This window comes from Phocoena phocoena, chromosome 4, assembly GCF_963924675.1.
Source record: "Phocoena phocoena chromosome 4, mPhoPho1.1, whole genome shotgun sequence".
NCBI lineage: Eukaryota > Metazoa > Chordata > Mammalia > Artiodactyla > Phocoenidae > Phocoena > Phocoena phocoena.
The window spans coordinates 143,765,145-143,836,218 of record NC_089222.1 but is presented as its reverse complement, the minus strand read 5'-3'; the positions used below and the strand labels follow the sequence as shown (position 1 = coordinate 143,836,218).

The following is a 71,074-nucleotide window of genomic DNA, read 5'->3' as shown; positions in this document are numbered from 1 at the left end:
GTGTCCTTTTTAATGAAAACCCAAATGACAGAGAGAGCTGGCTCAGGACACTGGTGTCCCAGAGAGCAAGCAAACGGATGGAGCTCCTTGGGTCCAAACCCATGGTCAGCCCACGTGGCTGGTGGGCCCTCCCTCCCCCGAGCTGGGGTGGTGGACACGGGTCATGCCTGGCCGTGCCCAGCAGGAAGGGGGTCTTCCTGGGTTGTGGATTGCCTCATCTCATGACTCAAGTCCTGGGGGGAGACAAAGGCCACCTCCCAACCTCTGGGCCGGAAGCGCCAGCCACTCCCGCACCATCCCTTGCAGCTAGGGTGCAGGCCCCCCGACACGCCTGGAGGATGAGATTCGCCACCCCGACCAGGTCCGGGGCCAGGGCCACCAGGAGGGAGGAGGGACGGCGAGCCTCTCTGCAGGGAGGGTCCAGCTGGCATGCAGAGGGCAGTGCCGTCCCACCCACTGGTGGCAGAAGCGTGGCCCCCTCCCCATCCCTGGTGTGACCAGCCATGGGTGGGTGGCCAGCCTGAGCCTGGCCCTCCCACTTCGTGGCCATCAGTCAGGCCCCCCTGACAGTTCCCCTTCTGCCGAACAAGCCGCGGGGCTGTGCCGGTCGCAGCAGGAGCCCTGAGCAGGGACATGTCCCCTCCACTGCTGCCAGGGATGGCTGGGTTTTCATCCCACCCTCATTCTCCCTCAAGCTGAGCGCACAGTGGGTTCCAGAACCCTTCCCGCTTCCCGGAGCCAAGCCAGCTGGAGAAAGAAGCAGCTGTCCTCCGTGGCGGTCTCGGTGGTGCCGGGAAGACTCCTACCCCCGTTAATGGAGCTCTTCAGCTTGAAGTACCGTCAGCAGCCCCACGCTCCTTCGGAGACGTGCCTCCACGTGTACACAGAGACCTTCAGGCTCACGGCGAGGCTCTGTTTTATCTACCAAATCGGTCAGCATTAGAGAGGAGGCCGCGGGAGGTGCTGGGCGTCCCCGCCCACCTGGCGTGGGCCTCCACCAGCGCCCGACGAGGGCAAATCAAACCGGGATAACCCCCGGGGAGGGCGGCTTGAGAGCAGGAGCCTTAAAACGCTCCCTCATTCACTCCCTCGCTCACCAGCCACTGAGGTCCCACCACTGATCAGGTACCGGGGCCTCCCTGCTCGTGGGAGGAATCAAAGAAGAAATAAAACAGCTGCAAAGGTGATCTGTGCCACCAGGAAAAAGCAAGAGACCTACGGACGATGGATAAAAAGGGCCGTCTATACACGTGGTAGAATAGTATTTGGCCTCGAAAAGGGGCATCCTGACACATGCCACAACGTGGGTGAGCCTGCAGACGTTATGCGAGTGAAATCAGCTGGTCACAAGGACAAGTACTGTATGGTCCCTAACTCACAGAGGTCCCTAGAGGAGTCAGATTCATAGGGACAGAAAGTGAGAATAGTGGGGGCCCGGGGCTGGCGGGGGGCAGTGACAGGGAGCGAGTGTTTAACGGGGACAGAGTTTCAGTTTGGGAAGATGAAATAAACTGTGCACTTAAAAATAGTTAAGATGGTACACGTTATGATATGTGTATTTTACTACAGTTTTTTTAAATATATTTATTTTTGGCTGCGTTGGGTCTTCGTTGCTGCGCGCGGGCTTTCTCTAGTTGCGGCGAGCAGGGGCTACTCTTCATTGCAGTGCACGGGCTTCTCATTGCGGTGGCTTCTCTCGTTGCAGAGCATGGGCTCTAGCCGCGCAGGCTTCAGTGGTTGTGTCGCGTGGGCTCTAGAGCGCGGGCTCTAGAGCACAGGCTCAGTAATTGTGGCTCGCAGCTCAGTAATTGTGGCTCGCGGGCTCAGTAGTTGTGGCTTGCAGGTTCTAGAGTGCAGGCTCAGTAGTTGTGGCACACGGGCTCAGTAGTTGTAGCTTGTGGCTCTAGAGTGTGGGCTCGGTAGTTGTGGCTCGTGGGCTCAGTAGTTGTGGCACATGGGCTCAGGAGTTGTGGCTCACAGACTCAGTAGTTGTGGCTCGTGGGCTCTACAGCGTGGGCTCAGTAGTTGTGGCTTGCGGGCTCAGTTGTGGCATGTGAGCTCAGTAGTTGTGGCTTGCAGGCTCTAGAGCACAGACTCAGTAGTTGTGGCTCGCAGGCTCTAGAGCAGAGGCTCAGTAGTTGTGGCTCAGGCTCAGTAGTTGTGGCACGTGGGCTCAGTAGTTGTGGCTCATGGGCTCTAGGGCACGGGCTTGGTGGTTGTGGCTTGCAGGCTCTAGAGCACAGGCTCAGTAGTTGTGGCTTGTGAGCTCTGTAGTTGTGGCACACGGGCTCAGTAGTTGTGGCTCATGGGCTCTAGAGCGCAGGCACAGCAGTTGTGGCACACGGGCTCAGCTGCTCCGCGGCATGTGGGATCTTCCCGGACCAGGGCTTGAAGCCGTGTCCCCTGTGTTGGCAGGCGGATTCTTCACCACCATGCCACCAGGGAGGCCCTCACCGCAATTTTAAAAAGAAAGAAAAAGCAAGGAAAGGTTGAAGATCTCTGGGAGGCAGAGTGGCTGCGTTTCCCAACAGACTGGCAGGGTTGCCCGGTGGACAGCAGGGGAAGAGCCCAGCAAGCTGAAGGTACAGAAGGTGCAAAGGCCCTGGGGCAGGAGATGCTCTCCAAGTCAGGGCACGGGCCGAGGGACCAGGTGTGCAGCGGGAGCAGGTTCAGAGCCGAGTCAGAGGGCAGCCCCGCAGCTGAGGTGGCCCGTCGATTCTGGCTTGGTGCTCTGTTTCCTGCAGGAGCACGTCTGCCCTGCTCTGAGCCACGCACCCACCAGAGGCTGGCTTTGGTGGAGTTCACATCGGCTCTTTGGTAAACGGAAGCCCCGTGTTGGCACGTGTGTGCCGGTGCTCTGGACAGGGCAAGTCCACGGTGTGCAGAGGTCTTGCCAAGCACCTCCTGATGCGGTTCTTACAGCAGAGGCCACAAAACCACGAGAACAGAGGAGGGGTCCAGGCCAGCAGGCGTCGTCAGAGCTGCATCGCCAGCTCCTCCTCAATCCTTTACCACAGGGGTCCCCAACCCCTGGGGGCCGCGGCCTGTTAGGAACCGGGCCGCACAGCAGGAGGTGAGCGGCGGGCATTAAGGCGAAGCTTCACTGCTGCTCCCCGCCACCGGCATCACCACCTAGACCACCCCCCACCCCACATCAGTGGGAAAACTGTCTTCCACGAAATCGGTCCCTGGTGCCAAAAAGGTTGGGGACTGATGCTTTACCAGAATGGCCGGGAGGACAGCAGGGGAGCAGAGAGGGAGGCCGGGCCGTGAGCAGGGCCAGGCAGGGAGAGACAGCCTGGCGTCTGGGAGCTGGGGAGAGCCAGTGGGTGTGATGAGGTCGGCTCTGTATGAAGGCTGGCCCTGCCTCAGAGACTGGTCCCCCCCGCGGGGTCCCTAAAAGCTGGCCGTGGAACTGGAGCTTTGCTCAGACGGCTCAGTGTGCCCCCCAGGGTCCCCCGGGCAGGATGCTCGCGTGGGCTCTGCCAGTGGACACACCTCCCTCGAGTCCAGGAGCCCCACCCTTGAGTCACCGTGGCAAGGCGGGCGGGCGGCGTGCCTTTGTGAGTCGATCTCCTCAGAACTTGTTCTCTAATTTTTTTGAAATTTAAAATTAAGTGAGCATTTCAGTATTGTGTAATAATAACAAATACATGTCAGCTATTTTTATCTTAACTGAGTGGGTAAAATTGAAGAGTGCAGTATTTTGGAACACGTTATTTACTTGAAGGTTTACAACTTGAAAGAAAGGGGGAGATGAACGAACCACGTGTGCCACTGGAAGACTATGGGAACCGTCAAAGGCCAGTTGATGAGCCCCGAGGGGACGAACACACCCCGAAGGGGGGCAGCTGGGGAGGAGACGAGGAAGTGGTGCGGGACCATCAGACCTACCCCCTCCACGTGTGATGCTGCAGCAAGGGGAACGCGATGCAGGGGGGGCCCCGGCGGAGGCACCGCGTCCCCTTGCTTCCTGGCCGGGGTCTTGCGGGAGCCCCCAAGGCAGGACAGGAGGAGGAAGCCGGGGTCCTGGACGCTGCTGAGGGGCTCCCCCAGCCCCCAGCCCCTCCCTACAGCCATGACGTTGGGGATGGGGGCGGCAGTGACTCCCCCACCCGGGGAGGGGCCTTGGCTCAGGCAAGCCCTTGGTGCCTACGTCCCCGGCCGGGCACGTGACCTCGCGGGACGGGCAGCCCGCAGCCCCAGTTGCTGCGGCCGCCACTGCAGGACGTGGGGCCTCCTGGGCAAGGCAGGCACTGGGGGGTCCGCGGAGGGCGGCCACGTGCGCACTTGTGCAGCCGTTGGCTGTTCGAGAACACGCATCATCGCTTCAGACGCGCAGCGGCACTTAACCGCCAGGACGCACAGGCTGCTCGTACAGACGGGCCGTCATTTAAACAAGGCCCTAAAGCCTCCGTCCTCGGGACACCTGATTTGCCGCTGGCGCGTTTCTTGTGCGTTTTAGCGACAGGACTGGTCTCTCTGCAGTCTATGGCTCAGCCTTCTCATGGACGCCTCCGGCTTCCGTGATCTAGCCCAGCCATGTCCCCCGGTGGGACCGGGCCGGCCCACGTGGGGATCGCCACATCCACCTCCTCCATCAGGTCAGGAGTGTCCCAGGCAGGGCCGGCCTCCTGCAGCCCCAGGGCAGGCCGTGGCTGGGAGGCTCTCAGCAGGCAGGGTTGTTACAAGCATACCAGTCGGGAGGGAGCGGGTGGGAAGCTGAGCCCCTCGCTGCACAGCCCCAGATGCCTGTCCTCGCTGAAGACCCCACCGCAGGGCCAGTCGTAAGCTCCGCACCCTGGACAAGGCAGGTGACTTGCTGGAGGGCGGCGTCCCTGCAAGACGGGCCCTTGGAGCCCCTCTCAGTGCCTCTCCTCGGGCCCCATATCAAAGTGGGGGGAAGGTTAGTGACTGGATCCAGACCAGCATCAAAACTGACGCGGCTCACTGTCTTCTCCTGGGTCCCATGCCTGACGTGGTGAAGGAGAAGGGGCCCCGCGGAGCGCGGGCACCGGGGCTGCTCAGGTAGGCACCCCCAGCAGCATCGGGCAACGACAAGATCTACCTGCTCACACTTCCCACGTCGAGCAGCTGCCCCACCTCACGGCGCAGCCCCCAGAGTCTGCGAGGCCACCGCCCGTGCGTGGCAGGAGGCTGATGCCGTGGCTGGAACCTCTGCACGTGGCCTGGGCTTCCTTACAAGGGCACGCGTCCCGAGTGGTACAGCGCCAACGGGACGCTGTCCACTTTTGTTCTAACCTCAGTCACCAGCGTCACAGACACGCATCCTGCCCGACGGCAAGGCAGAGCCAGACCTCAGCCAGTTTCTAGAGAAGGGGACTTGCTCGAAGGACAAAGTTCTAGAAGAGCACATGGGCCTAGAAAGACTGCTGTGGCCGCTGCGGGGAAATTAACCTGTGGAGACCCCAAGGCTTGCCGCGAACCAACATTGCTGGGCAAAGAAGCAGGACGGGAACGGCTTTAGGTCGCTCAACAGTAAGGTGGGAGGCGACCGAACAGCCCCTTAAATTCCCAATAAAAACAGTCTCTAGGCACAGTTCTTCCCACTCCCGATTCCCATTTTTAATTCCTGACCTGCGGTGCAGAGAGCTCGTTGTGCACTCCGACCCCATCTGGACAAGGCCCCACCTCATGTGAGCCGGGCTCGTCCTCAGGACCCACTCCTAACGCCTGCCCTCCCCCCTCCGTCCCAGGCATCCTCCCTGGGACCTTCAGAAAGAAACGTATCCTTGAAAAACAGTGTTTTCTACATTTCCCATGTGCCTAAATGGTGAAACAGGTCTTGTTCCACTTCCTTTTTCTCCACTTAAACCGATCGTAAAATCTTGTTTTCAGTAACCATTTTGGGGCCCCAGCTGCATTTTGGATGTAGAGGCCATGAGAACACTTCACAGCCCATCAAGGAGAAAAAGTGGATAATCTACAACATCTTTAATGCTGCTTGAGCTCAGAGAGCTGCGGTTGGAAGGCGAGCAGGTGACTGAATCCGAAAGAGGGACAAGCCCCCCAAGGCGGGAGGCGGGCTTGCAGGCTGGTTCCCCTCTGGCATAGCCGGCAGCCCAGCTGCAAAGGGCACCGCCTCGGCCGGCGAGCGTTCTCTCCACCGTGTGCCGGGGAGCAGGGCAGGGGCTGGAGACCTCCCCCCCACCCCCAGCCCGGTGCCCCGGGGGAGCAGGAGTGAAACGCCACCCACCACCCTGACCCTCCCCTCCTTCGAAGCAAAGCCTTAATCCAGCAGGGGCGGGACAACCCCCCGACCCCACCCAGGTGAAGGCTGCTGCTTCTGGGGAGGAGCAGGGAGCCTCTCAGCCCCAGGGACGCCCCCAAACCCCGAACCACACCCAGACGTGAGGCAGAGGCTGCGGCAGAGGCGGGAGGGGGCAGGATGGCTGGAAAGGCCGACCCCTGGGCCCCAGGACGCAGGACCTGCCTGCGACCGAGCCTGGACCAGGAGAACACCTGCCTCCACCTGGGGGGCGGGGCGGGGGGCGGGGAACAGAGCAGAGAGACACGCCCCCGCCCCCTCCCCCCCCCCCCCGCCCCGGCCGTGGGCAGGCAGAAAGCTGGAGGCCGGGCAGGAACACAGACGGAGACCCTCTGGCAGGAGGAGTCTGAAGGCCACGAAAGCAGCGACAAAACTAAACCCCAAACCCAGCACGAGGGCCCAACAGATGGACTCAGCCCCGCACCGCAAGCCTGCCGCTGGCTGTGCCCACTTCCGCACGAGGCCTCTCAGCTTTGGTCTCTGCTCTTCTACAAAAAGTGTCCGGCATTCGGCCACGTAGCATGAGACACGCGGCAAAGAGAAGACAACCCCTCGTCCTCAGAACCAGCCCCGAGAGTGTCCACGTGCCGCCCGTCCCTGTCCGAGCCCGGACCGCACGGCCGCTCCACTCGGCAGGGACCCCTCCAGGGCACTTCCCTGACTCCTGCCGCCACGGACAGCACGGCCGCCGGCACCTCTGCAGGTCCTCACGTGACCCTGCAGAGGAATTCTGGCAGAGCCTGTAGGACCAGAGCCCAGCTCCATCTCCTTGGGGGCTGCCAGGGCTCCACGACAGCCATCCCGGTGAAGCCCCCACACTCGGTGCCACCTTCCACACTTTTGCTGGGCAAGGGGCAGTCTCATCGTGGTCTTGATCTAGTCTCTGATGGTGGTGAGGCCCAGAACGTCTTCATGTGCTTGTTGGCTGCACGGGTTTTCCCTTCGGTGAACTGACTTACGATCTCTGCCCTTTTCTCTTGATTTCCAAGAATCCTCCCTTTACCCTCAATACGAACTCCTTGTCAGCTTTAGATGTTAACAGAGAAAGCGAGGGAGCAGCGTCTCTCCCCGAGTGTCGCCTGTCGGCGGTCCAGGCTGTCGCCCTTTTGATTTGGCCGCGTCCACCAGGGCTCGTCCTCTGACTCATGCATTCGGCCTCGTAGGTCCTCCTCCTCGCCCTGTGGTAATGACGGTGAGCTCCTCCATTAGCTTCCGCTGGCTTCGTGGCCACCAGCCCTGGGAGCCCGGCCGCCTGGTCCGGCCCGGGCCCCGCGTCCCTGAGGCTGGGTGCCTGGGGCCCCGTCCCACGTCCCCACACTCCGCTCCTCCTGGAAACACCCCTTCCTTGGCTTCTCTGGCTTGATGCCGGGGAGCATTTCCTGCAGCTCCAGGGCTGTCCTCCTGCAACAGAACTCTCTGGCTGCAAAACTCAGGTCTACACTCAGAGCATAAACTACAAAGGGCTTCACCACTTACTTGGATTGACTGCAGTGTTAATATCAAAAAAAAAAAAAAAACTGAGTTAACATAAAGCAAAATATTTTTTAAATATACCTGATTTTTTTTCTCCCAACCATTTTCTAAAAATGTGTAAGCAACTAGAGCCATCAACATCACTAAAATGTTCCTTTTCAAAGACACTGGGATAAAAGAATTCCTGATTTATCCCTGTATATTAAAGCCATTATTGGCTTTTATAGGGTGCGCTCTTGGGTTCGTTTAAACAGTGATATAAAAAAATGGAAACATCTGTGCGGGAGACGCCTTCTCAATACTATTTGTATGTAAAATACTTAACCAATTATTTCATTAAGCAACGCTAACTAGTCCTTCATAGACTAACAGGGAAGAGCTGGAAGAGATCTTGCTGAGCTGGGATGGCCCTGGACCCTCCTCTGCAGAGGCCGGGCCTGGGGGGGGGGGGGTCAGTGTGATGAGTAGCGCAGGCTCCCAGCCTTGGGCGGAGGTGCCCGCCCCCTAGGCCAGCATTCATTAAGTGATTAAGCTATAGCTCTACTGTTTTGCAAATTTTAGTTTTAAAATGGTACGGAGACCTTAGGTCTTAGTGAAAATAAGAGGATCTGTTTGTAAAAGGGCAAAACTAACTTGTGCTAAGAATTTCTTAAGAGTGTGTGTAACACAGCACGTGGGCTAAACATAATACATACATTATTCAGGACATCTCATAATGCAGCAAGATGCAAAAACACTGGGTATTTGGTCCAAATTCAGTTCTTATTTTCACGACTTGCTAGCTCATTACTTATTCACTCACCTCTCTAGGTAGAATTTTATTCATCAAGTATTACTTTGAGCTAGACCAAATCTTATAAACCAATTTCTTCCTTTTATAAACCAACTTCTTCCCATTTACAAATGAAGCCCTTGAAGCCCAGAGGGGCCCAGGGCTGAGCCAAGGTCTCACCTGGTGAAATTTCACGCCTACCCTCTCACCTCTGACCTCAAAAGAGCTGGAGAGAGAAGAGGGTGACTCCCTTTCTCTGTCAAATGGATCCGAACAATGTCTTGGAGCAACACATTTCATAGCTGTCACACCTCATTCCAGCCAAGTTCACGATTTCAGATGCACTTTACAAAATCACTTAAGTCTGCTGACATTAGCTTGTAAGTATAAACGGTTTGGGAGTTAAAACTCTCTGACAGTTGTTTCAGTGGACAACCCCCTTCCGTATGTCCGGGAACTGCTCTGGCGGGTAATGTGACAACATGAACTATCGAAGGCAATACCTTACTAATGAATCATTTTCTCATTACTATCAAAATAATTAGATTTGTGGTGAGCTACAATAAAAAAACAAGTAAAAACTTTCCAGTTTTTCTCCTGGAAAACCAATGACGACCTGAAGAAACTTAGAAAAGATTCTTGAAAATGTAAATGGGCCTGAATGTGCCAGGGCGGTGCAATCCTAATTTTAAGAATGTGCGGGGGTCACAACGGACCCCAAGTGCCACCAGCAAACATGTCAACATCTGAATGTTGCTCTTAAAATGGAAAAGCAGCTGCGGTGACACGAACTTTAGAAAATAAAACGTCCATGAAGCATGTTTCTGTTTTTAATTTTTTTGCTTTGATAAATCAGTTGCTTCACAAAAATCCCTTTCAAAGACAACAATCCAAGAAAACAATTGTTACAGTATTCACATTTAAAGATTGTCAGTTCACAGACCAAACAACTGAAACGGGAGGATGGCGGAGTTATTCCTGTCCCTAACTGCCAGAGGTGGGCCGTTCTCACCTTCCGGGGATGTCTGAGCTTGTCTAAAAGAAAAAGTGCTCCAACACTTTCTCGCCCAGGTAAGAGTCGGGTCACGGGCAGTTTATGCAGAGATGACTCCCGGGACCCTCGGGGCTGAGGTTCCAGCATCAGGGCTCTGTGGTCTGTGAGCCAGCTGGGGCCGGGGCCCATCTCACTTTGCATGCTGGATAAATGCTTACACTGTCTTATTTCTGGAATCAAAACACGGGAAGCTCCGTTAGTGCAGCAGCTGGAGCGTGGCCAGGGCACGGACCAGCCGTCCGCTACCGGCTCGCGAGCTGAGCAGCAGGTAACACACCGCGCTTAACCTGGGTCTCAAACCACCGTCAAAAGCATCCTTCACAGGGAAAGAATTTACCAAAAGCAAAGTCAAGGTCGAACTTGTTCATTTAAAATGAAAGCTCAACGGGGTCGTGCTCTCACCGATGCTCTCAAAAATCCGAGGGCTGGAAAACGGGTATTTATTAGGCACCAAGTGACCACCAATACGCCGGGCAGCGGTTAACAGTCTGCCTGTCGGGTTAAAATCCCCTTGGTTACTCAGGGGAAGGGCTTAAAGGAACCTCAGGCTGTGTCCAGAGCGCCCTCTCTCGAGTGGGCTTCATCCTTGTCCTCTGACTGTGGCGAGCAGCACGCAGACTTCGGCTGGAGGGAGTGTGGCCGAGACCCCGGGCACCGACGGCTGGACCCCCACGCGGCCCCGCGTGAGCGCTGCCGTGGCCTGTGCAGCACGCATCCCGGGACAGGATTTCTGCTGCGGGGAAACGCGGACCTGGAGCGACCCCCTGCCCCTGTCACTGATCCGAGCCCAAGGGCAGAGGGATGGGGCGGGGCGCGGGGGGGGGGGGGGGGGCGGGGAGGCGGTGGGAGGGAGGGGCTGGCCGGCTTCCACAGGGCCTCGTCTTAAATTCTAACTTCGTTGGACTTCAAATGATCTTTTAAACTGGTGTAGACTTGACTTAAAACATTTGAAATTGTTTACAGATGAGGGACGCAATAGCTGCTTTAAAATGTTATTTTCTCCCCCAAAAGAGTCGAGAATCAAGTTTTTCTTTTAAATCTCCTGAAATATTTTAAAAGAAATTCCTGTGTTTCTTGCTTCCTTCTGAGTTACCTAGGAAGTGCTCTCCTATGAGTAACTGTAATTATTAATAATTTCGGGGGGAAAGTCAGTTCCAGAAAACAACCCGCACCAGCTCAGAACACCCCCACGCAGCCTTGGTCCACAACCAGTTACTGTCACTGCTTCTCAGGAACTGACGACCTTCCCCGACCGTAAGACCGTCCTTGAGAAGTGCGCTGAGCTTGACGGTAACACAAAGATTTCCTCCGTGAAACCAGGGCCTCTGTTTCCTCTCTGAGGAAAAGCCCCACTCGAAAGCAAACCAACGGAAACAAATCAAAACCCGAGGAAACAAACCCAGTCTCCTCTTGCGGTTCGTCTGGTCACCAGGAACCGAAGTCCCAACACTACTCCAGATCTGATGTGATCAAGTCAGAGGGAAGGACCACGTGCAGGAGAGAACACCGACCCCAGGACCAGCGTGAGACGCGGCGGCAGGAGGGCCACCGTCACCCCATCCTCCAGGCCCCGCTCGTTCCCGTCCCGCAGGGGATGTTTGTTAATCGTGTAACAAAGCCGAGGGCTTGCTCTTTACCCCGGCTCCGCGCCAGCGGGATAGAGGACACTTCATATTAGTTTATCATAAACATTCTACACGTTAACATATGGCTGACTAAAAAATTCTAAAACAACACCCAGCTAACATGGTACACTAACCATTTAACTGTGGTCAAATTTAAATTAGACTGAAATATGTCAGTAAGAGCTTTTAACGTCATGACCACTGGCTACCATTTCTTAACTTACCTAAGCTCTACTTAGCAAGTACCTTTAGGTGCATGTTTAAGGTAAGTGTAGGATGCAATCCGAGCATTTACGGATAGACTAAAATTTGGAGATATCAAAACTTCATTACACGGGTGTTTCTTTCATAGGAGTAAATGTAGATCGCTACCCTGGGACAGCAGAGAGCCATGGAAGGCTAGCTAACTCTGGGCAGGTTCGTCAAATTTGGTCAATTCAGAACATTCCAGATTGAGACAGTGGGCTTGTACTGTTTCTCCTCTAGAAGTTTTATCCTCGATATAGTCATAATCCAATTCATAACGAATTTATAAAAATAGCTTTTTATCCAATAATTCCAGCAAGGTAAAAATAGGAGTTTCTTTTCACATACAGCAAATGACACAGGCTCACGGAACACGAGCGAACGGAACCACATTTGACTCGCCATACATTCGCCACCGGGTCGCACGCGGTTTATTGCTGTGTGCTGTCATCCGCCTCGCCGTGGCAGTTTTCAGGGCCAGAAGCTTCTTCCTAATCCACGGGCTCCGTAAATAAACCAGCCCACTGAGACCTGCTTTCACCACAGAGCTAAATTAAAACTGCATGATTTTCTAAAAAATGGCAGCACTATTCCTTAATCTAGTCGGGGGTCCAGGGGGCGGGGGAGGGGGTCTGTCATTCATCATACTTTTAGCGTTAAACCTTGAAAGAATTTCCTTAAAAACACACACACACACGCACACACACGCACACACACACCTTGAAAGAAGTCGCTGCACCAGCAAAGACGCCCTGGAAGCTTACTAGGAAATACAAAAGTGCACTCTTCTATGCCTACATATAAAACATATTAGAAATAAAACTGTGTAAAATGTTTGCTGTGCCAACTATAAAACGCGGGGCGGGCGGCCCTACTGCAGGGAGTCGCTGTTCTCCAGCACCAGCCCGCCCAGGTGGCCGGGCGCCAGCGCCGCCCCGCCGTCCCCCGTGCTGTCCACCGAGTCGTCCTCGCTCTGCTCGGCCATCATCACCTGCTGTACCGCCAGCGTGGCCCCGTCCGACGACAGGGACTGCAGGCTGTCCACGTTCATGCCCACGGGCGCGGTGATGGTCACGACGGCTCCTGCGGCACAAGGCGGCTGTCACCACACCATCGGCGCTCGGATGCCAACTGTTACCCCTCGACCTGTGGGGCCGGGCTGCCCGACCTCCCGCGAAGCCCCCTGCACGTTCCTGGGACCATCCGCAGGGAGTTAAGGACCCGTGTCTCTAGGATGGGCCCCAGACCCTGCGCGGCTAAGCTCTCAGTCTACAGAGGGTCCGAGGGTCAGGACGGTAAAGGGCACAGATGCCCGGGGCGCAGAGCGAGCGCCACACAGAGGACAAGAGACCCGGGATACGTGGGAGAGGCCTCGAGACAACAAAGCGGGGAGACAGGGTGGGAGGACTGGGTCAGAGGAAGGCAGGCCGGTCTGAGACGGAGACGGAGAACCTGCGACACGCGTTCCTGCTCCCCCAGCCAACAGCGGAGGGGGGAGAGCACCAAGGGCCCGCGAGCGGGACGCCGATGAGACACGCTGGGCCGAGGACGGTGCTGTGCTAGGGAACCCCACATGGTGGGTCACACGTGCCCGTCCATAAAAATCTGCACAGCACCAGCGGGTGAAGAAAGCAAGAAGATGTCATCTGTGGTTTACATAATTCATGTAGCGTTACGTTTAGGAAACTTTTAAAAATGATTCATTCATGCATTCATTCTTGTCTGTGCACAGACCACGGCATCAGACATGCACTGGGAGCCTCCATGGGAAACTGGTACTAAGGGTTGTCTCTGGAGAAGATAAGAAGCCAGGGTGGAGGAAAGATTACTTCTCACTGGATGTCCTTGCCTGAAGTTCTTCCCCAGTAGATAGGTATTGCCTTTTCCAGGAGCAGGGCAAGGGAGGGGGAGAGAGAGGAAAAAAACCTTTCTAACTAATCCTTGAATTAAAAAGGAAAACAAAAACGGAAAATACAAATGATTTAAGTATGAAGGTAAAACCACTGCCTATCAAAACCCAAATAAAGAAGCCAAAGCTTTACAGGCACATCCCGTGAGGGGCCCATTCCGAGCCCACAGCCAGCCCGGCTCTGGGACACCCTGAGCATTGGCAGAGGACAGACGAGCGCATGTGCGCAGGAAACAACCGAGGCCAGGAAGAGAATCAGCCCCAAAGATCACAGAGCACAGTGTCCAGAGCTGGCAGAGCTGGACTGGACACACCCTGAAGCACAGGCCCTGGGCCGGGCACTGACAGGTCTTGCCTCTGTTGAGGGGGAAAAGCAGGCCAGGACCCAGCACTGCCGGGACCACCAGGCAAGAACCAATTGCAAAAGCAAAGCCCAAGAGGATCAGAGAGTGCCGAGTAACCCGACTGCCAGAACATAGCTCAGGAAGACCCGGAGCGATAGGGAAACACCCATCCCCCGATAAGGTCACACCCACAATGTCTGGCCTCTAGTCAAAGATTACCAGGCACGCAAACAGGCAGGAAAACAACCCATAATGAGAATTCAGTCAACAGAAACGAGCCCAGAGCTGACAGATGTTACAAGTAGCAGAGGAGGTCATCAAAACAGTTACTGGCCACTGTGTGCTGTTTGTTCAAAACTTCAGTAGACCGCGAAAGATACAAAGGCTCCCATGGAGCTTCTAGACAACGTCCAACAGGAGAAACACAGGGATGGGGTCAGCGGAAGATTAAACGTCACGGAACACGAGACCGGGGAAGCTTAAGAATAGAAACAGAGAAACTACCCAGGATGAAACAGAGAAGAAGAATCCAAAATCCTGGAGAAAGCAGCAGTAACTGTGTGAGTTGTAACACCCTATCATAGGGACAAGGGGAGGGGAGCTCAGAAAATATATTTGAAGAAATAATGGCCCCAAACTTTCCCAACTGAATAACAGCAAAGTGCTGAGTGGAAAACGTAAGAGGAGAACGAGAAGGTAAGAATGCGATAATAACACAACTTATTACATTTAAAAATACACACACGCAACCATCTGAAGTGTGAGGAACTCACGCACACAGAAGATGCTCGTCAACTAAACACAGAAAGAGCGGCCCATAATGAGGGGACGCAGGTCAAAGGGAAGAAGAAAAGCTGGATGAGGGCCGCAGGGACATAAAGGGTGAAGCGCCAGGCGGTGAGCGCACGACACGTCCACTCCCTGCACCGAAGCAGGAGGGACAGAAAGAGGCGGGAGGGACCTCGGGGGACCGGCCTTGGACCCGGCTCTCTCGGGCACACCTGCACCCCTAACAAGCGCCCAGACCAGTGCTCTCTCAGGGTCAGATGCAGAAAGACCACTGCCTGCCCTTGGTTCACAGCCTCACACACCCCCAGCCCCCAGGACAGCGGCCGCCCACTGGCTGCGAGGGCACAGGCCCGGGCCCGGTCCCCACCTTCGGACACAGTCAGCTCGCTGGCGGCTGGCTGTGCGGCTCCTGAGGCGATGGAATCGGGCCAAAACCTCTGGACGGGTCTGTTCTGAGCAGTTTTCTTCTTTGTTTTTGGAGTTTCTGAGCAACTGGAATCCAACATCGGCTGCAGGATTCGTCTTCTTGCATTGATGAACCTGCGTGCAGGAAACAGGTCAAAACGGCCTTTCCGAGGCCGCCCAAGGCAGTAACAGGCCCGCCTGACAAACCACACGAGCAGAAACATGTATTCCCTGTTAGGAGAAGCACTCCGAGTGACGACACGCATATTATCTAAATGTCCAGAGAACAGGGCTGCTTTTCAAGAGATTCATCTGAATAAAGACCAACTCTTCCACGGTGCCTTTCTTCCACTTTAACCGATGTTTCCCTGTTGGTGAAATTGCTATTCATAATGACACTGATGATACTGTCAAAGTTGTGAACGTGGCATGATTTTCTCTGAGGAAGAGAAAGGTCAAAGCAGCAAAACTACATGCCCTGCAGTCTCGTGACGCCCGAGGCCTTGCAGGCTGTGCGTCTCTTATCTGAGGACCCCACCCGGCCGAGCCCTGAGTGTGGACAGATGTCCGGCTCTGAGGTTGCCTAACTTCAAAGTCCTAAGATTCAAAAACATCTACAATTGCACTAGGACATATTCTAATAATACAAGTGACTGGGCTGGCGCCTCAGAGCTTCGTTCAGCGTCGATCTCCGGTCCCTGCAGCTGAGCGCGAGCTGGACTCCCCGGAAGCTCACCGCCGACCCCAGCGCCACCTGGGAAGGGACACCCGCTGCTACCTTTCAATCTGTCTCTTTATCCATCTTTGTCAAAGCTGCTACGAGGCAGAGGCATAAGCTAACGATGAGTGTTGTCCAATCTCGCTCCAAGATATAATTTTTGCAAATATAAAAGGAAAGAAAGTCACAAGAGGTAAAAATAGCTTCAAACATTAACTAAAAGACTTTAGAAAGTTTAGAATTTATAAAAGTCATGTTTTAAACTGTGATGAATTTCAAAATTAAAAGCTGAGGTCAAACCTTCTAGATAAGACAATTCTCTTAAGACAGCAGAGGAACAACTTAGGGAAGGGCAGGGAGCCCACGAATGAGGAACAAATAGCGAGGGAAGGCTGATGGGCGACAAACACATCAGAACAGCCAGAGACGCACCTCTGCGTCTCTCATCCCTCAATCCATCCATCACTAAACCACACACGGTCTCTACGTGGGACCGCGTGAAAATAACGGAGAGCACGCTAAGACATTACAAAACTCACAGCTACACGGTACTCGAAACCTTTGAACTCTTGTTAACACTCTATCTAAAAGATCTAACAGGAGCTAATTCAAAGAGTATGGTCTATTATGGCTACCTAAGTAAAAGATACTGGGCCAAACGCCAGATACTAGAAATACTCGATGCAACGCCAAAGCATACCTCCTGCATACACAACTGCCCAAAATGGAAGATTTTATCATTTATATTGGAACTCACCTGACCTTCAAGTTTAAATTTTAACAGTTAAAATGAAAAGATAACAATGTTTACAAGTGGTAGAATCTGTATTTCCTTTTCTTTTACACGAGCCAGTTTCATTAACCTGAAATCAATTCCTCCATCTGAATAAGAAGTAGATAAAAATGAGGCAAATGCCTGCCAGGCAGAATGCAAGTGCACACCTAGACCTCAACGCCGCTTAGTGGTGTGAACGCCTCTTACGTAAGGGAAAAACCATCACGGTCAGGGTCCGAGCGTCCACACTGCCATGTGACACAAGAAGCGGAACAGGGTGTTTCATAAAGAAACGCTTCCCTCTCAGGACCCTGAGGCCTGCTGTGGGGCAGGACCACCGCGCGGCCGGCCGGCCGTGGGACTCCCTCCCCCAGTCACTGCTGAACAAGTGACACGGGTTTCAAAAGGTGTGAGGGGTGCGGAGGGGCCCCCAGGGGGGAGGGGAACTCACCTCGGCCGTCCACCGCCCAGAGGAGCTCGTCCACAGAAACATGGTGTTTCTGAGTGGAGGCTGGGGTGAGGGGCGCTGGCTAATGCCCTGGAGAAACCCATCTCTAATCGAGGGGGGGGATGTCGGCAAAAGGCCCTTAGTGGGGTACCGAGCATTGAAAATTTAAGGTGAAAGTGTGTGTGATTTATGCTTACCTGGCTGCCACTGATTCCAGCCTCCGATAACACAGGAACGCTAGTTAAAAGAACTCATGTGCTTCAACCAAAATTTACTACCTATTGGCGTCAGGACCGCCAGGTGCTCTGTGTGCGGACAGCACCGCTTCAGAAGGCAGCCACAGCTTACCAGTTGTTAACCTGGAGTAGTGTCAAATTTGTCTGAGCAGCAATCTGTTTTTTCTCATCTTCTGTCGGGTAGGGATGCTGAAAATAAAAAGAAGGGTCACCGTGAGCTCCAGCTTTTAAGAAGGAACTCAAGACCATCCTGGTGAAACAGAAGCACACAAACAGTCGTCAGTAAAAACCGGCATCGAGGGTGCTTGCAGCTAAAACCAACTTCAGCCTCATCATGTTTTCCAGAAATGCCTGAGACAAATGAAGCCTTCCTCCCAGCGGCCCAAGAGCACAGGTGTGGCAGCAGCCAGTGAAAGCCCAGGCAGCGGTGTGACGCAGACAGGAGTCCGCACGCTCAAAGGCCACGGCGAAGGGAAGGGAAGGGAAGGGAAGGGCGCGGGGCGCGCAGAGGGGCTCCTGGGCTGCCAGCTGCTGCTCTAAGCACCCAACACAACCTATGGCTTTTGTATCAACGTTACAGGTGTAACTCAAGGACCATAAACCGCATCCATTTAAAGCAGATAAATGGCTGAGTTTCGACCCACAGCAAGACAGAGCGTGCAGGTCACCCCTGTACACCCTACGGAGATTCACTGATTCCTCACGGTCACAGAGCTGCCGCCACCTTGATGCTACGACGAGGAAACTGAGCAGGGCAGTGCACACCCTCCCCACATCCTGGGCCGGCTGAACAAGAGGAGGCAGGAAGCAGATGGGGCTGCTCCAGGCCGTCACATTCAGGTGACACGTTTCCGTCACGGGAAGCGCCGGCATGAGCTGACACTGGGATGCACGGGTGTCACCTTCGGCGTCGCCAGACTCGCGTGTGCGGCTGGCAGAGAACTGAACTGAGGGCTGGGGACGGGGTGTCTGCTATTTACTCTTCATTTCACGTATGACTGAAATATTTCACTCAGAAAAAGCCAGAAGTATAATAAATACAGACACACCTAGGAAATACTGCAGGTTCAGTTCCAGACCACCTCAGTAAAGCGAATATTGCGATAAAGCGAGTCACGAATTTTTGTGTTTCCAAAAATGTTATATAAAAGTTATGTTTAGGCTCTACTGTAGTCCATGAAGTGTGCAGTAACATTACATCTAATAGAACAACGTACATACCTTATTTTAAAAAACTTTATTGCTAAAAAATGCTAACCGTATCTGAGCCTTCTTGCAAAAGTCACGTCACAGATGACTGAGCACAGATCATCATATCAAATATAATAATAATGGAGAAGTTTGAAATATTGAGAGCATTCCCAAAATGTGACACAGAGATACAAAGTAAGCAAACGCTGTTGGAAACAATGGCACCGATAGATGTGATCCACGCAGGGTTGCCGCAAACCTTCAGTTTGTGAAAAACGAACATCTGAGAAGTGCAACAAAGTGCAGTATGCTTGTACCAAAATTCACAGACGCACCAGAGGAAAACAATTTCTATCTGCAGTAATAAACAACTTCTCCAAGGTCGGTTACCATCTGCCTGTAGAAACCAGTACGACATTCACTCTAAAACTTGCACGCGCTGAAGGCCCTTATTTTGCACCGAGCAGGACCCCAGGGAGTGACTGGCACCGACAAAGTAAGGAGGTGGGGGTCTCTTTTGCTTTTTAAGCGAACACTCCATGCGTCCGGAAGGGCACTATGCCTTCTGGGATATATAACCGCATTTATCTCAACAGCAGTGGTCCCACTCCTCACACTAACCCACAGTGACTCACTTTCATTCTACAGGTGAGCATCTGGCCCCAAGGGAGAGTTTATGGAAACAGAAATATTGTTCTTGTCCTTTAAAAAGCTCGTAAAATAGGGGCTTCCCTGGTGGCGCAGTGGTTGAGAGTCCGCCTGCTGATGCGGGGGACACGGGTTCGTGCCCCGGTCCGGGAAGATCCCACATGCCGCGGAGCGGCTGGGCCCGTGAGCCATGGCCGCTGAGCCTGCGCGTCCGGAGCCTGTGCTCCACAACGGGAGGGGCCACAACAGTGAGAGGCCTGCGTACTGAAAAAAAAAAAAAGCTCGTAAAATAAAAAGGGGGCAGGAAGCAAGTACACAAACCAGAAAACAAAACAAAACAAAACAAAAAACCCACCAAAAGAGTAATGAGTGCTGCCTAGAGTGTCAGGAAAACTACAAGCAGAGGACAGTATTTCAGAGAAATGAGGTCAAGAAGAAGACACAGGAAATGCTTCACAGGAAAAAAAAAAAAAAGGCATTTTAATTGAACCTCTGAGCAGGGTCTATTTTAGAAATGATTAAAACATTAAAGGAAACTTAACAGGAAAATACCCAATTCCATCACTTACTTGTGTTGTAGTCCCATCACTACATTACAGACACATTTATCGGTTGTAATACTCACAATGTATTTTGAAACACGTACGTTCTACTCTTTCACTTACGTCCACGTACCTACAGCTTCCTAGTGCTTCTGGCCCTCGCTTATCGCGTTAACTCGCTGTGCAACCTCTCTAACGCACACACCAACCCATTTCCCATCGTGGCAGCAAACAGCACTGCCACATTGATCCTAAACGTCTCCACTGCGCGTGCCCCTCGCTAGGACCAGCTTCTAGGCGGGGTTGCACTGCCGATGACCACCGCGTTCTCCCGCGGCACGTGAGCCGCCCCCTCCGGGCCGGGGCACAGCCCGCAGAGCCCAGCTCCGGGCAGAGGAAGGGGTCTCAGCAGCGACCAGGGCCAAACCCCAGGGGGACTGGAGGCAACAGCCGGGTGAGGACGGAGGCGGGCGCCCAAGCACGGACGCGGCCGCAGCCCGGGCGGGGGGCGCCCCCAGGGGCAAAGGGGCGCCGCGGAGACCCGAGGGCACCACGGCGCACGAGGTGGAGGCGGGGAGGCCGGGGCAGTGAGGACGCGGCCGCAGCGGGTGACGGCAGCAATGACGCCCAGGCGCAGGTCCGGGCCGACCAGCTCAGCCCTCAGGAGCGGCCGGGCCGGGGCTGCGGATGGACAGGTCCGCGGAAAGGGGTTTCTCCCTCCCGGCCCTCCAGACCCTCTGGACCTCCGCATCCGCCCGCACGCCGCCTGGGCCCCTCCCTCTGCCCGCACAGGCCGTAACCCAGTGGTGCGCCCACCCTCCCACCTCCATCCTACCGCGCCCCCCGGGGCCAGCCCGGTCCTTCCCAACGCAGCAGCAGCAGCGAGAAGGCTGTCACTCCTGGAAGCTACTCGCGGTCACACCCTCCCCCGAGGTCGGGGGCGTGGGGACTGGGGCTCAGGCGGGGAACCAGCCAGCCTTCCCCAGAAATCGGTGGACAAGCGTGCACCCTGAGACAGGACGGCTTCAGGGGGACGTGCCGAGGGCCAGGTGAGGAAAGGGGGCGCGCAGCCTAAGGCACACCAAGCTCCCCTTCACGGTCACGGCCACGTGCCGCCCCTCCGTCCACAAGCTCGACTCCTCATCTCCCTCCCAAATCCAACGTATCAAACATCGCTACTTTCCAAGGTTTTGCCCCAGAGCACCTCTTCTCTGCCCACTTCTCTAATCAACCTCACCTCCCTGCAGGCACCCTCCACGGGTAGTTTCTCTCACGGGCGCGTACCGTTAACATCAGCTGAACTTACTCCCTGTCACCAGTTTTTGGGTAACCCTCCCTTCTGTCCTGTGCTCGACCCATCATGGACAGTCAACAGAACACCGATTCTTAAACCCAGGCCTACCAGCCCACATAAGTCCATTTTTTCTAGAAAATAAGCCAGAAAGAAAGCATCACGGAGGTCTGGCTAATTGCAGAGCACGTGTGTCCTCACCCCGATGTGCTGGAAGAGCCAGGACCTCATCACATTGGTGGCGTGCTTCGGCAGGACCCCCCTCTTGTTCTTAGATGAACCGTCATCTTGATGCAAGATGCTGAGATCCTGGTTTAACTGTAACTGAAGCTTTTAAACAATTGAAAAATAACGTTAGAAAGCATAGAAAATGATGACATATCCAAGTCGCTTATGAGTGCAGGTGTAGAGAATAACCAAGGATCTTACAGCTAAATGTCTTATTTACAGGAAAGGCATAAACACTGGGATCCTGTAGGGCTGATTTTCCGAGGATGTGGCCCCTCGCGTTGTAACCCTTTACACTCGCGTCTCAGCCGCGCAGGGGCCCCGTCTGGCGATGCAGGTGGGACGGGCACCGAGAAGCCCCGAGTGTCCCTCCCTGCACGCAGCCGAGCCCCGCCCTCACACACACTTGTCCTCAGCTTGTCTCCTCTGGCGACAGATGAGACAACAGCCCATTTCCTGGCCTGGAGCAGGATTCAAGCAACCGACAAGGATGGACAGGGAAGCTGGAAGGGCCACTAACTAGAGGAGCCCGTCCAGGAGAGAAAGAAACACACAAAGTGCGGACAGAGCGACCACAGAGCAGAGGGGCCAAGGCGATGACCTCTGCCCAGACGGCTCCACGGCCACTCAAGACACTGCCCCCCTCACCCTGAGAAGAGCCTGAGATACAGCCTGTTCATTCCATCTCGGAAGGAGAGGACACGTGTGTAACTCCCCTTAGATGAGCGGCCGTCCGCTCACACAAACACGAGGAAAGAGCATCACGCCCCACACGTCCAGCCAGGGGCTGCAGAGATGGTGCCAGCGTCGTTCATCCCCCAGACCAGGGAGAAAACCAACACCCCCCGCGCTGGGGCCTCCACACAGACACATCAGGGCCTCTCCACTGTGATCCATGCTTTACCTTAGAACTTCTGTGTGACCACCTAGAGGGGTGGGACAGGGAGGGTGGGAGGGAGGCTCAAGCAGAGGAGATATGGGGGTGCACGTGTGCATACGGCTGATTTGCTCCGTTCTACAACAGAGACTGACACGGCATTGTGAAGCAACTGCGTTCCAATAAAGATGTGCTAAAAAATAAAAGTAAGTAAGCATCAACTTCTGTAGGTCGGTTTCAGTATAATAGAGTCATAAACATAATTTACAGGATTTGGAAGTTCATTTTGGAGAGGTATCTATTATTTGTTCTTCCTCTAGATTTACATCATTTTGGATAATTCTTTAAAAGACTGAACACCAACATCTAAACAGACAGAATTTATGACTTAAAGGAGACATTACAACCACTATACCTAAAATTTCTTAAAACCTAAGATTATCACTAAGGGCATAACCGTTTTCTGGAATGCATGTGTTTGTTCATTAAAGGACTGAACAGTATTTTTTTTTAAAGATTGATTAATTTTTGGCTGCGTCGGGTCTTAGTTGAGGCATGAGGGATCTTTCGTTGCAGCGCTCAGGCTTCTCTCTAGTTGTGGCGTGCGGGTTTTCTCTCTCTGGTTGGGGCGCGCAGGGTCCAGGGCGCGTGGGCTCTGTAGTTGGCGGCACACAGCCTCTCTCGTTGAAGCACGCGAGCTCAGTGATTGTGGCACGCAGGCTTAGTTGCCCCGCGGCATGTGGGATCTTAGTTCCCCGACCAGGGACCGAACCCGCGTCCCCTGCACTGGAAGGCGGACTCTCTACCACTGGACCGCCGGGGAAGCCCCGAGGACTGAACAGTACTAAGCAAACGCCTGTATGCTCACACTTGTGTGCAACAGGAAAAAGAATGAAAAATGGGCTTTTAAAACTAGACCCACTAGGGCCAAAAGGGAACCTGTCCGCGTTTGCCGCAATTTAATACATGACCTTCTTCATGCAATGTGACATGTTTTCCAGTTTTAGTGTTCTTCATGCAATGTGACATGTTTTCCAGTTTTAGTGTTGCTTTTTTTGTGCAGGGTTAAAACAAATGTGGACCGTGAACAGGGAAAGTGACAGCTGGCCACGTGACTCGACCTCACAGATGCCACCAAGGGGGCCTGGGGAGGCCAACGAAGCCGAGGGCCTGCGGGGGGACCGGCCAACCGGCCCACCGCCCTCCAGCAAGGCCGAGCCTGCGCGTGGCAGGGGGATTTAAAAGCCTAGGAAACTGGGTGAAAACCCATTTAAGAAGCAGTGGGGCCCCCATACCACTCCCCATCATTCTCTGCGGGTGACTGATCTGCCCCCAGCCCTGCAGAGACTCGGGGTCTCTTTCCCAAAGAAACAGACCAGAGGCTGAAGACCGAGCATAGGTCGAGGGTGGGAGGAGGGGCGAGGCCAGAACGAGGGTGAAGAAGATCTGCACACAAGGTGGGAGACCCCGCCCACTCCTGCCCCTGCAACTATGCTTCCGCCCCAAGCCAGAGATCAGAGTCTTGCTCTGGGGAAATGAAGGAAGAAAAGGCTGAGGGAGCGCAGAATTTGGAGGCCAGGCCACAGAGGAGCCGGCCCGCCAAAGCGCAGCACCTGACGAGCACCAAAGAGCATTCCAGTGCCTCGTGTTTACATTTAGAAGGACAGCCAACTGCCCCCGAACACTTGAACGCCTCCATCACAAAAAGCCAACAGCAAAGCAAATGAATGGTATGACGTGCGGGAAACAGGGCAAGTGCAGAAAGCAAAGCACACGCCAACCATCCGTCAACCAAGGGTAGGAGCACAGTGGGTATAGAGGAGCCTCAGAAATTACAACCACACTGAAATGTAAAACCTAACAGATGCGTTGGAAGATAAACCATCCATGAACCAAGAGTAGGAGAGTACAGTGGGCAAAGAGGAGTCTCAGAAATTACAACCACACTGAAATGTAAAACCTAACAGATGCGTTGGAAGATAAAAGGCAAGTTCTCGAAAGTAGATAGAAAGTAGACAATGGGAATACAAATGTAAAAATACAGAAAAATCAAGAGACTCGGTTCAGAAGGTCTAGCGTCCGATCAGTAAGGGCTCTGGAAGGAGAGAATGTGCCGGGTGGGGGCGGGGGCAGGGCTGTCACAGAGAGTTCAGGAAAATGTCCCAGCCTCAAGGACACGAGGTCCCCGGCAGTGCCCAGCGCAGCCGACAAACAAGACCCGCGCCAAAAACTCGGGAAAGAGACGCGTCTGACAGAGGAGAAAACACCAAAGACGGGAAAGCGGAGCTCACACTGACCTTCTCGAAGGCAGCGCGGCTGCTGGAACACACTGACGGCGCCCGGGGAGCCCCTTCCCGACCTGGAATCGTACATGCAAACCAACTGCGTGTCAAGGATGAGACCAGGTCACTTCTAGGTTTGCTAAGTCCCAACACGAGGCACCTCCCACACACGTTTTCTCCGCAAGTTCTCGAAGGGGCAGTGAAGCCTAGAAAGTAGAAGACGTGGGCTCGCGGAGAAGGGGCTCCTCAGGGTGTGGCGCCGGATGCCCGACGCGCGACGCCCGGCCGAGGTGGAGACCAGGAGGCCGAGAGCCTCGAGGCCACGCGGCCCCGACCAGCTACCTGACAGGGACACCAAAAGCATGCTAGGCATCCGTGAGGATTCAGCCGCCGACGCCATGGAAACCGTGCGCGGGGGGTGGGGGGGGGGGTGGGGGGGGTGAGGGGGGGTGGGGGGGGGACGGGGGACCCAGCTGCTAACTCGGGCAGTGTGATCACGGTTACACACGCAGCTCAGCAGAAACCAGCATTTACACGCTCATGAGGATGTTCACAATGAAAACGCATCAGCTGCACTGTGTCTACATGGACGGCATCCTGGCCAGGGAGGGGACGGGAGAGAGCACAGCCCCCAGCAGGACAGAAAGCCCAAGCTACAGGTTGTACGGGTGAGTCAGGGGAGGGGATTTTATTTCCAACACGGAGGGAACAGCAGAAGGAATGGCCAGGAGGCCTGAAAGCGGTCGCCCAAGGGGAGAGAAGGTGAGGCTGGGAGCTGCTGAGTCTGGTCTGGGCCTCTCAGCAACGCGGGCACAGGGCGACCGGATACCAGAGTCAAGCATCACTGTAAATCGCGAAAAGGAGGCGAAAACTTGTCACACGTCAGACAACAGCACAACCCCTACTCATACGAATAACGGTTTTGTACAAATAAGACTATCCCGGGAAAGGGGAACAGGGTGGGGCGAGGAGAAATCAGTGGAATCTCACTGCCCTGGCTACTTCTTCTTTTCTCGGAAAAAAATGCTTTTAAATGAGTATGTACTGCGAGCACAACGGGGGACCCTTCTGTAGAGGTGGCCCAGCCCAGGAAGAGCGTCCGGCTCCTCCGTGTGGCCGGCGCCCGGTCAGAAAACGCCCCCGTGGACAATGCGCCCGGCGCGGGGAGGGGCTGGCCACCGCCGTGCGCCGTCAGAGACAACCACGCGCTTTCCTGACCTCCAGTTTCTAGAACACAGAAGCCGTCACTGCTGAGGGACTCACCCTGTAACCACCTGCAGCCCAGCAAGAGCCCAGACGCCGGCCGGATGAGAAGGAAAACGCCCGGAGTGACCACAACAGCCCTGCAGGATCACGCACCTACACGCGCGGGCTCCCTGGTCGCAGAAGGCCCCAGCCGGGCCCCAGCCGGTCCATTTACTCGTCCGTGAAACCCCCCGCCCGCCCTGCGCGGGGCTTGTCTCTCCAGCTCCCCAGACCTGCCACCCTGCAAGGGACAGACGCCGGGGCTGTGACGGGGCGGGGACAAGTGCAGGGTGGGCTGCGGGGTCACCGAGGACCAGAGCAGAGGCGGCTCCTGGCCAGCAGCCTCAGGGAGCAGGGGCTCCGCAGACGTGACCCAAACTCTGCACGTCTGCTGTGTAAACTCGGTGAAATTCTTCCTTAAACAGCAGAACGAATGAGCCTCCACTGTACAAGTAAGCACTGGACTTCACAGTGTTTCCTTCCGCTAAAAACAGTTCACTGTGAGGCCAGGAAACGCTCTGCAAACCAGCTTTCTGTTCCCAGCCACTGTAAATGGAAAACTTCAGGCACGGCGGGCTGGCTGGGGATGGCGGGCCGGCGCTGGGTGGCTGGGCCTGGGGGCCACCTCGTATCCTGGCCTCAGGTGTGCCCAGGCGGCCCCTGCCCCAGGCCCTCTCACACCTGCTTCTGATTTAAGAACACACTGACATCCCCAAGGCCGGGCCTCAAAGTGGTTGATGAGGATGTACAAAGCATCTGTGCAGGCCAAAGACAAAGAACAACATAAAGAATGAATCAATGGTCTTCAGTAAGAACTGATGGCGAAAACACTGCTTCTGATTTAAACCTAGTAAGTGTAAAAAATGTTAAAAATGTGTGTGTGTATCCCTAGAACGTAGAGGGGACTGGTCTCACGTTACCACAAAGGCACAGGGAGGGTGAGACGACCCCCAGGTCGGGGCACATCACGGCACTGCCAGCGCTGGCACTTCTGCCGGCCCAAGCCCACCCCCTCAGCTGGAGGCCTGGGTCGGGGTGAACTTCCGGGGGTCCGGGCAGGGTGCGTCTACACAGCCTCCGCCCTACTGAAGTGGAGACAACCACACAGCCCCACGTTAGATGGGACAGCAGTGGCCCCTCGCGGGGAGGGACCCTGGGGGACCTTTTCCTCCTTCCTTAGGCTTCTCTGAACTCTGCAACAGTGTGGAAGATGAACCGTGAAGAAGACGCATGACACCGACATTCAGGTTCACTGGAGACCGCCCGAATGGCCTTCACGCCAAGGGGACGGCTGGAGCCCGGGCCGCCTGTGCCCCCGCACCTGCGCTAACACACCCCCAAGCACCCCGCGCGGCCAGCTCACGGACCTGGGAGTTCTGGATCCGGATCGTGCCGGGCGACAGCGCCTGTGTCACTACCTGGCCTTGGGGAGTGACGACTGTGACCGGCTGATAGACTGTGCCCCCTAGAAAGGAACACGAAAAGCTGAATCACTCTCCAGTCCCAGCAATTATAACCGCTCTTCTTGGCGTGCTCACCGAAAGAACAAAATCTGTAGCTTATGAGCTTTGAAAATCATTTCGAACGGCCAACAGCACTTGGCTAGTTGACTCTTCACTTCAGCGGCGGGGCGAGGCGCATAAGCCATGGCTCCTCGTGAGACAGCACAGGGCGGGGCGGCTGGGGGGTGGCCTGTGAGTCCTCTCCTTTGCTCGCCTCCATTTCCTGGCACGTATTCAAGGACTTGGCCAAAGGTGTTAGATAACAAATATTTTTATTCTAGTTATTTTTTTCATCCAACGTGCTTTCATCTTCCTGCGGAGGTTTCCCTTTGTGTGATTATGTGGAGGGTTTTAGTTTACTCTCTCCCCCTCCTTCTGTGCCCATTCCATTTTCACGATGGTTCTGTATGTGCAACGTATAAGAAAAACCATCACAGGAAGAGGACAGATTCTAGAGTTCCCTGGTGCATCCAAGACAGGTAATACTAACACTAAGGCTGCATTTTCATTTGCTTATCATCGACGTATGACGCTGTTTAAGATTTTCCAGGTGCTGCTAAGAGCACAATTAAAAACTATGTTATTTGAAATTTTCTGTTGGTTTTTGCTATACATTTTCAACTCCCATATAAAACCTTTCCTGCCAATATTTTTGAGAGGGAAACACAATTTGTATAAAATATCTGTTACTGAGAATGAACAAGAACCAGGCATTCAAAGAGCTCTAGACATTGACACTCCTGTATCGGGAACTGGCATTAATTAGAAACCATGTTGATGCACTTCTTCGTTCTAATATAAAGGACTTCTTTCTGCAAAAGCTCGAGGAAAGTGTCCCTTTTTCTGTCGCCATACCTGCCACTGTTGCCATGGTGACGTTCCCCTGCTGCAGAGCGGATGCCGGCACCACGATTCCTTGGGGGCCGAGAGTGCCCGCGATGGCGCTCTGAATCTGCTGTAAGTCATAAACACACAGCGAACGGGTTATGTTATCAGAAAACAGAAAACACATGTTTAAAACTCCAAAACACGTGGCATAATGGCATCATCAGTAAAGGAAAGACGCTTGAGGCAAAGAGCGTCGTCAGAGGAGAAGCCTTCGCAAGGCTTGCGTTACAGACGCGTCTGGAAGCAAGAGGTGCCAGACTGACTGCGTGTTAAATATGATATGATCAATACTGAGACACTAGTTTCAGCTTAGCTTCCAAAAGATCATCTTTCACCTCATCAGCATACTAAACACACCCTACAGCCCTGGAGGTACAACTAGGAAGACTAAAATTACCTGATCGAGTCACACACCTTCTCCATTCAACTTGGCTCAGAGCCTTCCAAGAACCAAAGCCTCCTGGACAGGATGAGCTATTCAAAAGATGATGCCACAGGCTGGGGAGTCCCCCCCCGGGGGCACAGCCTGTACCTGCCCTTCCCACAGCACAGAGCACACCGGAGCCCCCAGTGTCCACGTCTGTGGGGTGCTGGGTCTGGGCCTGGCCTACTGCAGGCTCCATGCAAATGTCCGTAAACACCATGTCGGAGGATCTACCCATCTGAGGTCAGATGCAAATGGGCCAATGTATCCATTTCCTGTGACGGCTGGACTGGGAGCCGGCGAGGGGCGGACCTCTGCACCCGGCATCCAGCACAGGGTCTGGCACACAGCAGGCACCCAGATGCTTGAGCGGTTAAATAGCCTAAGTAGACATGCTTCAAAGACAGTTACCCTGTGGGCGATCACATCCACTTGAACGTATAAGCTTTGGTAGGTCTACGTGAAGTTTGCTACATAAACTTGGTCAGAATAAAAATTAAGCAATCCAAATCAGTATTCTAAGCTTCCACATCAAGAACCTAGAAAAAGAGGAGCCAAATGAAACCAGAGCAAGAAGGAAGGAAATAATAAAGATTAAAGCAGAAATCAATGAAACCGAAAATAGAAAAACAGAAAAATCAATGAAATAAGAGCTGCTTCTTTGCAAAGATCAACACAGTGACAAACCTCTAGTAAGACGGACAGAAAAAAAGAGAAAAAACCAAATTACCGATATCTGGAATGAAACAGGGGAGATCACTACAGACCCTGAAGATATCAAAAGATGAAAAAGGAATACTACTGTAAACAACTCGACACACGTAAATTTGACGTCTTAGACAAAATCCAACGTGAAACAGATAATCTGATTAGCCCCATAACTAATAAGGAAATGGAATTAGTAATTTTAAAACTTCCAAAAAAGAAACCTCCAGGTCTAGGTAGTGTCACTGGAGAATTCTACCAAGCATTTAAAGAAGAATTAGCACAATTAACCAATTCTACACATTTCTTCCAGAAAACAGAAGAGGAGGGAACATTCTCCAATTCATTTTATGAAGCTTACACTATCCTGATACCAAACCTAGCCAAAGACCGTACCAAAGAAGATAGCTACAGACGAATATCCCTCAATATAGACACAGAAATGCTTAACAAAATTCAGGAATCTATTCAAAAAGAATTACGTGCCAGGGCCAAGTGGAGTTTATTTCAGGAATGCAAAGCTTGCTCGATATTCAAAAAAATCAAGTAATGTAACTCTACCACATTAATAGATGAAAGAAGAAAAATCACATATCAATCTATGCAGGAAAGCATTTGTCAAAATTCAGCGTAATAAAAACTCTCAGAAAAATAGGACTAGAAGGGAACTTCCTCAACCTGATAAAGAGCATCCAGAAAAAAAAACAAACCTACCACTATTCCCCCGACACTGGGAAGAAGGCAAAGATGTCCCCTGAATCCCATTCCAGATAGTCCTGGATGTCCCAGCCAGAGCAGTAAGGCAGGAAAAGGAAACAGAAAGTGTAGAGATCAGAAGGGACAAAACAGAACTGTCCCTATTTGCAGATGACAAGACTAAACAGGTAGAAGATCCTAAAGAATCTACAGAAAGGATCTCCTCGGACCAATAAGGAAGTTCAGCCAGGTCCCAGGATACAAGATAAAGATACAAAAATCAACTGGATTTCTACATATTGGCATGGACTCTGAAGTTAAAAATATAATAAATTTACGATTGTGCAAAAGAGTGAAATACTTAGGTATAGTTCTAAAACCTCGTGTGCAGGAATTTTATGTCAAAAGCGAGAAAACGCTGATGAAAGAAATCACAGAAGAGTAAATTAGTGGAGAGAGCGCCGTGACTGTGGGCTGGGAGAGTCAACACAGTAAAGGTGTCAACTCTCCCCAAGACGACACACAGGTTTAACGCAACTCCTGTCAAAACCTCAGTAACATTTTTTTGCAGATATAGACGAGATTATTCTAAAATTCATGTGGAAAGACTAAGGAACTAGAATAACTAAAATAATCTTGAAAAATAATAAAGTAGGAGGAATCCGTCTACCCAATTTTGAGACTTATATAGCCACAGGAATCAAGACTATACGGTCTAGATACACAGATCAATGGGACAGAACAGAGAACATAGCAACAGGGCCTACAAATATGACCAACTAGTTTTTGACAATAGCGCAAAGGCAATTCCACGGAGGAAGGACAGCCCTTTCAACAAATGGTGCTGGAGCAAATGGACGAACTTAGGCAAAAAAACCCAAACCTGAAAATGGGCCATGGATTTAAATGTAAAATTTTTAGGAAAAAAATAAGAGAAAAATCTTTGGGACCTAGGGCGAGGCAAAGAGTTCTTCGACTTGACACTGCAAGTATGACTCATAAAAGGAAATTTGATAAATGGGATTTTATCAAAATGAAAAAGGGTTGCTCTGCAAAAGACCCTGTTAAGAGGATGGAAAGATACGCTAGAGACTCGGAGAAAACACTGGCAAACCATATATCCAATGGGGGACTTGCATCTAGAGTACTCTCAAAGGTCAACCATTTTTAAAAATCCAATTAGAAAATGGACAAAAGACACGAGCAGACCTTCTACCAAGGAGGATACACAGATGGGAAATAAGCACATGAAAAGATGGTCAACGCCACTGGCCATCAGGGAAATGCGAATTACAGCCACAATGAAATGTCACTACACCCCTTCAGAATGGCTAAGTACTGCAGTGCTTCAACATGGATGAACCTGAGGACATTATGCTGAGGAAAATAAGCCAAACACGAAGGGACGAACATGGTATGACTGCCCTTACATGAGGTGCCGAGATTAGTCAAGGTCAGAGACAGAGCGCAGGACAGTGGGGGCCAGGGGCTGGGCGGAGGGGGAGGGAGAGTGAGGAGTCAGTGCTGCAGGGGGACAGGGTCTCAGGTTGGGAAGGTGAGAAAGTTCTGGAAAGGACGGTGCTGACGGTTGCACAGCAACGTGAATGGGCTTAGTGCCGCTGAGCTGTGTACTTTAAAGGGTTAAAATGGGAAGTCTTGTGTTATGTGTGTTTTACCACAATCTTAAAAATTCATCAAAAAAAAAAAAAGAATTAGAAAGAAATGACTGGTACTCTGGCCTCCAGAAACATGGGCTCCAGGGTCCAGGACACAGCGCGAAGCCTCCCTTTTTCACGGCAGGAAGCCCAGGTGGGCTCTCTCTCTGGCCTGAGGGAACACATTCCCAGCACAGGCCACGTTCAGGGACCCAGAGGATCCTCAGAGCAGGAGAGCCGAGGACAGCCCCACAATCCTGAAAGGGCTGCGGCCTCAGACATCAGCACGTTTCACCCTTGCCGACGCTGCAGGGAGCAAGCAGGAGCACAGGGCCCGCCGTAAATACCTGGGACTGGACAGGGGAGTACGGGCTGCCAGGTTCCCCACTCAGGAGAGTCTCGCTGTTCATTTTCGTTTTTAGACAAGCAATATAGCGACTGCAGAAATCTTTGCAGAGTTCATTAACCTTTTCCAGCTCAAGAAGATGAATACGCAGAACCTGGATTGCTTTTACCATCTAGAAGCAAGAAAATGAAGACTTTCAGACCAGAAAAAGGGAGCATGACGGTAAGTTATCATTATCACCACACGACTCTCCTTGGTTATGACTCAGCTTGGTTATGAGCCAGCCAAGGCCACCTGTACCGCCAGTGACAGGAGGAGAAGGACACCAGATGTTATGCAGAACCACCAAGTATTCCAGCCCCACCGACCTGTGGCTTGCTGTTTCGGCTCCACGTGGCTGCAGGGACAGAGGCGGTCACAGCTCCGGAGCCGCCGGGCCTCGACCTTGGCCTCGCCCCGCTACTGCTCCTTCATCTGTAAATGGGGATGAATCCGTACGCACCTCCCGGGTGGTTCTTAATGTTGAAGAAGTTCAACTTACCAACTCTGCCTTCAATGGATTCTGCTTTGGGCATCAAGTCTAAGAACTATGCCTACCCCTAGATTAGCCCCAGATCCTAAAGATTTTCTCTTACAATTTTTCTAGAAGTTCGTCGGTTTTATACAAAGTCACTACATTTGGGGGTAATTCGTCTCCCAGCAGCAGATAACTGACACTGGGGATGAACCATTACCATAAACACCACTTCCTGTGAATGAACAACCTAAGACTCAGCTCCTTCCCCGTGACCTTGGTGGTGACAGTTCACACATCTCTGTGGAATCAACCCGTCAGCCAGCCAGTAGTGAGAATGACCACATACCAAGCTCTGCTAGGCCCTGTGCTAGGGCACGAGGCAGGAGAGCCTTGGTCCCTGCCGGCCTGGCCCATGCTGGCTACGCCCGTTCCCTCCTTGCTGATGGCCGCATACAGAGATGCGGAGGCAGAGAGAGCATTGGGCCCTCATCCCCAAAAGGCAGGCCCTGTTGGTCCCATTTCGAAGACGAGGAGACAGACTGAAAGTCAGACAACTCACCTATAAAATCTATTTGGCTGTAAGGGTTGAATATTAATGAAGCATTAAAAACAGTAACATCTAAGACCAAGGCAGTTTATTCAGGGAAAAGTTTTCCAAAGACCCTTTCCTGCTGATAAGGGGCCTAGGGTTCTGGTCTGGGAGCTGGCCAACTCTAGTGGGAATCCAGCCCCAGACACAGGCTGCCAGGGCTGCCCAGTGCTGAAGGATGCCGCTCCCCTTGGGCACAGCAGTGATGGCAGCCCAACGAACTCTCCATCGCTGTCGGGAAGCACAGAGAACCCAGGGTTTTGGAGCACTGGACCTGGGAGGGGGGCACCCGCGTGAGCCAGGCTGGCTTCAGACAGGAAGCCTAAGGGAGGCCGTAAGGGGTGTCGGTCCCTTGATAGGCCCGTCCCTGCTCTGTGCTCACAGGCCACCCCGAGTCGTCACACAGTCTGTCACCCACCACCAGTGCCAGCCTCCAGACAGAGCTGTCTTGGAGAACAAAGTTGTGGTCCACGATCGGGGAAGAGCCAACACCTGAAGCTGGGCCCAGACACGTTCCCAGGAAGCAAGACACAGGGCACGCCGACCCCAGTGGACCTTCCTGAACATACGGGAGGGACTGAACCCCCAGCCCACTCAGGGTGCAGGCTCAAGCCATCCTGTTGGGTTATTACAGGACGGGGTCAACAGAGAAGGCTGGAGACCTGGCGACATTCAAGTCACACACGGAAAATTATCTCACGAATTGTACAGTTCTCCCCTTCGGCAGAGCCGCAAACAACCTGAAGTTCTAATTCGAAATTTAAAATTTATCGAAAAGATTAAATTTAGAAGAAATAAAAATTAAGAACATGCAGGTTACTTACTAAGTTGTCAGTTTCTGGATCCTCACAAAAGAAGGGCTTTCCTTCCTTCTCTTGCCTCCTTACGAAGCTCTCAATGTCCACGTCAAAGCTGGCAGAAGTGGTGCCTTCCGAGCCCTGTGTGGACTGCTCACATTTTTCAAACAACAAAGCTAATAGCGGAAACAGCGGATGCCTGGGGGGAGAATTTTTAAAGATGTGTTCTACACTTGCATGAAAATGTTCTAGTATGTACGCATGCAATGTTTTATACGACAGCTTTGCTGAGATGGTTCGCACGCCACACAATTCATCTATTTACAGTTTATAATGCAACGGGTGTTCGTATACTCACAGAGTTGCGCAACCATCACCACAGTCGATTTTATAATCTTTTCATCCCCCAAAGAAACCCTGTAACTATTAGCAGTCACTCTCCGTTTTCCACCCAACCCCAGCCCCAGGCCACCACTAATCTACTTTCTGTGTCTACAGATTTGCCAGTTCTAGACACTTCATATAAATGGAGTCATATACTATGTGACCTTTGGTGTTTGGCTTCTTTCACTTGACGTGCATGATGTTTCCTAGGCTCATCAGTGTCGTAACATGTAACAGCACTTCACGCTTCTTTATGGCTGCATAATATTTCACTGTATGGTTAACACCAGTTGGACAGTTTTAAATTCTACTTTCAGATCCATACTCCATTTTGAGTAGATCTTTGTAAAGGATGTGAGATTAGGTCAAGGATCTTCTCTCTGCATGTGGATGTCCAATTGTTCCAACTTGGACAATCTGCTGGAAACTCCACCTTTTCTCCACTGAGAAGATCAGGTAGACTGATTCTTCCAACTTTATTCTTCTTTTCAAAATTGTTTTAGCTGGTCTAGTTCTTTCGACTTCCATATAAAATTTAGAAATAACTTGTCTATATGTACAGAAATATCCTGCTACAACTTTAATTGTAATTGCTCTAGAGCAATTTTAGGAGAAATGACATCTTTACCATGTTGAGTCTTCCAATCCATGAACATCGTATGCCCTTTATTTAGGTTTCCTTTGACTGCTTCCATTGGCATTTTATAGTTTTCAACATAAAGGTTTTGTATGTGCTTTATTAGAGTTATACCTACATCTTTTTGGAGCTCTCGAAAGTGGTATTTTCTCTTTAATTTCAGTTTCTAACTGTACATTACTGGTAGAGAAATAGGGTTGGTTTCCGTGTGTTGCCCTTGGAACCTGTGACCTAACTATACTCACTTCTTTAGTTCTGGAAGCTCTTTGGTACACCCTTTGGGCTGTTCTATATGTGGACAATCACATCAGCTGTGCATAAAGCCAGCTTTATTTCTTCCTTTCTAACCGGATATGCCTTTTCTTTCTTTGCCTTGCCTCAGTGAAGTGGCTAAACGTCCATTACAGAGCTGAACAGGAGGAGTCAGGGTGGACATCTCTGCCTTATCCCCAAACTTGGGGGAAAACATTCCATCTTCCACCATTGAGTATGATGCGAGCTGCAGGGTTCTTTTGTAGTTTCCCTACATCAGGCCAAGAAAGTTCCCCTCTATTCCTGCTTCACTGACAGTTTTTAATCATAACTGGCTGTTGACTTCTGTCAAATGCTTTTCTGCATCACTTGATATGATCACATTGTGCGTCTCACTGGTTGATCTCTGAATGGTGAACCAGTCTCATATTCCTGGGATAAGCTCCACTTGGTCACTAAATAGTCTTCTCTCTACACGTTACTGGATTTTACTTGTTAATATTTTATGAATGATTTTTATGCCAAAGTTCATGAGGCATACTAGTCTTTAGTTGTTTTTTTTTTATATTGTCTTTGTCTGGCTTTAGTATCAGAGTGATGTTCAATTCATAAAATGAGTTCAGAAACATTCCCTCTTCTTCTACTTCCTGGAAGAGACTGTGTCGACTTACTGCTTTTCCTTCTTTTTGGTAGAATTCTCCAGTACAACTATCTGGGCCTGAAGACTGCTTTTCGTAAGGTTGACTAAAATGTAGATTTACATTCCAAAACTTTTTTTAAAAGATATTAGGAATAACACTGTAATCTGAGAAAACCTTTACCCCAGTAGTTATCACATCACGCCTCACTGCTCTGTCTGGGTAATAGCTCACGTTCCATTTAACCAGATTTTCCATTCTCTCTACTCCTCTGAACACCCACACGCTTCACATCGCATTGCTACCTATAAATGGCCTGCTTGTCTGCATCCATCGGGGTCTGGGACCCCACAGGGGGAGGGCTCACTCCTTCCACATCTGGTTCAGAGCAGGTGGGGTCTTGCTCCGTTTTTAACTCTGTTACTACTTGCATCTGTGAAAGGAGGAAGAGAACTTTTGTTACTAAAAAGAAAATAAGCTGCTACCAAGTACAGTAAGTCCCCTACATACGAACCTTCAAGTTGTGAACTTTCAAAGATGCGAACAGATTATAAACCTATTACAGTACAGTACCATATAGCCAATTGTGTTAGTTGGATACCTAGGCTAACTTTGCTGGACTTATGAACAAATTGGACATGAACTTGCTGTTGGAAAGGAACACGTTTGTATGCAGGGGACTTGCTGTATTCTATTCTCAAACAGAAATGCAGTGGAATGGTAATCTGCCAGACGGTTATATGACAGGCAATAATACGGAAGGAATACTACCAACAAAGTCCTTTGAACTTAATGTGCTTCTAAATGGCTAAAACAAAGGTCAAATTTCCAAAACATTTAAAAATTGAGAGGACCACTATCTGTGAAATGCTTATGATTTTCAAAACTGTAATAACTCTACATCCCTGAAGGGAACTGGTACACATGCAGTCTTTCTTGTCTGCCTCTCCTTGTTACCTGTCCTCACGCTGAGTAACATTGCAGGAAGAGAAGAATAAACAAATAATCCAAGTTTTCTTATCTTGTCACAAAAACAACTCAAACCCAAGATGCTCCATATTTGTGACGGGGCTGAAATTCTCCCTTACCTATCCTTAAACTCAGGAATACACAAGCTATAAAAATGTTACGGGGACTTCCCTGGTGGTGCAGTGGTTAAGAATCTGCCTGCCAATGCAGGGGACATGGGTTCGAGCCCTGGTCCGGGAAGATCTCACACACCGCGGAGCAACTAAGCCCGTGCAGAGCCTGCGCTCTAGAGCCCACGAGCCACAACTACTGAGCCCACGTGCCACAACTACTGAAGCCCGCGCACCCTAGAGCCCGCGAGCCACAACTACTGAAGCCTGCACACTCTAGGGCCCGTGTGCTGCAACTACTGAAGCCTGCGTGCCTAGAGCCCGCACTCCGCAACAAGAGAAGCCACCACAATGAGATGCCCACACACCACAACAAAGACCCAACGCAACCGAAAATAATAAAATTTTTTTAAAAAATGTTAAGGAAAGTCACTGCATCCAGAAAGCAAAGACCAGCTGTGTTTAAAGAAACAGTGTTAAATGTAAGAGGAAGCCTTAAAGATATTACCACTGAAATTGCTTTAAACTGGCTGTGTTGTTTGTAACGTCGGGGAAAAGTATTTAAATCCTTCAACATAAAGAATTCAGTTTACAAATAAAACAAAATCGCTACAGTAAACTTCTTGTTATCCCTGAGTAGATCACCGCCCTCCTCGGCTTCTTCAGGACTGGGGTATCTGGGATGCACCTGCCCCGCCCACAACTGCCACCCCCCGCCCCTCAAGGAAGCAGCCTGTTGGGGAACCTGTGGTGGGGTGGGGGGTGGGGGGAAGCTCATCCACGGAGATGGGAGAGCCTGCATCCTGCCAGGAACCCAGCCTGGTGCTCGGGGCTGCAGCAGAGAGAGCAGCCCTGCAGGTCCGGGCTCGGGCCCTGTTCTCAACTCTCCAACAGGCCAGAGTGAGCAGATTATTTCCATTCTGCTGCCTTTAGTTGGAACAGTATACTTGGGAATTGCTTCTCTCTTAAAAAAATAAACCTGTGCGCCACAACTACTGAGTGGGACTTCCCTGGTGGTGCAGTGGTTAGGAATCGCCTGCCAATGCAGGGGACATGGGTTCAAGTCCTGGTCCGGGAAGATCCCACATGCCGTGGAGCAACTAAGCCCGTGCGCCACAACTACTGAGCCTGCGAGCCACAACTACTGAGCCCACGAGCCACAACTACTGAGCCCACGTGCCACAACTACTGAAGCCCGCGCACCTAAAGCCCACGTGCCGCAACTACTGAGCCCACGCGTTGCAACTACTGAGCCCGCGTGCTGCAACTACTGAAGCCTGTGCACCTAGAGCCCGTGCTCCGCAACAAGAGAAGCCACCGCAATGAGAAGCCTGCGTACCGCAACGAAGAGTAGACCCTGCTCGCCCCAGACCCAATGCAGACAAAAAAAAAAAACCAAAAAACAAAAGCAACTGACTAAAGCCCAATCAAACACAGTCCTTCTGGAGAGAAGTCTGACAGTATTATTAAAAAAAAGCCTTAAAGGATTTATTTCAGGATTTAAAAAAAATGATCGCGAAAAAAGAGGAATCTAAATGTTCAACCTCAGAGAACCGGCTAAGTAAATGCGGTCTGTCTGTACTGTAGAAGATCAAATGCTTACTGAAAGGAATGCTCACAAGCGGTTCTCCACGTCACGGGAAGTGCTGAGCTGTTACAAGCGAGGCCTTTCCCCCACTGCGCCCAGCCCTGCCCTGGACTCCCTGCATCAGGGCAGGGACCAGCTGGAGGGAGACGGACACGTAACAGGGTGTGTCGGAAGGTGATCACTGCCACGGATGGAGAACAAAGATCAGAGGAAGGGACCGGGAAGCGGGTGGCAGGTGGGGAGCAGGCCGTGGGGGTAACCAGGGCCGGTGGGGGGGTCCTCACAGAAAGCGGGGCGAAGCAAAGACCTGCAGGACAGAGCGGAGCAGAGCCAAGGGGCAACCAGAGCCAGGGCCCCGGGGCAGGCAGAGGTGAGAGCCTGTGAGGTCGTAGGGCCCTCCGGGCAGGGAGTCCACGAGGAGCCACCGCAGGGCCCAGGGACAGCGGGGACATCGTTAGATGTGCATTTGAGAAATAAAATCTCTTGGAAATATCAGAGGACTTCCTGGTGAAGAGAGCAGCCTGAAATACAATTCCCTACCTCTAAGAAGCAAAAACACTTAAAACATTTTTTTAAATCAACAAAACCAAAATCACTGCAACAGGAAACATTCCAGGAATGGAACAAAACTGTCCATCAAGGAAAGACCCGACTTGGGAAGGGGACAGGGTCGCAGCTCAGGTCCTACACACCCCCTGAGTCTCACCAAGTGGGGAGTGACAGGTGGGCGAGGCGCCCCAGGCCTGGGGCGGGTGTCCCTAAACCCTTGAGCAGGGAGCCGGGCATCATGACCGTCTCCTGCAGGGGCAGGAGACGTACAGACAGCACCGCAGCTGCGCCTCACGTGCCATCGGACGGTCCCCTCTGCCACCCACATGCAGGGGAACGAAACCGCACAGCTCCCGCCCAGGCCAGCAACTGGGCAACACGGGAGTCTATGATCATCACCACAACCTTTAAGAGCAACGATACTTACTAACACTGACATTAGAAAGGTAAATTCCCAAGAAACTATGACTTAGGGGACTCAAAATTACTGGCAATCTCGGTGTCATTTAGGAAACTACTTGAACAATTCTACCCCTAATCTTTCTGAGCACCAAGATACAATAAATGCACCAAACGTTCAACATTGAACCTGCACCCTCACGGAAACTAGCTTGTGAATACACAAGGCACTGTTCGTGTTTCAGTACTAGGTCGGCTGACTACTTAGGATGTGGAACAGAGCACCAGCGCTCACTTGTTGCCCATCTTGATAGCTGTCTATGCTCAGCGTCTGTGTAGCCATCATGGTGAGTGAGTTCTTTATAAAACATCAAATCATCTTGAGTCAAAAGCAAATGGTGTCTGGGAAGACAAAAGCAGAGAAGCATCGGTTAATAACTCAGAGCATTTCTTGTCCCCTTATTCCACAGCACCCGTATACCTTTTTAAATACATATCTTCACATGGAGAGTAAAAACCGTCCTTCACACTACGGTACAAGACAAATCCTACTCAGCAGCCCCGCACCTGCCTGGCGATTGCGTGTCTGTACTTGCCCCAGGCCCGGACGCATTATCACGTCTCCAGGCATTTGGGTTTATTCCTTCACTCACCCAGCAAACACCTAGTAATGTCTACACATGCGGGACACTGTCCTGGGCCCTGGGGCTTTCCCTGGGCCACAAGGAAGAGGAAGGCCAGGCAGCACACGGAGGGCGTAGGGGCGCTCGGGCAGGGTGACACGACAGAGGGTGAGCGCGCAGCTGGCGGGGCACACGGCTGCGTGGCGGGGCAGGTGCACTGACACTGAGCCTGGGGAGGCCGACCTCAGGCAGGAAGGACACAGGTGAGCTCAGGGAGGCTGCGCTGGGCGTCGGCTCACATCTGCACACGGTGCAAAGGTGGGAACGCTGTCATTCAGCTGTCACCATGCACACAGGTAAATGAGACGGGAGAAACAGGTGGGGATGCCACCCGTGCCCCCCGCAGACAGGACAGAGGAGCCACGTGCAGGGGGACGGCAGAGTTGGGGGGCAGCGGGGGACACGGGAGCAGGTCACACCCACTCATGGGCCACGTGGAGACTGTGCGCCTTCTTGGGGCGGGGGAGGGAAGCCCCAGGAAAGTCTGACCAGAAGGGCCCTGAGGCTCCCGGCTCGGGACGGTCCCTCTGACAGTGTGCGGGGCAGGTGAGGGACTGTAGGGCTGAGGAGGGCGGAGGCCGTGTGGCCGGGGGCCGATGGGAGGAGCACAGGGTGTGCAGATGGCCCGGGATGGGCAGGGGGGTGGGTCCGGGGAGGGTTGACAGTTCCCACCTGAGCCACCGGCAGAGCAGAGCCGCATGTCCCGAGGTGGAGCCAACGGCGGGGAGCGGGGTCTGTGGCCTGGGAGGAGAAAGCGAGAGATGGGACGTTGAAGGTTTGAGACGCTTCTCAATACCCACGAGGGAATTCTGAACGAGCGAGTCTGGGCCACCAGTACAAGCCCGGTAATCGTCAGGGCGTGGCCAGCACGTGCAGAGGTGAAAACGTGTCCTCCAAGATAGCCCAGGTCCTAACCCCCAGGCCCTGCAAGTGGGGCCTCACTTAGAAACAGGGTCTTTACAGGGGTAATCATGTTAGGGGTCTCGAGAGGCGTGTCCTGCCGAGAGGGGGAGGGGAGAGGTGACGAGGGGGTGGCCACGTGAACCTGTGTGAATCCGAAGCAGACTGGAGTGGTGCTGAGACAGGCCGAGGACACCCAGAGCCAGCCGGTCCTGAGCCCAGCGCCGGGAGGGGCCCGAGCTGCTCACCTACAGGCGTCCACCTGACAGTGGCTTCCCAACAGCTGACCTGAACAAAATGCACAGCAGAGGCCCTGGAAGGGCCTAGACCAAGAAGGCAGAGCCACAGCCACGTGGGTCTCGGCTGGGGGCCAACTCTCCACGATTACTTTCCAGCCTCCAGCCGGCCCGCCCCATGAGATGACAACTGCGGCCGAGCCCACAGCCGCGGGATCTAGGCAGTGGCGGATCACTCTTCCAACTCTGAGGGCTTTCACAATGCCCATAATAAATAGTGGGGACAAGTCAACGTTTCATTCTAAAAACATATAGACGTGTAGTCCTTCTCTCTACCAACCTGGTTAAAAATTCAATATCTGACATAACTTGGTACAACTGTTCTAAAGGAAAAAATTTGAAATTTGCGTCAAAAGCTTTGAAAATACATACTCTCTCTACAATGGAACACCACGCAAGGAAGTGGAAAAATAAGAAAAAAAAAAGGCAACTCCATACGACTAACATTTTGTTGAGTAAAAAGATGGGGACAGAGTGCCAAGGTCCCACTCCCGCAGGACACCGAAGGCGCCTGGAAGAAGCTGCCAGCAGATGGCGCTGTCCGCTTGAAAGGGTGGTCCAGGCCCGCCGGCAGCCATCTATCTGCAAAGTCCGCAGGTGCCCAATTCCAGGCTGCAGCAAAATAGTCCTCCATGTTGGGGCAGAAACACGGCCTGGCACCTGCAAGCGGGCAGGCAGACAGCCCCCAGCAGAATTCACAGGGTCACACATCCCGCAGAGCTGCCTGGGCTCGGGAGGAAGCGCGTGCCCTGGTCCCCAGCAGAATTCACAGGGTCACACATCCCGCAGAGCTGCTTGGGCTCGGGAGGAAGCGTGCGCCCTGGTCCAGGCCTCTGGCAACCTCAGCTACTCAGCTACAGGCCCTCCCGTCCCTGGCCAAGGCAGGCCCAAGACAGAACCTGAGTAACGAAGGGAAACCTACCATTAACTGGGAAATAAAGCATCCAACCCAAGAATGAAAGGTCAGCAGGCTCATCTTTGTTTAGCAAAAACTCTTCTTTTAGGCATTATATGAAAACTAAGGTTAACTTGAGATTTCTAAACAATCAATTAATCCCTAATTCTCTCCCCCATTACATAGAAAAGTAAGCTTCTATTATATTCAAACGGAACACCAGTGTCCTCACTTCTTTTTGTAAAGGTTATACTCCATTTATAATTATTAAAAAATATTAGCTATACTCCCTGTGCTGTAAAATATATCCTTGTATCTTGCTTATTTTATACCTAGTAGTTTATGTCTCGTAATCCCCTACCCCTACCTGCCCTTCCCCTCTCCCCACTGGTAACCACTAGTTTGTTCTCTATATCTCTGAGTCTGTTTCTGTTTTGTTATAGTTGCTAGTTTATTTCTTAGATTCCACATATAAGGGAAACATAGAGTATTTGCCTTTCTCTGACTTATTTCACTTACATAACACCCCCCAAGTCCCTCCATGTTGTTGCAAACGGCAGGATTTCACTCTTTTTTACGGCTGAGTCGTACTCCATTGTGTAAATAGATACCACTTCTTTACCCATTCATGTGCTGATGGACACCTCAGTTGCTTCCGTAGTTCTGCTACTGGAAACAGTGCTGCTATGGACATTTGAATCAGTGTTTTCATTTTCTCCGGATATACGCCCAGGAGTGGGACTGCAGGATCATATGGTAGCTCTATATTTAGCTTTTGGAGGACCCTCCGTACTGTTCTCCATAGTGGCTGCACCACTTTACATCCCCAGCAACAGTGCACACGGGTTCCCTTTCCTCCAACTGTCTTCAATTCTTAACGTCACGTGAGGCTCTAAAATCCAAGCCAAAGAACTGCCAATCCAACAGACTTAACAATACCATGGTGCTTAAGGGTGAGACACGGTTTTTGTCCATTTTATTTCTACAAGTTTCATCCAGTTAAAAAAGAACACATTTATGGAAACTGTCACTTTGGTACCCTTTCAAGAGTTCCAGCCAGACTAACACAAATGAAGAAAACACAACTTTCCAATTTTCATGTACAGAAACGTTAAAACTAAAAGTAATTAAAGAAATACAAAATTTTAAATTATACATCCTTTCTCAGCTAGCAATTATTAACTTTAAAACGACAACGCGCCACTTTGCTAGCAAAGATGAAGTGACACCCAGCACCCTGAAGGAATCCTAGGTCTCACAAACCGTGTAATTGGTTTGGAAGGCGATTTGACCATATGTATAGTTACCCATAAAAAAAAGTTACACTCTTCTCAAACTCAGCTAAGAAGACAGCGTTAGTGTTGCAACCTGAAAGGCAGACAAAAAGATGAAAGGTGAGCCAAATCTAACAGGCAGGCGTTTCAATATTTCTAAGCATCTAGTCAAGGACAACTGACAAGTCAGGGAAGAGCCAGAGGCAGACAGACTGGCTGAGTCCCACCAGGTGGAGAAGGCCTTCCTGCTCAGAGCAGACGGTGAGTCCGGGAAGGTCCAGGACGGCTCAGTCTGCAGAGACAGGAAGAGGAGGTGCAGCATGCGGGTCAGACGGTGGAGGGGGCCCCAGGTCAGCAGCACCCCAGCTCCCCTCGTCCCAGCCCACGTGGTCCCCCAGATGAGAAGCCCGACTCGCCTGAGATGACTTCCTTCCTGCCTTAGTGGTGTCTCTAAGCCCTGTGGGAGATTTAGATTTTAATATTTTTGTGTTTAGCTTCAGAATAATCTATGTTTGACATTTAAGTTGTGTGCAGTACGCAAGAAATTTTAGCAAATTAATCTTAGGTTTTAGCCTTGATTCCAATTTAAAAGTATAACTGAGTTACTGATTTTACACATTTCTCTTTTAGTGAAAAGGCACAAGAAATTTACTAAGATTGTAAACATTACTTCATTTATGCAAGTTTACCGACTGCCAGGGTCTAGTCTAGGTCCTGAGGGTGCAGCAGTGAGCAAAACCAAGTTCCTCATCCGACGAACGTCACTTCCTGGTAGAAGGTCTGGAAAGTTTGAGAACTTGAGATTCACTACATGTGTAATTTTAAGTTACTAGATCTACTGAGAAGGTTTTATTTATTTGGTCAGATATTTAAGGTGCTTAAAACGAAAAGTGTATCTACTAAACTTAGAACTAGGGTTCAAAACACATACGGAGATTTAAGTTGTGTATGGGACTGATCATTAAAAATGGCGCGTGTAGTCGACCGTCTTGAGGTGATCAAGGGCTGTCTTACGGGTGAAAGATCAAAATGTACTAAACTTATAAAGAGAACAATGAAATCTATAAATTCTAACATAAAAGCATAGAGAGAAAAACAGGGCTGTAGCTTTGTAGCCTTAATAAATATTGATTTAAAAATAACCTCAGGGCTTCCCTGGCGGCGCACTGGTTGAGAGTCCGCCTGCCGATGCAGGGAACACGGGTTCGTGCCCCAGTCTGGGAGGATCCCGCGTGCCGCGGAGCGGCTGGGCTCGTGAGCTGTGGCTGCTGGGCCTGCGCATCCGGAGCCTGTGCTCCGCGGCGGGCTAGGCCACGGCGGTGAGAGGCCCGCGTACCGCAAAAAGAGAAAAAATAAAAAATAAAAAATATATAAAAATAACCTCAAATAATCTCTTCTCAAAAGAGAAGAGCTCAAAAGCCTCATTTCAAAGGGCATTAAAAACTCACGGCAAGGGGCTTCCCTGGTGGCGCAGTGGTTGAGAGTCTGCCTGCCAATGCAGGGGACATGGGTTCGTGCCCCGGTCCGGGAAGATCCCACATGCCGTGGAGTGGCTGGGCCGCTGAGCCTGTGCGTCCTGAGCCTGTGCTCTGCAATGGGAGAGGCCACAACGGTGAGAGGCCCAAGTACCGCAAAAACAAACAAACAAACAAAAAAACTCACGGCAAGCGGAACAACTAAGTCCGTGCACCACAACTACTGAGCCCATGCTCTAGAGCCCACGAGCCACAACTACTGAATCCCGCAAGCCACAACTACTGAGCCCGCACGCCTAGAGCCCGTGCTCCTCAACAAGAGAAGCCACCACAATGAGAAGCCTGGGCAGGGCAACGAAGAGTAGCCCCCACTTGCCACAACTGGAGAAAGCCCGCACGCAGCAACGAAGACCCAATGCAGCCAAAAATAAAATAAATAAATTAAAAAAAAAGAATGAAGCCTTTTGTTTTTAAAAAAAAAAAAAAAAACTCATGGCAAGAAAGTCAGAGGCAAATAATGTTTCTTATCCACATTGATAGAAAAGAGAAACAGAACCTACACGTCATCCGTAGGGGAATGGTGAAATCCATTACGGTTCCGACCATCAATCACGAACATGGAGGTTAAGTCCAAGGAAAAAGTCTCATGGGTGCTGCCAAGTGGAAAAGCAGGGCACACAATCTGCTGTGCACGTAACTGTGCCGTTCATTCAATCCACAAATATTTACTGAACGTCTTCTCTGGGCCAAACTCTGTTCTAAATGCTGGGTATGGAGCAGCAAACCAAACACAGTCCCTGCTGTCAAGAAACACTTTACGGGCTTCCCTGGTGGCGCAGTGGTTGAGAGTCCACCGGCCGATGCAGGGGACGCGGGTTCGTGCCCCGGTCCGGGAAGATCCCACATGCCACGGAGCGGCTGGGCCCGTGAGCCATGGCCGCTGAGCCTGCGTGTCCGAAGCCTGTGCTCCGCAACGGGAGAGGCCACAACAGTGAGCGGTCTGCGTACCGGGGAAAAAAAAAAAAAGAAACGACTTTACAACAATGTTGAAAAAGTATTTGGAAATTAATGTGGGGAGAAGAGACAGCTCTCTAGGACCAAGAGCGTGGGGTCCTCTCCTACATCCTTTATTAAGTTTGATGGTCCGGGGAATTCCGTGGTGGCGCAGTGGTTAAGAATCCACCTGCCAGTGCAGGAGACAAGGGTTCGAGCTCTGGTCCGGGAAGATCCCACATGCGGCGAAGCAACTAAGCCCGTGCACCACAACTACTGAGCCTGCGCTCTAGAGCCCTCGAGCCACAACTACTGAAGCCCGTGCACCCAGAGCCCGTGCTCCACAACAAAAGAGAAGCCACCACAATGAGAAGCCCGCTCACCGCAACCAAGAGTAGCCCCTGCTCGCCGCAACTAGAAAAAGCCTGTGCACAGCAACGAAGACCCAACGCAGCCAAAAAGAAAAAATAAATTTATTAAAAAAATAAAACTTAAAAAGTTTGATGGTCCTCTCTGTGGAGGTCTTCTGTAGCCCTGGTTAATTAATCCTGAAACACGTCATGGTTTTCCTTGCTACTGTCAAAAGTATCTCATTGTCACTATACTTTCTGGTGGACTGCTGGGTAAGAAATGCGCCCAGTCTGTGCAGGCTAACCTCGTACCCGCCAACATCCCTAACAGCTTATGGAGAGCCTACTGGTTTTTCTCAGCACACGCAGATGCAATCCCAATCAAGATTCCTGCTGTTTTTGAAAAACTCAAAAACTTTCAAAACATCCCACAAGGCCACAGGTAACAACTAAGAAGTGGGTAACGGCACAAGAACAGGTAAACAGGCCAATGGAACAGCATAAATGAGACACTGGACTCGTCAGGGCTGGAAGGAAAAGTACCAAAGATGCAAAAAGCTTTGGAATTTTGATGCTTTTACAAACACCTCTCTGAACTCATCAGTTGCTGCGAAGTGCTGGTGAACGCGGGCTTTTGGTGTTGCTCCACACACACACTGTACGTGGTCGACCGCGCGCTCCCACTCAGCCACGGGCACGCGGTCTCTCGGCCACCTGGGCGGGCCAAGCAGAAGCTCCCGCAAGATCAGAGCTCTGCATCAGAGTCCTGTTTACGGGGCCCACGCTAACGCAGAGACGCACAGAGAACTGGTCCAGGAGGGTCCATCTTCATTTTGCACTGCCAGCATCACAGCGGGGCTTAGTGAGGGCAGGAAGGAAAACGAGGGAGGAGATATCTTCCCAGGGTCTATATATGTGCAGACCTAAGTGAGGCACTTTTAGAGCACATCCCCAAACTGCGACACTCCTCCCGAGATGGGGGTCTTTGTCCCCTCCTCTTCAACGTGGCCTACACTCAGCGACTTGCTGGGAAGCAGGAGAGCGCATCCGGAGCAACGCTGTGTGACTCCAGGGCTGCGGAAGCTCCCGCCGCCATGTTCACCGGGACACTCACTTCTGGAGCCCCGAGAAGAAAGAAGTCTGACTAAACAGAGCGCCCCCTGCGCTCACTGTGAGGAAGCCCAGGCCACAGCGAGAGTCCACGCAGAGGTGCTGGGCTCAGCGGCCCAGCTCACGTCCCAGCTAACAGGCAGCAGCAACTTCCAGATTTGAGAAAAGCCCTCCAAAAGACTCCAGCCCTCAGCCACCCAGCCATCCGCGGCCCGGCGCCCTCCTAGCTGAGGACCCCAACCTTGTGGGGCAGAGACGGGCCGTTCCCACCGCAGCCCTTCCAAACTCCTGGCCCCCAGGCCCGTGAGCAGAGTGAGGTGTGCGGCCTCCTGTGCCCCCGCCAGTAGGGACCGGAGCGCTCGGCAGTCTCTGGAGCCCTGCTGATGAGCAAACAGGTGCAAAGGTGGAGCGCCTTTGAGAGGCCCATCTGTCTGGCTCCCAGGCCCTGCCATTCCCTCTATGTGCTATCTCAGAGAACACAACAGAACTCCGTCTTGTAAAAATTAATAAACAGAACCCTTAATGAAATAGAGTTGGGAGGCCAGCAGGCGCACTCCCACGCCCCGACGGTAGGGCCGCCCGACAGAAAGTGGACAGACTCCTCTTCCCGCCTGGCAAGGCCTCAGCCAAGGAGACACTGCCCCAGCCCAGCCCAGCAGTGAAAAGCCGCCGGATGGACCCCATTCCTCCAGCGGACGCTCGACTCCAGAGTCGAGAGTTCTTTAAAAGAGCTCTCCTCTCCTGGCCACGCAGGGACTTGCACGGGCGCCCCATGGTTGTAGACCCCAGATTTCAATTCTTCGTTGGTCCCGAATAAACCCAATTTTGCTGGAGAAGTAACCAGCAGTCTGTGTTATGGCAACCGTTTCTAAGATAACTGTAGAACTCACAAGGAAATCAGGCAAATGTTTGACAATCTGACAACTCTGATGCCTACAAACGTTCATTACATCAATTCAATCTATGAATTATAGTGTCATTCAAAACGGGAAACACTAAGAGAATGGATGAAGTAGGTGAACCACCAGGCACACACCACAAATGACCTTCAGTCATGTAACGTTCAACGCTACACACACAGGTTACTCTGCTTTGCAAACATTAACGAGTCCAGAGAAAATGACGGCCTGGTGCTAAGTGTACAAGTGGCATCTCCCAGTAACAGCCAAGGTTTGCAAGTCAGACATCTCCAAAACATCGTAACAATTACTGAAAAGGAAAGGAACTCCTCCCTCCTGCCCGATCAACACGTATGAGAAAGACATGATGCAGCCACCGTATGTTGCCAGCACATGGTAACGATACTACCCATGAGCATGGAAGAGTTGAAATGCTGGGCGATGAAGACACCAATTGCAACCGTAAAGTTTATTTTCCAGAATTTCACTTTGGAGAAGAGCCATCTGGTGTTGTTGGTTCAACAACTAAGCTTACAGAAACAATCACCAACCATCACACCTCCATTCCCTGAGCTCCCCGTAATGCCTCCAGACCTCTCTCCCATGGCCACTCTTGCCAACCCCACCCGTCCCCCAAGTCCACTCTCCACACTGCTGCCCCAGCGATGGGGTTTCTTAAGGCTTTGCTGCTTTCCCTCTGGGATCAATTTGCAGAGTAACGCGCTGGTTCCCGAGTGTTCTCAAATAGTGACCAGTGAGGCTGTGATCCACGGGTTTAAACATGTAAAAAATAAGTACAGGGCTTCCCTGGTGGTGCAGTGGTTGAGAGTCCACCTGCCGACGCAGGGGTCACGGGTTCGTGCCCCGGTCCGGGAAGATCCCACATGCCGCGGAGCGGCTGGGCCCGTGAGCCATGGCCGCTGAGCCTGCACGTCCGGAGCCTGTGCTCCGCAACGGGAGAGGCCACAGCAGTGAGAGGCCCGCGTACCGCAAAAAAAAAAAATAATAATTAGTACAGCTTTTTTATACATGTATATATTTTCTGATGTTCCAAATTATCCCATCTTTTTCCAATGTAAGCCCCTTCAGTTACCTCCTACAGCTTTTAACGCACTCTAGTAATTCTTTTTTTTTTTTTTTTTTTTTTTTTGCGGTACGCGGGTCTCTCACTGCCGTGGCCTCTCCCGTTGCGGAGCACAGGCTCCGGACGTGCAGGCTCAGCGGCCATGGCTCACGGGCCCAGCCGCTCCACGGCATGTGGGATCTTCCCGGACCGGGGCACGAACCCACGTCCCCTTCGTCGGCAGGCGGACACTCAACCACTGCGCCACCAGGGAAGTCCTCTAGTAATTCTTGATAGCTTTCTTGCTTTCAGGTAAAACGAGATACTGCAGGCTCATATTGTTTATTTTCTGTGTCAAACCCAGACTTTGCCATTGATCCAAGGGGCTTTGATTCCAATGGGAAATGATACGTAGAAACCACAATCTAGGTGCTGTGTGCTCATTGCTACTGGTTGGTCACTGTTTCTAGCCTTTCCAATGGACAGGGATAAGAAATGTTTTCTCATAAAAATTTTGTACAAATTAACACTGATACCTCCAATTCAAATTTGGGATTACAGGGTATTTACTTTACTTCAAATTAATATTTGTATATCTCTTTTCTTACCCTGAAAATGATTTCCAAATGACAGTAACATAATGACCTATTTATCACTTTATATGTGTGTATGTATATATATATATAGTTTCAAAATAATATGAATATTACTACTAACAATACAAGTACTAAAAATTGTTTAAGATTTCTTTGTAGTTCCTTTGTCTTTAGGATTTATCCCACTAGGATAGATGTACAATCCAAGTTGTTTTGAAGTCACTGGAAATAATAATTCTCTGTGTACTTAAGCCACCAATTCAATTCCTAGTTAGGTTCTTGTTCTTTCTTTTTTTTTTTTTTGGCTGTGCTGGGTCTTTGTTGCTGTGTGTGGGCTTTCTCTAGTTGCGGCGAGCGGGGGCTACTCTTCGTTCGTTTTGGTTCTTGTGCTTCTCATTGTGGTGGCTTCCCTTGCTGCAGAGCACGGGGTCTAAGTGCACAGGTTTCAGTAGTTGTGGTGCACGGGTTTAGTTGCTCCGGGACATGTGGGATCATCCCGGACCAGAGATCGAACCCATGTCCCCTGCATTGGCAGGCGGATTCTTAACCACTGGACCACCAGGGAAGTCCTCTTTTCTTTTTTTTTTTTTTAAGTATAATTTCCATGTTATTGTGTTTCCAGAGAACAGTATTTCTTCAGTCTTTAAGGACTTAGCTCCTTACTTGGGCTCTGGTGGAGGCCATGGGGCAGCACCTGCAGGTCTAAGTCAGGGTGGGAGTGTTCCAACCTTCCGGCTTCCTGAGAACCATTCTTGACTACCATGCTGTGCTCACACAGTAACGTACTTTCACATATAGCTTGGGAAGCACACAGGTGTCGAAAACACTTGCTTCGGAAAAGTCCCTGACGGCTTCGGCCTTTACTATGTTCCAAATGACGAACTTCTTAATGGGCTTATTCTTGGGCATGCATTGGGCACAGCTGGCCCAGCCCCTTTTGACATGACCATTTTTCCTTCTTTTCTTGGTCATCTTAGAAGCAAGGAGCCAAGGAAGCCCTAGTTAGATTCTTTTGATTCATTTTGCTTTAATTTTTAGGTAGTCCTCCCCCCTCCTTTTGATTTAATTTGACTATAGAAGATACGTTTAGAAACCTAATCTATAACCCTGTCCCCTCCCTCTCCAATAAGGAACCTCATTTTAACGAGCCTGGGGTTTAAGCTTTTTTATCATAAGCAAATAGTTACACCCTCTCTCAGATAAGAGTGCACTCTTCTCAGCTCCGGGCCTTCCTTTTCTCACTTACCACATCCTAAAGGTGCTTCCCAGCAGGCTGTCATCACCTTCACTCCTGTTTACAGCTGCAGAGTGAGTACTACAGGTGTAGCAGACTCAGTGCAGTTACTTAACCAGCCCCTCTGTGGACATGGGTGTGTTTCCAAGTCGTCAAAGGGATCTTCTGGAAACCCAAATCTGATCAAGACACACCCACTTAAAACCCTTCAGAGGATCCCCACTGCCTACAAGATACAGATTATAACTTGTATCGCAGCATGACTGGGTCATTACTGCACTCCTCCCTCCCCGCCCCCCATCGCCCCACTCCCCGCACCGCAAGCATACCAGGCCCTTCTAGGTTCTTCAGAGCCCTGGGCTTCCCCCAACCCCCAAAGCCTCTGAGCACAGTTCCCACCCCCATCTGGACTGGTCACCCTAATCCTCGTCCCCTCGCCCACTCCTGTTCCCCTGGACCATTCACATCAGTCATCCCCATCTTACAAGAGCTGCCCCTGACCTCTGACCCACATCTCAGAGCAAAACATGCCTCCCTTTTACAGCCTTTCCTACAGCTGTAATCTTGCATTATTCCGATGGGCCTCGGATTAACTTGTGCCTCTACTACTTCCTGGCAGGAAGGAGCCGCCTCCGTTTTTGTTCACCATTACACTCCTCACCGCCACGGCAATGTCTGGTACACAGCAGTAATTCTGTTAGTGAACGGCTGTCACATTTGACACAGTAAGCGTCTGTTCCATGAAAATCTGACCTAACTCACGCCAGTGCCTTTTTAAAATGATAAATCAGTGGTTAAGAATCCGCCTGCCAACGCAAGGGACACGGGTTCGAGTCCTGGTCCGGGAAGATCCCATATGCCACAGAGCAACTAAGCCCATGCGCCACAACTACCGAGCCTGCGCTCTAGAGCCCGCGAGCCACAACTACTGAAGCCCGCACATCTAGAGCCCGTGCTCCACAACAAGAGAAGCCATTGCAATGAGAAGCCCGCGCACCACAACAAAGAGTAGCCCCCGCTCGCCACAACTAGAGAAAGCCTGTGCGCAGCAACAAAGACCCAACACAGCCAGAAATAAATAAAAATTTTAAAAAAAGAATTACTAAAAAAAATTTAAAAAGATAAATCTTGACTACCTTTCTCCATTTCATCTAAAGTTGCTGGTCTGTGCAAGTTTTCTACCTCCAAGTTCAATTCTTATTTATTTAGTTAGTTAGTTGCACCGGGTCTTAGTTGTGGCAGGCGGACTCCTTAGCTGCGGCATGCAAACTCTCAGTTGCAGCATGCATGTGGGATCTAGTTCCCTAACCAGGGATCGAACCTGGGACCCCTGCATTGGGAGCTCGGGGTCTTATCCACTGTGTAACCATGGAAGTCCCTCCAAGGTCAATTCTGATCATTTATATCTTCTTCATAAACTATCCACAGCTTTTCAAATTGTACATTGATGTTCTTACTTGTAAAATTTTCATATCTGTAGTCATATCCCTTTTTATTTATTTTTTAAATTTATTAATTTATTTATTTTTGGCTGCGTTGGGTCTTCATTGCTGCGCGTGGGCCTTCTCTAGTTGCTGCAAGCAGGGGCTACTCTTCGTTGAGGTGCACGGGCTTCTCATTGCGGAGCACAGGCTCTAGGCGCGCAGGCTCAGTAGTTGTGGCGCACGGGCTTGGTTGCTCCGCGGCATGTGGGATCTTCCCGGACCAGGGCTTGAACCCATGTCCTCTGCATTGGCAGGCGGACTCTTAACCACTGCACCACCAGGGAGGTCCCCATCTTCTTTTTCCTCTAAAATGTACTATGCATGGCTCTAGGGCTGTACAAAAACAGGCCACAGTGGGACGCAGCCCATAGGCCTGCAGTTTGCCAACCCCAGGCCTAAAGTTTAGCTGTCCCAAGAGACATGTTACACTTCACAAATATAACCCCAGCTACAGCGCACTCTCTAACTCAGTTTCGGTGATGTCAAGTCTCTTGCACTTTTCATTTAATCCACACACATGCTGGTGCGTCCAGGCAGCTCCCTCCCTCCCAGGCTGCCACGCCCACCCAGCTAGGCTTCAGTTTCCCAGCAGGGCACCTCCCCAGCTGCTCTCAGAAGCTGCTCTAAGAGTTCCACCAATTCCACTAACCGAGAAACATAGGAAATTCTGGGGTAATTTCAGTCTTAGTGGCTGTGAGAGCCGGTTATGAAGCCAGAAAAGGGCTGGGAGACAATACAAACTATATCTCTAGATTTTAGGGGGCAGTTACTTATCTTTCCCAAAACATTTAATTGATGATCCTTTTCTAAACCAAACCTGTGTACTAATAAAGCTAAGAAAGCTGTCAAGGAACCCAAGACTCTCAAAATTCTATATTCAAAAAACCAGATCCTTTCCAAGACACCTTGCAGGACACCAGTTGTACGTCACTCCAGTGCAATCAATTTTCCTTGTGTGTGTGGGAGCGTTGAGGTGACTGCCACTCGAGAACACCAGCCAAATGTCCCCTGCCTTCTGTCCAGGCTCCATGTCCCATCCCAGGGAGGTGTTCCGTCAAGAACTCATTCTGAGGAAAACATTTATCAAGGTATCACTTTATTTTTCAAGCAAGATTTTGGGAGGTACCACTTGAAGTTTAATATTCAAATAAAATCAGACGTTAAATCCTGTTAAAATCTATCCCCCCAAAATATTTCCAAGCCAACCACCTACGTCCTCAAGAGACACAGCAAAATTCTAACAACAAAGGTGTTTAATGGTTTCAGAACCCATTTCAGTAAATTCTGGGCTGAACGGCCTTTCACAGCTGATAGAATTTCGATTCACACCACAGCTTTGTCTTTAGGGCCATGACTATCACCGGCATCACTAAACACTGCCATTTAAAACTTTCATGACATACTTGCTACTGACGGTCAATGAATATGTTGTAGGAAAAACAGGAACCCCAACCCTCCAAGGCAAGGGCTCTTTCTTGGGACCGTCTTTTCCCTAGGGCACCATCTGAGCTCAGGGACAGAGCACCGTGGACGTCGGCCTGGCAGCACCATCCCTATCCTGATCGGGCTGGCGCTCAGCTTGGCAGCCCAGAGGATGATCAAATAAACATGGGAAACAACAAGACCTAAATGCTTGAAAGGCTTCACAATACCGGGCACGGCCAGAAAATAAAGAGACTGTAGGCAAATATTTAAAATGAGAAATGTGTCAATTATGTAAATACATGAAAACATATGTAATAACACTGACTAAAAACACAACTCAAAGGAGCTGAACTGATGAATTTGTAAAAATTTATGCCTATCCCATTAAACTCAGGTTCCACACAAGGCATTTTGGGAAATGCCGTTCTAGGTCAGTACTTCTCGACCAGGGGGGATTTTTGTCCCCCAGAAAACACTTGGCGATATCTGAAGACATTTTTGGTCGTCACAACCGGGGGTGGGGGTCCCTCTGGTGTCTGCTAAAATCCCACAACACATAGGACACGAAGTACCCAGCCCCAAATGTCAGCGGGGCCCCAGCTTTGAACGCCTGCCGTAAAGGATCACAGGGGTGTTTCACTTAGGCTGCAATAAATTGTACTGAAATAAATATTTGTTTTATAGGGTTCTTTTTTATTTATTTATTTTTGGCTGCGTTGGGTCTTCGCTGCTGCGCGCGGGCTTTCTCCAGTTGTGGCAAGCAGGGGCTACTCTTCGTTGTGATGCGCGGGCTTCTCATTTCTCATTGTGGTGGCTTCTCTTGTTGCGGAGCACGGGCTCTAGGCACACGGGCTTCAGTAGTTGTGGCACGTGGGCTCAGTAGTTGTGGCTCGCGGGCTCCAGAGCGCAGGCTCAGTAGTTGCAGCACACGGGCTTAGTTGCTCTGCAGCAAGTGGGATCTTCCCGGACCAGGGCTCGAACCCGTGTCCCCTGCATTGGCAGGCGTATTCTTAACCACTGCGCCACCAGGGAAGCCCACGTATTTGTTTTTTAAAAAAACTGTGCACAAACACATAACTGAACTTAGACTATTGCAAAGTTAAATCCCTGATTTTTAATGCAAAAAAAATACAAACGTTGGGGGCTTCCCTGGTGGCGCAGTGGTTGAGAGTCCGCCTGCGGACACAGGGGACATGGGTTTGTGCCCGGGTCCGGGAAGATCCCACATGCCGTGGAGCGGCTGGGCCCGTGAGCCATGGCCGCTGAGCCTGCGCGTCCAGAGCCTGTGCTCCGCAACGGGAGAGGCCATGACAGTGAGAGGCCCGCGTACCGCAAAAAAAAAAAAAAAAATACAAACTTTGGTAAAATGTCTCAGACAACATGTGACATATAGTGAGGGCTTGCCAAACTCTCGTGAAGGCATTACCTCTGCAAGTCTGATCAGACTGTTCAGGAAGCTGCGATCACAATTCCTACCATCCACAGTCCCTTCCGAGTGACCCCACCCACCACTGCAGACCCTGCTGAAAGGAGCCCACCCGTCCCTGGGGAGAGCTCGGGGACCAGGAGCCCCTGGCGCCCAGGTCAGCACCTGGGGGACACAGTGGAAGGCGACAGAGCTGTCACCCTGTCTCCAGGATGTCCGCTGGGAAACAGGAAGAGGATGAGGTGGGCAGAGCTGGGAAACAGAGAACATGCAGCAGACAGTGTGCAGAAGCAGTCAGTGGTTAAGAGCAACAGTGGACGTCAACGGGGAAGGTCAAGAGCAGGGTGGAAGCCGGATCCCGCCAGGGCCCAAGCCGCAGTTCCATCAGCCCCAAGGCCCAGCACTACCTTGGTCCCTGGACCCCGCTAGATTCCTTTTTTCCTTATTCCTGTGTGACCCTAAACCCCTGGACTTGAAGTTGGCCCGCTCCCTGCCGTCCTGGGGCCTGACTGCAACAGCCAGGCGTCCATCAAAGACAGACACAAACGATAAAGGCAACTCCCACCACGTGCCCTGCAGCCTGCCACCAACAAGGCTCTGCTAGGCCAGAGGTTACACCAAATGACACATACTGTTTGGGTGGCAGGGTCGCCCTGAACAGAAATAACCCCCCAGACAGGAGCGCATCACCCCATACTGAGCAGCTCCCCCTGAGCGGAGGGATGACAAGGCCTCTGCTGGACCCGCCAGGACGAGCACACGCCAACACTGAAGGGAAGACTCAAGACAAAGGGCATCTGAAGGGTTCACTAACTCACTGGCCCTCAACCCTGCAACGTGACTGATCAGTACTTTTCAAGATTCTGACAAAGCTGTAGGACCCTTTGCCCAAGGAATCCTACATGGAAAGAAGCAGCTGCTCTGTCCCCTCCCCAAGTCCCCCAGACGCGTCCTCAGAGCCACAGTGCTTCTGCATCAGGAGTCTGAAACCACCTCGTCAGACAGCAGGTCTGCTGGGTCAGTACCAGGCCCTCTGTGAGTGAAACTCCCAGAAACAGTGACTAGACCAGTGGGGCTGACACACCGACACTAGGCACGGCTGCTGGCGAGGGCACCCAGCAGCTAGGCACCCTGTCCACTCGCTGGAGGGCAGACAACACGGCCGGAGGGGCCTCATTTGATGGGGCCCTTTGCAGCCAGGCCTTTCCAACCAAACAACCATGCCTCCCAGCCCTTGAATGTTTATTCTAACAATTTCCAAACTGAACCTTTTCTACACTATATTTCACTTTCCACGTCTTCCTAAACAGATTGTACAAGACAGAACAGTAACCCATCACAGTTGTGAGTCATCACAACGGGTGTCAGGCAGTAAACCCACGTGGCCTCACCCCACTATGACCCCAATACTGTGAAGCTTTGGGTTCCCTCGGCTGCACTGTTTTTACTCCCTCGTCACCCTTGCCATCGGTATAAGCATTTGAAGAAGGAAAAAGGAGGCACATCCATATTCCTACTAAGGGATGGGCTGAGAGCAAACAGCCTTCCAGTGCAGAGGTTCTTAACTTGGTCTCTGTGAACCTGAATGAGAAAAAAAATCACATCTTTATTTGCAATAACATCTGGCTGAAATTTAACACTCACTCAATTCCACCGGCAGACGTGAAATCCTGGAGAGCACCTGTGACTTCTTCACCAACAGAAACTGCAGGTATCTGCACAAAGCATTAGCATCACATACTCAAGAAGAAATGATTAGAGCCAGTGTTCAATCTGTTACTAAGTGAGCTACTACAAAGCATGGAAAGAAATTTATCACCAGTTTGGTTCAGTATTTTGATAACTGTATTTCAGTGTAATCGGTTCTCTTCTTGATCCTCTCTTATTTTTTCTAAACCGTTTGTAGGAGGAGAGGAGGAGTCTGGAGACCAGCAGAGCGCAGGGAAAGGTCCTCTGGGGCGCATGATTTGCATCAGTCCAGAAGTTTCAAGGTTTTCTTCTAAACAGTTTCAATTAGTTTGAAACAAAAGCGAAAGTTATAACCAGACGTTACCTTTCACTAATCCTAAGTAATACTGTCCTAAAGTTACAACACACTGATACGGAAATGTAAATGTAGTACACTGAGGACAGCTGTTTACACCCAATTCCATCAGTGCTGACACTTAAATCCTCAGCATAGAACGTTAATCTTCCGAGTCGTACTTCACCTACCATATTTCAATTCCCACTTGTAAATCTCTGAAGCAGGAAGAGTCCTTCCACTGCTGCCTTCGGAAAGCCGTGTGTCAGTCAATATCACACAGCCGTGCATCGCTGATTCAACCAAATACTGTAACTAAACGATCTACATACCACTCTCCACGCTCGGTAAATTAAGAAAAAAAATGATGCAAGGCAGATCTGAGTCAGTGAGCCATCTTCCAAACGCATGTACAACTAGATTTGAGAGTATCACCAATAACTGTACTGGCAAAATTTTTACATTTCACTTCGATTCTTCCATACAATATTCAAAATACTTTATATAAAATTATGTATTATATAAATACATAAATCCTTTCCAACATGTCAGGAAAAATCATACAAGTATACCCAACGAAAGCTGAGGGTTTCATTTACCATAAAGTAGAAAGCACTCCCTTCCTAAGGAAAAACCAGTAGTTTCTATTAAAAACTAAGTCTTGGGGCTTCCCTGGTGGCGCAGTGGTTGAGAGTCCACCGGCCGATGCAGGGGACGCGGGTTCGTGCCCCGGTCCGGGAAGATCCCACATGCCACGGAGCGGCTGGGCCCGTGAGCCATGGCCGCTGAGCCTGCGCGTCCGGAGCCTGTGCTCCGCAACGGGAGAGGCCACAACAGTGGGAGGCCCGCGTACCGCAAAAAAACAAAAACAAAAACAAAAAAACCTAAGTCTTGGGATCAAAATTAATTTCAACCCTCTTGCGAATGGCAAATCTATCCTGGATGGTTGCAGGTGTGCGATCAAATTTACCAAATGCATATTCGCGCATGTATAGGTATCCCCCCCGCAAGGATCTGCCTTCTGCCCTTACTCGCGCACCCAGTCCGCCCCGCCCCGCGCCGCCCCCGTCCGGGACTCCGACCCCAGCAGCACGCGGTGAGACGCATTCTAGGAGTCAAACTTCAAGAAGGAGAACCTGGCTGGCCGAGGCCTGGAACCGCTAACAAAACGGCGTTTCAACAGCCCTGACGATGATATAAAGCAGACTAACGCTCCCTGCCTTTTCTGAAGTGACTCACGATCTCTTTCTAAAGGAATGTGGAATTCCAGCGAGTGGCCGGACCGTGCCCGACGCGCCCAGGCCTCTACTTCACATCGGCTGTTTATTACTCGCGACGCATTTGTCACTCATTCCAGACACCGGGCACCCGGCTCCCTCCCAGCCTCGGACTCGGCGACGGCCAACGCAGGGCTTCGGTGACCCCCCGAAGCACCCCCGCCGCCGCCACCGCCCCCGCGACGCCGGCCCCGCCCCCGCGCGCGCCCGCTCCTGGCCCCGCCCCCGCGCGCCTCCTCAGCCTGGGCCCCGCCCCCGCCGCGCGCCCCCGCGCCCCCCGCCCCGCCCGCGCAGGGGCGCGCGCCGCGCTCCGAGAGGGACGGTTAGGAGCGCGCGCCTCACCGCGGGCCCCGCGCGGCGGCGGCGGCGGCGGAGCCTTCCAGAAATTTCCGCGTCCCTAAGCCCACACCGAAAAACAAGCGGGGCGCGCCCCCGCGCCGGCCCGGCGGACAGCGCCCCTCCCCGCGGCTCCCCTCCCCCACCCGAGCCCCCTCCCCGCCCCCTGCCCCGGGCGGCGGGTCTGGCGCGGCCCTCCCGGGCGGCGGCAACCCGCGGAGACCCGGGCGGCGGCGGCGGGGCGGTGGCCGCGGCGCCTGCAGGCCGGCGTGATTGATAGTGACGGGGCGGCGGAGCGGTGGCGGCGGCAGAGCGGTTGAGTGACAGCTTACCTGGGTGCCAATCTTCATCACACTGACAAGCGGCTGCAGCAATCGGGACCCGCAGTGCCGCGCCCGCGTCCAACCGTCACGCCGACGCTGGGCCACGCGACACAGCCTCGCTCAATGGGAGGAGGGCGACGCCGACGCGCGCCGCATCAATATTCACAGAGAGGGCGGGGCCTTCCGGGCTCGGGCCCCGCCCCGTCCCGGCGCCGCGGCGGCCGGGGGCGGGGCCTGGCGCCGGGGGCGGAGAGTGAGCCGGGGGCTGGCCGCGGCCGGCCCCACCCCCGCCTCGCTCCCCAGTCGGGCCCCGCCCACGACCGCCGCGCCGCGGCGCGAGGAGAGGCCCACCCCACTGGCCGCGAGCCCCGCCTCACTACTACGCAGGTGGGGGCGTGGCCTGATCTCGCCACGCCCCCTCCGCTCGCTCCTCTGCGGCCGGGGGAGGTGTGGGGGGGGGCTCGGGTGGGCGAGACCATTCGCGACGGTCCGGCGGGGAGGGCGGGCTGTACCATCCGCGGGAGGAGCCTCGGGTCCTCTTCGCGCGCCAGGGCGCCGCGGGGCCCGGCCAGCCCTGGGCTGCCCTCGGAGGCCGGGCCGCGCGGGCGTTTGGCGCCTAGGCCCCTACTCTGCGCAGCGCCCTTTTTGTGTACAGGCCCGCGGTAGCCCCCCGCTTTCTTCCCCGCGGATGCGCACGTGCGTCCCGAGCGCGGCGGCTGTTCCCGGAGACCCGCCTGACCCCGGGCGCCCTTAGCCCTGGTTCGGGCTCCAGCCACCGCAGCACGCTCGCCTCTGGTCTCGCGCTCTGCCCTCAGGCACCTGTCCCCCGGTGATCCACGCAAGGCCCAGTCTGCAGGTGAAGTGGCCTCCCTTAGAGCGACCCGGAAAGTGTGGTCGTATTTCAAGGTGGACTTTCAAAGGCGGTGCTGCCTTGCGCCCGCGGGCCCCGCCGGTGGCCGTGCGCTCCAAGACCTTAAGGGAAGGGCAGGCCTTCCCTTGTGCAGAGGCACGGGGCTTGGCTGACTGTCCATTTTTGCAGAAACCTTCCTCCTGTGTGGGATCGCTGTCTGGAGAAGGGCTTCCGCGCTGCTCCGGGAAGAAGCAGACCCAGGACGGGAACACGTGGCTGAAAGGTGCCTGGGGTGGGTTCAGTTGTGAACAGCTCGTCAGGACATCCCTCCTCTAAGTCTTCAGGGTTCCACCAACACCAGGAAGCCACAGACAGTCTGTGTGGCCCTGCAGAACGGCTCTGTTTTCCAGAGAGTAGGTTGTAGCAGCGCTTGGGCTCAGGGGAGGCCAGTGAGCCACTGACAAGTGGAAAGTTGGAGGGAGGGACCCCAGAATCTCAGCGATGCAGACCGGCTACCTATATGTGCAGGGCCCAGTGCAAAATGGAAATACAGGTCCCTTGTTCAAAGGATATTAAGAATTTTAAGGCAGGGACAGCAGAGCATTATACGAAGCTCGGGCCCAACCGTCTGCACTGGTCACAGGTGCGGTGCAGCAGCCCTGGCCTCACTGGCTTCATCCTAGTGCTGGCCCAGGGCTGAAGCTTTCACCTGGTTCCCATCAAGTGTGTGAGGCAGCAGGGGTCTCGGACCAGGAAGACCTGGGGGTGTGCAGCCCCCTGATAGCCAGGTACAAGTCACCAGGCAGATGAGGCCCAGGCCCTGCACCCCAGTCTGGCCTCTGCGCCTGGTCTCCTCTACCCGTGCCCCCCATGATCTGCCCGCTCTTTCTTTCCTTCTCTCTACAGGGCCATCTCCAGAAAAGAGGAAGAGCTGCAAGTGCCGTCGGTGATCCCCTCCAGGTTTGCGGCTCTAAGGCTCACACATTTGGGGGCCCTCTTTAGGAAAAATAATTCAAAATGAGGTAGAAGTGGGGTCACGGAGGGCAAGGCTTCCTTTGCTTCCATTTGCCTCCCTCCACAGCCTGCCCCCTAGTATTGGCACCAGGGTGGTTTACTAACAGTAAAGGAACGTTTGTGCACAAGCAGCTCTTCTGAGTACTTTCCTTCCAATTTCTTTTTTATAAAGATTTGCTACTATTTTCCCAAGGACCACGTCTAGGTGTGTGAAATGAAAAGCCTCATATAATTGTTTATAGAGCTGTCCAGATGACAGTAGGTGCTGTGAGGCCAGGAGGGGAGGGCACAATAGGTGGGCGCAGGCAGGGAGGTGGAGGAACGCTTTGAGGGACCCACAGGAAAGGCAGAAAGAACTCTGCCAAGGCGCCGGCCAGCCTGACAGAGCCCCACTCTGTGCAGCGCTGTCTCAAGCTGGAGCGGGTTGGGGAGAATGTAGGAGAAAGGCGAGTCTTGGGCCCTGCCTGGCGGAGCTTATGAGCCAGTGCACAAAGCCTGTGGCAGCCTGGATGGGGTGCAGGGAGCTGCACTGTGTGGGGGAGATTACGGGGTGAAGGCTGGAGGAGGTGACGGGGGCAGGCAGGGCTTGGGCCATCCTCAGAGGATGGCTGGGATCTGGGGCTTTGGTAAGAAAAACGAGTGAGAAAAACACCTAAAAATAAGGGCAAGTCTCTTGGCTTGTTATGGTGGCCAGTGTGGCTGATGTATGTAAGCTGCTTCAGCTTGCATAGATGAGCAGGAAGTCACCAGCGACGAGTAGGGGATGATCCTTTTAAAAATATGTCAGACCTCATCACTGCTGTGCTCAACCCCTCCGAGTGTTACCCATCTCATTCAGAGCAAAGGCAAAGTCCATGCAGAGCCCCTGAGGGTCTCCCGGATCTCTCTCCCCTCTGCACTTCTGACCTCAGCTCCCACCACCCTTCCCGTCACCCACTCTGTTCCAGTCTGCCACCTTGTGGCTCCTTGCTCTCTGCAAGCATGATTCAGCCTCAGGGCCTTTGCACTGCCTATTCCCTGTGCTTGAAGCACTCTTCCCAAAGATATCTGCATGGCTTTCTCCCTCACTCCCTGAAATCTTTCTCAACATCACTTTCTCAGAAGAGGTTTAAAATTGCAAACTCCCAACCCATTCCCTATCCTCACCCTGCTTCCTCCTCTGTGGTACTCGTGTAGGTACATGTAACATATGATGTAACTATGTAACCATGTAACTTGTTTATTATGCCTATCATCCAACACTCCCACCCCCAACACACACACACATAAACACTAGAATCTACTCTCCAGGAGAACAAGAATTTTACTCTGTTTTGTTCACTGATGTATACCGAGCACATGTACTAGTGCCTGGCAAGGAGATATTTGTTGAATGCATGAACGAGTGCTTCTGAGGCATGGCGTATTGGTTAGCTATTGCTTCATAACAAATTATCCCAAACTTAGTGTCTGAAAACAACATACATTATCTCAAATTTCTGTGGGTCAGGGATCTGGGCGTGTCTTGACTGGGTCCTCTGCCTCAGGGCCTGTCACGAGTGGCCGTCAGGGCTGGGGTCTCATTTGAAGGCTTCACTGGGGAAGGATCCACGTCCAAGCACACATCGTTGTGGCAGATGGACTGAGGGCCTCTGGTCCTTGCTGGCTCTTGGCTGGAGGCCCCTTCGGTTTCTTGCCACGTGGACCTGTCCAGAGGGGAAAACAGCAGCTTGCTTCATCCAAGCCAGCAAGGAACAGAGTCTGCTAGGCAGACAGAAGTTGCACTGTTATGTAAAGTAATCCCAGAAGCATCTTCCCATCACCCTTGTCTAGTCTTTTGGTTAGAAGCAAGTCTCAGGTCCTGCCCACACACAAGGGGAGGGGGTCACAGGAAGAGAGGATGCCCCGGGGCCATCTTAGGGCCCACCCAAGTGGTATTTCTTTTTCTGTGTAAAAGAGAGCACTGTGGTGTAGTCAGAAGAGCCCTGGGCTTGCAGTCCACAGTGCTGGGGGTGGAGTCTGGCTTTGCCACTTGCCGTGTGAATGTGGATGAGGGCACTTGACCTCCCTGAGATCCAGCTCCCTGCCTTCAGTGGGGACTTCGTACATCTCTCAGGGGATTCTGCAGAGGAGGCAATGAGCTGCGTGTGGAAGGCTCCCAGCACACAGTGGGTGCCCAGGGCCGAGACTGGAGGAACCACGGTTCTTCATGCCTGAGCCCCGTTTTTTTTTAATTGTGTAACTTTTTTATTATGAAACATTATCTATCTGCAAGGGAGCAGATAGCATATACGTACATTTATATAATAATAAAAGGAATATAAATACACTTATCAATCTTGGGAAATAGAACACTGCCATTACCTTTCAAACCCACTGTCCCCTTTCTTAAATGCTTTTCTTTTTCTCTAACCAGAAATAAACATATCCTGACTTCTGTTTTTTGTTTTGTAATTCCTTTGCCCTTCCTTATAGTTTTACCATCTAGATTTGAAATCTCAAATAATATATATATATTTTACTTTTCACTGTTTTAAAACAATATTTGAATTTTGTTGAGTCTTGTTCTTTTAACCTAATCTTTGGTTTGAGACATCCATTTATGAGTGCACAGTACTGAGGTTCACTCGTTTTCAGGGCTGTATACTATTCCATCTGTATAACCACTGTTTATCCAATCTACCCTTTTTTTTTTTGACACTTTTATTGGCGTATAATTACTTTCCAATGTTGTGTTAGTTTCTGCTGTATAACGAAGTGAATCAGCTATATGTATACATATGTCCCCATATCCCCTCTCTCTTGCATCTCCCTCCCACCCTCCCTATCCCACCCCTCTAGGTGGTCACAAGGCACCGAGCTGATCTCCCTGTGCTATGCGGCTGCTTCCCACTAGCTGTCTATTTTACATTTGGTAGTGTATATGTGTCCATGCCACTCTCTCACTTCTCCCAGCTTACCTTTCCCCCTCCCTGTGTCCTCAAGTCCATTCTCTACATCTGCGTCTTTATTCCTGTCCTGCCCCTAGGTTCATCAGGACCTTTTTTTTTTTTTTTTTTTTAGATTCCATATATATGTGTTAGCATACGGTATTTGTTTTTTTCTCTCTGACTGACTTCACTCTGTATGACAGACTCTAGGTCCATCCACCTCACTACAAATAACTCAATTTCATTTCTTTTTATGGCTGAGTAATATTCCAGGGTATATATGTGCCACATCTTCTTTATCCATTCATCCGATGATGGGCACTTAGGTTGTTTCCATCTCCTGGCTATTGTAAATAGAGCTGCAGTGAACATTTTGGTACATGAATTTTTTTGAATTATGGTTTTCTCAGGGTATATGCCCAGTAGTGGGATTGCTGGGTCATATGGTAGTTCTATTTTTAGTTTTTTAAGGAACCTTCATACTGGCTGTACAAATTTACATTTCCACCAGCAATGCAACAGGGTTCCCTTTTCTCTACACCCTCTCCAGCATTTTATCCAATCTACTCTTAATGAGATTTAGACTGTTCTTTCTTTGCAAGGATTATAGACATGATATTAATATTCTTTTGCATGTCTCCTGGGGTACACGTGCAAGAACTCCTCAGGGGTGTGCATCTAATAAAGAATTGTTGGGGGCTTCCCTGGTGGCGCAGTGGTTGAGAGTCCGCCTGCCGATGCGGGGGACGTGTGTTCGTGCCCCGGTCCGGGAGGATCCCACGTGCCGCGGAGCGGCTAAGCCCGTGAGCCATGGCCGCTGAGCCTGTGCGTCCAGAGCCTGTGCTCCGCAACGGGAGAGGCCACAGCAGTAAGAGGCCCGCGTACCGCAAAAAAAAAAAAAAAAGAATTGTTGGATCATAAGATATAATGAGTGGCTAAAGCAACTCCCAGATGAAGTTGCCATTAAATAACATGGGGAAGGCTCTGGCAGAGATGGTATTTGGGGGAAATGCAAAAGTTCAGTTTTGTGCATGCTGATTTTGAGGTATTTTCAAAATGACTTCTGAGAATAACAAGTGAGTGTTTTGTAAACAAATCTGGAGTTTGTGAGAGAGGTTATAGGTAGAGATACAAGTTTGGGAGTTGTATCAATCAGGAAGATTTCAAGAGCGGTTTCATGAAAGTACTATTTTAAAAAGATACTTAAGTATCCAGGGGACTAATTAACAACAAACCACTGTGAACTCCTAGGCTGAAGGGAAAGGGAGAGGAATCAGTCACTAGAATGCTGTAGAAAGATGTGCGTTCCTATCTTTCTATCTATCTACTTATCTCTCTCTCTGTCTCTCTATTTCATGGCTCGTGGTTTTGTTTTTATTTATTTTATTTTTAAATTTTTAAAAAATTAACAATAATTTTATTTGTTTACTTTCACCTGTGTCAGCAATTTGGGTTTTTTTTGTTTGTTTGTTTTGGGGGGAGTTTTTTGCCACTGGTTATTTTATTTATTTATTTACTTTATACAGCAGGCTCTTATTAGTTATCTATTTCATACATATTAGTTGTATATATGTCAATCCCAGTCTCTCAGTTCATCCCACCAACACCCCCCGGAGCCCCGGTTTTCTAAAGAGGACAATTCCAACAATTAAGTCCCTAAAAGATCAGGGTGGGAAACACTGCCCCCAGCTGTGACGGTTCCTCCTCAAGGATCCCAGCACAACGCAACAGGGACATGGCAGCCATGGCCAATGTTAAAAGATAATGTTGACCAAAGAAGGAATTGTGACTCTCAGGCAGACATGTAATCAGCAGGTGGCCAGCAGCTTCCTGAGCTTGTTAGTTGAGTGAGGGAACTGGTAAGACGTTCCAGCCAGTTCAAAGGAAAATGCAAAGAACACACACCTATATAGGCAGGAATATTGGCGGGAACTTGCAAATTGTGCAAATCTGGCTTTGGGTGGGAGGATTTGGGGACCGTGGGGTGAGGGCTGTCCCTCCATCACAGAGTCCATAGACGAAAATAATTTGCATCGTCACTCGTTCTCTACAACCATAAGATAGCTCAAAGGCAAGGAAAAGCTAGAATCAGATAACCCAGAAGGGTGAGCTCTAAAGAATGCGTAGTTGCCCACTGGAGACGCCCAGCCAACGTTTTTGCTTATTCCAGGTGTCCTTACACCAGGTGTATTACTTTGCTAGGGCGGCCGTAAGAAAGTGCCACAGACTGAGTGGTTTAAACAACAGAGAGTTATATTCTCTCTCAGTTTGGAGGCCAGAAGTCCGAGATCAAGGCGTCAGCAGGGTTGGTTCCTTCTGAAGCTGAGAGGGAGAATCTGTCCCAAGCTCTCCCCCAGCTTCTGGTAGCTTGCTGGCAAGCTGTGTCATTCCTTGGCTTGTAGAAGTATCACCCTGATTTCTACCTTCGTGGTGTTCTCCCTGTGTGCCTCTGGGTGCCCAGTTTCCCCCCTTTTTTAAGGATATCAGTCATATTAGACTAGGGCCTACCCCAGTGACCTCACTGTAACTTGATAAAGACCATGTATCTCCAAATACAGTCACATTCTGAGGTCCTGAGGGTTAGGACTCACCATATGAATTTTGGGGGGACACAATCCAACCCTCACACCAGGAAATCCTACCCTGGAAACACAGCTGGCCAGGCAGAATTGTGAGGGGGACTAGGGCCTGAGCTCTGGTCACAGCATCAAATCGCACCAGGTCCGTGCCGTGTGGGTCCCTTCCCCACCCATAGGTCAGCGTGGTCCCGTGGCCGTTTTATGATTGGTCACCACACCTCCAAACCAAGGCCTCTCCTGGCCAGTGGGCTTCAGCCCTGGCACCAGAATGACTCGGCTTGGGGTGACTCTCTGTCACTAACTGAAAATCTGCTCATCAGGAAAATGTTTCCTGAGGCATTATGGGGGCAGGGACGCTGCAGTGGTCCTTGTCTCCCAGGCTTGCCTCCTGGCCAGGCATGCTCCCCTGAGATGAAGCCAAGGATACGAGATACCAGTCAAAACAAACAGCAGATGCTACAGTGAAAAGCCAACTTCCTCTTGGTTTTATCCTGACCTTTTATTAACCAAGGTTTTAAACTAAGTCTTATTTACATAAACACGTTCCCTGATGCAACCTCTTGTTTTTAGGCCGTGAAACCAATTTTCTGTTGATCATTTTCAGGCACCCAGAGCCTTAACTGAAATACCGGCCCGTTCCCTAGATTTTTGCTACATTAAACTATATTGTCCAGTTAAAAAAACAAAGTACGAAACACCGTGGTAGAGGACGATTCCTGGCTCTCCCCTGACTGCACAGCCTTTGGACAACTTTGCCAGTGAAAGCTTTGTTCCAACCACCTGCCCCAGTGCAGCTGTGCCAATGGCACGACGCTTCGTTCCGCAGCTCCTATTTCCCAGCGGTCCCTCTCCCTGGCCTCGTTGTGGGTCACACCATGATGGCTGCCCACCCCTCAGACGGACCACAGGTTCTGGAGTTGACTGCTCCCGAGGAGAGCCGGGTGGCGACTTTTTTGAGCGGGACCAGAATAGGCCTCCTCGGGCCGTGCAGCTGCAAGTGGCACAGAGACCCAGCTGCTCGCTTGCAGCCGGCGACTCTCCCAAACCAGCAGCTGCTTCCTTTGTGATCGGGCCAGTTTCTAAATCGGGTAACGGTCAAGAGGCATGGTCTGTGATGTCACGTATGTAAAAATCTGTTTCTCGTTGAAGTTACAAAAGTAATGGCAACACGAGCTTTCGCAGGGCCGAGCTCACTTTGTTCTGATCGCTGCCACCGGGGTAGGGGGTCCAGGGTGGTGGGTGGGTGAAGCCTACCTCTGCCCGAAGCATCCAGCCAGGCTGTGCATCCACTTCCTGGTCTGAGAAATGGAACTAATAAGCAGAAAACAACTTCTCTTTATTGTTTGCTGTGAAGAGGGATCTGATTTAAACATTACTCGAAGACCCCTGCTTATCTTACCAAGCACAATGTCCTCAACTTTCCTCCACATTGTAGCAGGTGACAGGACTTCCTTCTCTTTTAAGGTTGAATAATATTCCATAGTCTGGATAGACCACATCCTGTTCATCCATTCACCTTTCAGTGGACACTTGGGTTGTTTCCACCCCTTGGTTAGTGTGAGTAAGGCTGCTCTGAACATGGATGTACAAATATCTGTTTGAGTTCCTGCTTTCAGTTCTTTTGGGTCTATACCCTCTTGGGCATGAGGCGGTATCGGTGATTTTTAAGACTCCTTTGCTTCCCAATTTCTCTCCCCTCCTACCTTATGAAATACTTAAGAGGTTAAATGTATAAGATAAGGAAATTCCTAAAAATGAAGAATTGGGAGGTTTAGACTTACATTTCCCAGAGGGATTGGAATAAGTCCCTTTTTACCACCCTGAATTCTCCCAGCCAGAGCCTGCCCTGTCTCACTTCACAGCTGGCTTTGGGTTCATGAAAACATATACAATATTAGAAATTAAGACTAAAAGATTGTTTTTAAAAGATTTCTATTCATTCATTTAAACCTACAATAAGAAACCGATTCCATGTTACTCAACAATAAATAACATTTTATGGAAAATCATTATTTTCAAAAAATGATTAGTGAGAACAAGGGACTTGTTCCATATTTTTGCAGATCTCTTTAATGTCTAGCTTGATAAAAGACAGCTGGATCCTCATAGCTGCTTCTGTGTTCAGTCTCTTGTAATATATTGTTTTAGTTGATGTCTGTGAAGAAAAGTTGACCTCGCAGGGATGTGTAGCAGGAAAATGGAGGAGCGTTTATATAGGTTCTCCACCAAAACTGACACGTGAATGTTCCTTACAGGTTCATTGCAATGTGGACTCCAGCAGCACTGCAATGGACCTTTCCTGCTGTTAGACTAAAACCCACTGGTCTCTCTGGCACTTTGGATGGATCTATTACCCACACATGATTTGGTAACATGGCCATTTGGTCATTTGGAAAATATTAATTCACTGAACTGTGCAGTTATTCCAAATGTTGACCCATTTCACTAGACAATACTAAAGATCACAGTTGTGCGGAATGTAAATCGGAGCAGCCAGTATGGAAAACAGTAAGGAGACGCCTCAAAAAATTAAGACTAGAACTACCATATATGATCCAGCTAGTCCATATCTGAGTACTTATCCAAGGAATACAAAAACACTAATTTCAAAAGATAGATGCACCTCAATGTTCATGGTAGCATAATTTATGATAGCCAAGATGTGAAAACAACCTAGGTATCCATCAACAGATGAATGGATAAAGATGGCGAGATATATATATATATATATATATATATATATATATGTACCATTGTGTCCCCACAAGAAGGCAAGGACCGTCTTAGTATTATTAGAAAAGCAGTTTTCTTTAATACCAGTTATCTTGTAATTGAAGTATAGTTGATTTACACTGTTGTGTTAGTTGCAGGTGTACAGCAAAGTGATTCAGTTATACAAATATCTACTCTTTCTCAGATTCTTTGCCATTATAAGTTATTTATAGTCCCTTGTGCTATACAGTAGGTCCTTGTTGTTTACCTATTTTATATATAGTAGTGTGTATGTTAATCCCAAACTCCTAATTTTTAAAAGTAGCTATGGGCTTCCCTGGTGGCGCAGTGGTTGAGCGTCCGCCTGCCGATGCAGGGCACACGGCTTCGTGCCCCGGTCCGGGAAGATCCCACGTGCCGCGGAGCGGCTGCGCCCGTGAGCCCTGGCCACTGAGCCTGCGCGCCCGGAGCCTGTGCTCCGCAACGGGAGAGGCCACAGCAGTGAGAGGCCCGCATACCGCAAAAAAAAAAAAAAAAGTAGCTTTGACCCTGAACTGCTGAACCCCGAACGGGTCTGGGGGCACTTGGGGCCCGTGGGCCACACATTGAGAGAAGCTGGTTAGACGTGCGTGCCGCACGGAAGACTAGTTAGTTCCCCGCAGGACCTCTTCAGCGTCGTCTTTTCCTCCTTTCCATCGTTCACCTGCTATTGTCCTATAATTGAGAGCCCACGGGGTGTGAGGTCCCGTGCGGGTCTTCAGTGATCGGTGTGACGCTCCCTCTTTTTATTCTGAGCGGAGCCCACGTTTCATACACCCCTCCAGGGCCTCTCCCTCCACACGCCGGGAACCGTACAAATATCGTCATATCGTGTCCGCTCCAATTGTTCTGCGTGTCACTCGATTCTGTAATCCTGTAAGAGACCCTTTGCTGAGGAGGTCACTGAGCAGTGGAAACGTGGCAACAACAGCAGGACGGAGCAAGCCAGCAAGTGCGCTCAGGTGTCCGGGAATTTAAACGGATTCCAGTCGTACAAAGCCCGTCCTCCCACCACAATGGAACTACACTACAGATCAGTAACAGAGAGATAATGGGAAACCCCCAATATTTGGAAACCGTATTACACACTTGGGTAGAATACGCAGAACACAAGGTTTGCCTTTCCGACTGTTTGCAGGCGTCCAGGTCAGTGGCCTGGCGCACACGCGCTGTAGTCCTGCCATCACCGCGCGTCCAGAGCGCTCTGTTGTCTTGCAAAGCTGAGGCGCTGGGCCCTGGAAGGGCAGCTCCCCGCACACCCCCCAGCCCCTGGGGGTCACAGTTCTGCCTTCTGTCTCTGCCTCTCGGGGGCCTCATCTGAGTGGACTCATCTTTTGCTGACTGGTTTATGTCACTGGGCACGGTGTCCTCAGGGTTCATCTGTGTTGCGGCATGGGTCAGAATTTCCTTCCCTTGTAAGGCTGAATAATACTTTTGCTTTATTTTTTTAAAATTTATCTTTAGCTGCGTTAGGTCTTCGTTGCTACGCACGGGCTTTCTCTAGTTGTGGCGAGCAGGGGCTACTCTTTGTTGCGGTGCGCGGGCTTCTCATTGCGGTGGCTTCTCTTGTTGCAGAGCACGGGCTGTAGGTGCGCGGTCTCAGTAGTTGCGGCACGTGGGCTCAGTAGTTGTGGCTCGCGGGCTCTAGAGCGCAGACTCAGTAGTTGTGGCGCACGGGCTTAGTTGCTCCGCGGCATGTGGGATCTTCCCGGACTAAGGCTCGAACCAGTGTCCCCTGCATTGGCAGGCGGACTCTTAACCACCGCGCCACCAGGGAAGCCCAATTGTGCTTCATTTTAAAAGAGAGACAACACCCTCAGGCCGGAGGAAGACAGAGGCGAGAGCTGTGAGATGACCCAGTGTATGCAGCTGGCACT

The 71,074-nt window shown here is 51.5% G+C and overlaps 1 protein-coding gene across 3 annotated transcripts; it reads right to left on the bottom strand.

Moving 5' to 3' along the window:
* Positions 1-11,727: 11,727 nt before the first annotated feature.
* Positions 11,728-59,255, bottom strand: PKNOX1 (PBX/knotted 1 homeobox 1). 3 transcript variants are annotated; one of them, XM_065877051.1, is made up of 12 exons: positions 59,104-59,242; positions 40,388-40,456; positions 39,328-39,434; positions 35,723-35,850; positions 33,534-33,705; positions 31,605-31,775; positions 27,745-27,844; positions 26,755-26,852; positions 20,957-21,085; positions 17,196-17,272; positions 14,869-15,041; positions 11,728-12,542 (listed from the first exon to the last, which is right to left on the bottom strand). In XM_065877051.1, the coding sequence occupies exons 3-12, from the start codon at positions 39,376-39,378 to the stop codon at positions 12,331-12,333; spliced, it is 1,311 nt and encodes a 436-aa protein (XP_065733123.1). In that variant the 5' UTR covers positions 39,379-39,434; positions 40,388-40,456; positions 59,104-59,242; the 3' UTR covers positions 11,728-12,330. The 3 variants fall into 3 exon arrangements, with proteins under 3 accessions (XP_065733123.1, XP_065733124.1, XP_065733125.1); XM_065877052.1 differs by lacking the exon at positions 40,388-40,456 and having other exon boundaries at positions 59,104-59,255; XM_065877053.1 differs by lacking the exon at positions 40,388-40,456 and having other exon boundaries at positions 27,745-27,841; positions 59,104-59,178.
* Positions 59,256-71,074: the final 11,819 nt, after the last annotated feature.

Excerpts from the sequence above, each read along its gene's own strand:
- PKNOX1 (XM_065877052.1), bottom strand. The coding sequence starts at position 39,378 with ATGATGGCTACACAGACGCTGAGCATAGACAGCTATCAAGATGGGCAA. Across the intron at positions 35,851-39,327 it reads GCTATCAAGATGGGCAACAA|ATGCAAGTAGTAACAGAGTT; the intron begins GTGAGCGCTGGT and ends CTCCTTTCACAG. Across the intron at positions 17,273-20,956 it reads GGCTCTTCCAGCACATCGGG|CATCCCTACCCGACAGAAGA; the intron begins GTGAGGACACAC and ends TTTTATTTTCAG.